The following is a 60,948-nucleotide window of genomic DNA, read 5'->3' as shown; positions in this document are numbered from 1 at the left end:
TCAATTAGGTGTCCTGTGTTTCCTCTTAGTTTCAATGGGCAGTCTGAAAATATTATAACAGAGGCTCAAGAAATTGAAGGAGACAATTGTCTATGATGATTTGTTATCTATTTTGTTACTTTTAAAAGTCTTTGCTGCCACACAGCCTTAGGGATGTTTTGTTATTATCACTGTTGACAGTTCTGAACACTAAAATTTACTGTATTTGATGTTAAAATCTCAATTCAAGGTTGTAATATCTATAAAGAAAATATTGCTATAGAGATTAAACTCTGAAGGGGCTGCTCACATACATGAGCAGACAGTAGAATAAATACTGAAAATCTTATCTTTTTCTATTTATCCAAGAAGCAGGAAACAATATGAAAAACATTTATTTCTATTTGACAGAAAATGCTTTTAACAATACATAATCATTATCAGTCAATACTCTGAGAGGTTACTGTTGATAGTAGGTGTCTGGAAGATGCTTTCCATGATGACCTTTAAATGCCATAGTCCTACGTGATCATGCAGAAAGAATATTCCTTCATTTCAATATCTATTAGAAAAAAATCAAATTGCTTTGGGTATAAACAGCATGTATGACAGTGGGACATATCTATACATTGGTGTACTCTGCAAAGTAAGAAATGAACAGGATAACATTCTGAATTCAAAATCATTATCTTTGGGCGTGGTACTTCCTATTGGAAATAACACTCAATTCATTACTTTTTAAATACTATGTCAATGATTATTTTTTTATCATCCATCTCATTTTTTTCTCACTTGTGCATCAGACATACCATAGAAAAATACACTTCCAAATGCAGTTGAAACATATTAGTGTTTGTTTAATTGTCAATAGCAGGAATTTGCATGAATATTACATGCTTTTCCAACCAAGCAACTAATAAGATTATGCGGTCATATTAATAATATATTTTCTCAAATTTTGAACTTCAAAACTCCTGTGTTGTATTAGATTATTCAACAGATGGAGCTGAGAAGAGGTACTCAGTAATTGCTTTTTTTTTTGTGTGTGTGTGTCTTCCTCTAAATCATTTCAAATGACATTGCCAATATATCATACTATGAGACACAACGAACTAAAATTTTACATAGGGTCATTAGGTTATTGTGTCACTTTTGTCATCCTTCTGCTAAGACTATCCTGTATACATTGGTTAAATGTCAGACACAAACAGGTTTTCTTCTACATACAAATGTAGAAAGTATTGCAGTGACTGATGAATTTGGAAGTTAATAGCAAGTGTGAACTTACACACATGCAATCTGCATATTTAGTCTTGTTGAAGTGTTTATATTTGTTGAAATATAGTATTTCAGCAGAAATATTGCTTAGGAAGCAGATAATCACTTTTTCAAATCAGATTATTTTCAGAAGAAAATGCTATATTCACAAATTGCAAAGAGTGTCTCCACTCTCTGCTTGTCAAATGGAAAAGAAAATATCTATAATATTTACATTGCAGAATGCAGCATACAATAGGAAAAACTAACTTTGTGAAAGTGTGTGGAACTGTCACTGTTTTATTTTTATTTCCTTTTTCTAGAATATCACTGTTTAATTTAACTTCCCTTTTATGTCCCTTTACACCCAGTAATCTCCAAGCACATTAAATCATTAATGAAAGAACCAAGCTGAACCAGGCTGAACCAGGCCTCCCACTGATTTTATAAAGTAGGAGCATATAATTAGACTAATTTACAGAAGAAAGAGCTGATGTACAGGAAGGGTGAGTGACAAATCCAAGATCTCAAAGGCCATCCACTATGGAACCCGTTATAAAAACCTATGCCTTTTAACAACAAAAATATGTTGTTTTTTTTAACCCAGTCTTCTACTTTTGGAGTAGTTGTATAGGAACAGGTGCTAATGTAAAATAGCATCATCTCTTAGAAAGGCAGTTGTGCTAAAGCATAAGTTAACTAAACAGTCTTCAAAGTAATTGGCTGATCACATTATGCTTTCATCCCATATTGCAAGTTCAGATCTTTGGGATCCAGGCTTTCAGTCCAGCTTCACAGTACCAGTAGTAGGAGATGCCTGAGTACATTTGCAAATCTAGGCCTCTTTCCTAAGAGGACAAAAAATATCCATTGCTGTAATACCTCCTGAGGAGACAATACTTATAAAAAAGATTTTATTTGATAGGCATTGAGGAAAACGAAACAAACTGACCAAAGCACCACTTACATTTTTAAGTCCACTGTTAAAACAACACTCAAGAAATAAAGTGGTCTCTGTGACTCAATAGAGGGGGGTTGTTGTCAGTCTTTTATTTAAAGGTCTGCTGACCTAACTACATAAAGGAAAATAATCTTTAGCCTATTTTTGTGCTATGATTAAGTCTGCACAAGCTCCAAAAGCAGACACGACTGACAGTAGTGAAGAGGGTCCTGGGATATTTAGCTGTGATACGCTTCTTCTGTGAAGGTCATCACTTCTTTCAATCAGAGTGAATGATTGACTCAACAAGAAGTTCATATTGCACGACATACTTTCAGAAATGATTCATGTTAATGGTATATCTCAGGGGATTGATGTTGAGCAGAAGCTACATCTAAAGCTTAAAAAATGATTTAGCAATGTGAAAGCCTACAAACCAGAGCTCACGTAGACACATTTGATGGTAAACATCACAGAATAAATACAACTAAAAGTCATAAAATTGGATAGACAATAAATCTGACAGTTTAAGACCTTTTGGGGCTCAAATCATAAAAAATAAAATTACTTACGCAGCCATTCCTTGATTCAGCTGTGCATCTTTTTCTCAGATGTGAACAGAAGACATTTTCACACTTTCTGACAGGTTGGAGCTGCTCAAGGAAGTAGCTATGTCAAAAAAAAAAAAAAAACCACAATGAAGTACAATATTGAGGAAACATTCCTTCCCTCCCCCAGTGCTGTCATCTGTCCCCACATTGTTTTACGTGAAACGTATGCTCAGCAGAACACCACTTAAAACCTTTTTTGGGATTTGAAAATGCAGTAATGCCAGCCATGGCAGGGAAGGCTTCTGCCTCTCACAGGCCAAAAAACAAAAAACAAACAAAAAAAAACCCACTGTTTCTACTCACTTAAAAACATTTATTGGTTAATGTTGAGCACCTCAAGACCTCATTAGAGTGTAGAGTGGCCACACTCCACACTGGAGAATTTAGAGCTTCTCTGTCAATGTTTCTCTCTGATCTGGCTATCAGTTTTGAGGAGATGCTGAGCCTGGCAGCCGGCTGCCCACTCTACATTAGGGTGAGGCCACCTCCCACCAGTGGATTTTCCCTTAGCCCCACTACCACAGACAGACATCACAGACATGTGGGAGATGCCCTGTCTCTCCACCTTCCCCTCAGGAGCAGGCCTTGTGTCCCACAGCCCCACAGCCCCGCCATCCCTCTCAGCCTCCTGCCTCAATCTCCCCCACCAGCGTGGGCCGGTGCAGGTGCCAAGATGTCTCCCTTGGGCCTGGAGAAGAGGGAAAACACCATGGTTGCGGGCTCCTGCACCCAGCCCAAACCCACCTGCCTCCTGGGGAAGCCCATGGGTGAGTATGGGGACAGTGAGTGAAGGCATGGGATCCCCTCCCGATGGCAGTGGTGCTCCCTGGCCCCAGCCCAGCCTGGCTGCTGCTGTGGGGAGGGTGAGGGGAGTGTGGTGCGGGTGCATGTGAGGGCACACGTGTGTGCATGTGCCTGTGTGCGAGCAAGTCTGCGTGTGTGCAAAAATGAGTCTAGAAAGTATAAAGTCAGAAATAAAAAACTAGATTGGCTTGACTTTTGACTGAATTTATAGTTGAGGGGAATTTCTGCTGAAAGGAAGTGGCATTGTGTCTATGGTTACTTGTCTGTGTTTAGCTAGGCATAAGCACAAAAGTGGCTTTTAAAGATTAGGTTATGTAGCTCAGTATATTTTTGTTGTTATTATTGCTATGTTTTGTCATGACTAAAAATATTTTTCTGTGTCAGGCTCAGAAATGCCAAGTGACTCCTCAACATCTGTTCTCCAAATGATAGGCCTAGCACCCTGACTTTCAGAGGAAGCTATAGAAACCTCATGGCTATCAAGTGTTATACAATAGCTATTTAACTTTTTTTTTTTTAAATCAATAGTTATGATAGGTCTATATATTGTTATCTATATGATCATTCAGTCCTTTTATCTTATTGAATTCTTAGTCTCAATGATTTCCTATGGCAGTGAATTTTGCAGCTCAAATGGACTAAAAATGTATCGAGCTTTCTACTTGGTTACACTGAATGCCTCCTTCACTTTACAAACAAGAAAAAGGTGAGGATTGTTAACTACCTGATTTAGAACATACATTAATGAACAGATTTCTGTTTGTAAGGTAACAGTTTCCACCATTGCACACTCCAGGAAAATTCTTGTATTTCCCCTTCAGCACCCTTTTGGAGACTGGGTGCCACATACTCTCCCATGCTGCTCCACTGTTTCTATGCTGCCATTACAGTGGTCTCCACATTCTTGCTTATTCCTTCCCTTTGCACAGTCCATGTCTGATCTACTTTTTTGACTGGAGTTGCTCATTGATCTGTATACATTGATGTCCTAAGTCTCCTTTAAATGATAAAATCAGTTTAGAGCTTTCCAAGTTGAACAGATTATTTATCTTTGCAGCCTGATTTTGAATTTCTTTGATATCATGCTGACTTTTCACCTATCTTATTTAAATTTCTTTAACGTTTTCTACAGTCATCTCAGGTCCTTGTACACCTATACAGCCTAGTGTCTTCAACAGATTTTGTTTCCATGCTATCCTTTCCCCTTTCCAAATCATTAAGGAACTCATTAAGCATCATGGCACATCATAAGGAACACCTGGGGCAGTTAATCTACCACCATGATGGGCTTTAGCCATTTAATCTTATTTGTGCGTGCTTTTTTTTTTTTTTTTTTTAAATCTCTAATCAGGTCTAGACTGCAGCAATCTTAAAACCTCATGGTTAAAATGTTCAAACTGTGTCCTGACCTATCTATTAAATGTACATTCATTTCATATTTATAATTAATGCCCCTAGGACTGCAGATTAATTGAAAGCCAAAATTCAAAAATCTTTCTAAAACTCTAAAGCCCACTTAAAAAAAACCCTGCCAAGCTGCTGTGTCATTACCTAGGCAAATCTTTCGCACTGGCTTGGTAGGGAGCGTGCAAAAAGTACTTTCTGATGCTTATCATTTTCTCTTACCAGACATATGGTATAACATTGCCTTCTCTAGCCACTGTTTTAATATCTGCAGATTTTTTAATCTCTTGATATTTCATTTATTCTAACTAACCATAGGGAATACTTTAAATCTGCAGTAGAACAGAAAGGTTTATAACATGAGAACATATTAATAATTTGTGGAGCAGAGGCAGCAACCCAGGATTCCCCTATCTCAGGAGATCAACAACACCTATATCTCTTGATTAATGATCACAGGAGCAAGAAATTTATCATAATTCCCCAGTGATCTCTGCCCTGATGTTTATCTGTCATTTTCTAATGACTTTGTTCATGTGAATATGCCCAGTTCTATGAGGAAAATCTCATATGTCTAAAACTCTTATCTATAGTCAGACTGTCTTGTAGTGTAATTTTTCTTATGCATTTTCCCTCTAATTTTTTTTGTTGTACATTATAGGACATAAATGAAACAGAAGATTTTGCCCACTTTGTAGAAAATGGCACATCTGATATTCTATTTTTTAAAAGGTAGACTGATACAATTTTTTCCAGTATGTGCAGTCAAAAGACAAAACAGCATTTTAGCATGAATATGTTATCTCACTAATTATTTGCACAACATGGGAAGGGATTTTGGCATGCTAATAACAGGATATGAATCAATAATAAAGGAAATAAAATGAGTGGGGAAAAATTGTCTTCCTAACAATCTTGGAATGACCGTGTTTTATCAACAGTTCTTTGGTAGAATTCATTAAATTTTCCAATTTATTGCCAACATGAAGTTTCAGTTTTTCCTAACTTGACAACCAAAAGCGCTGCTTGGCCTCTCCGAAAGCAAAAAGAGAATTTTGCTTCATCTAGTAGAACCTGTTTTTTAGCAAAGAATAACACAATAATGTCAAAGCTTAGGCTGGAGAAACCCCATTTTAGTTATATTAATCATGTCTGCTGAGCATCAGTAGCTCTAGTGGGGTTAACTAATGTGTAAATGTAATGGGCCTGTAACAACATTCTTGTTTCTTTGAGACTTGGTGATTATTTTTCTTTGTTGAATTAACCAAGTAATGATTAATATTGGATAAGTCTTACTTAAAAGTGAGGCATTGATATTATCTTTATAATCATAAAGCTGTCTAATGCCGTGAATAGCCACAAGAGTACTGAAAAGATTAAATAATTTTGAGAGGACAACCTTTCTGACCTGAAAAAAAAATCAGGGTTATTTAATTATTTCCTCTTCTAGCAGATATGTGAACAGCAGCCAAGATTTATGCAGTTTACATTTATGCTGAGTTGCAGTGGCCCAAAGGTGTCTGCTCTGCTGCCTGAATAGTTAAAGCATAGCTTGCATCAATCTTTTTCTTCTGCCGCCATGCCAGGGGACCCCTACTGTAATGCTGTCCAGTTTACAGACTCTGAACGGGTGGAGCAGGGTAAATGTGTTCCAAGTAACCCACTACATTGCAAATATTCCTTGAAGACCATTTCTGCCCCACTCTTTACCTGGGCAGCATGAAAAGAGCAGATGAACACAGCCTCTTAGATAGTCACATTGCTTTTGGGGAATGGTTTACAAGCACAGTCACACTCACATCCCGTTACTGATAGTGACAAGAGTCTTAATCCAGTAGAAGAGTGACCTCCTATTTTAAAATCTCCTTGACAGGCAGCTGGTGAAACACACCGTGGGGATCTTTGAAAGCGCAGATGGAGGGAAGCCTCCAATCCTTGTTGACTTTCAGTAGGACTGAGAAACCCTCCTGCTCCTTGTGCCTCAGAACGTCCCCCATAACCAATAAAATACCAAGCTGGAAACATTACTCGGCAGTGAGGCTGACTTATGCTGAAGATAAGACTGAGTTTATTGAAGCTATTGTTTTGGGTAGCTTTATAGCTTAACCTTCAGTAAGTGTTATGAACACCATATCCTTTAAGATTACAGGGAGAAGAAATTTATCTAAAAGATAAAAAGTCTGATAAGTAATGAAAAGAAAATGCTGTTTTGTATCAAGTTTAAGATTTAGTACACACAAGCGTGAAATGGACTGCCTTCATATGCTTATTGTAGTGTCCGTGTTACACCATGTTTATGGAGGAGAGCAAGCAAAGCAGAGAAATTTCCCCAGGAGCATTGCCCCAGGAGGTACCTACCCCAGGCACATGGTGGGGGACCAGATGCGCAGTTCCCCCTTCTCCTAAGCACAGTGAAACTGCATCCAGGTTTAGTATCCTCTCATACGTCCTTAATCGCAGTATTTCAATTTGTTGTACACTAATTAGATAGACCTGTTGGTTGAAGGAGAAGAATCAACACCCAGTAATTACTTCATTGTAAAATGTAATGAGTTTTCGAACCTGACGTTCTGTAAAAATTGCAGCATAATAAATAGAACGCAGTTTTCCTACTATAAACTAGCAGTGAATTCTGCTAGTGTATTTCTTCATGAAACATGTTTATGTGATAGTCTTCCAATTTTATGGCTGAAGTTTATCACCATAAGGTGCATTTCATGACAGCCAAATAACTACATTCAGTTAGACTTGTCACCATGTGCCTTCAGTATCAAGACACATGCTGATTGTATCAAATACCGTTGACTGTCTTAGTGCTGCAAATAGAAAAGATGATTACACTGTTCTCTTTAGATGTGATGTAATATTATTCACCCCACTAAGAACTGAAGGTCAAGGTTGTCTAAGAACATGGGAAAGATCATCTATTGAAAGCTTCATAATATGATAATACACTATGAGACACAGCAGTTGTTTTACATTAATATTTCTGTGATTTCTTATGCAAGAGGCAGTGCCTATTATACAAACCAAGCAAGTGACCCACTAGTATATTTTTCCATAGAAACCAGTCCCTAGAATCCCATCACTACCAACATTTGATTTCATTTATTTGTATCGCAAAGGTCAGTAAGTACAGTTTACACTTTTGAGGGAAATTACACCAAAGCATTAATACCTTATCAATAATGATAATGTTCAGTCATTTAAGCCAGAATACTGCTGTCATCTCCTTTGAGTGAGAAAGTACAAGTAAAAGATGTGATAGTCAGAGAATCTACTGAAGTCATTTTAAGTTAAAGCTTGATTCAAATCATAACCAAAACTTGTAAAGCCACTGACAGCGTGATTTATGTTGCATGCAGGTAGTAGAAATGCTTGAGCTTCATTCCAGAAGAAAATACAGAATGCTTGCATATCATGGTACGCTGCTTGTGTGATTTGAATGGAGGTGGAAGGCCCACAGTAGCTTTAACTATTTTTTTCCTAAGACTGTTTGTTACAGCTTGGAATTCTGCTGTGCTGCGTGGTGCGTGGCCATGTGGGCTGGAGACGGGTGTGACAATTTGGGCAGTGACCTGTGTCGAGGTCTGTGTGGATCCTAGTGGGGGATTCCAGATGTCACCAGGGCAGTCCAGTTATTCATGAAAGAAACTCAGAGGGAATCATTTCTGGCAGCTGCACCTTAAGCAGGCAGTGCCCTGCTGAGCGAGGGGCGAGTGGAAGGTGCGAAGCGCAGGATCACCGGGAGATGCTGGCCCCTTCCCGGAGCCCGGTGTGCAGATCGCTCTGGTTGTCTGATTGCCATGGAAACCACCAGCGGAGATTTCCCTCTTTGCCCTCTGCTTGAGGTACTTGGTTTCCTGCTGCCTTGTTGCCTGCAGCCTTGTGACAGCGAGAACCCCCACCCCACATACCTTGAAAGAACTGAGGTTGGTGGGAGAAAGCAATCCGTGATGGTTTGTAGGCTGCTCCCTCTTGCATACGGTAACGGGGAAATGCAGGAGATAAACCCAGTTTTCAATACTGACATAATAATAATAAAGAAATTGGATGCAATTTGCTTTTAAAAGTCAATTTAGTCTAATTTAGGACCACATACAGAAGTATTTTGACAGCAGGCTTTGAATAGCCTTGTGCCAGCAAAGGAGGACAGAAATGAGGTTGTTTAAATGCACAGTTTAGGCATTTTCACCCGTGAAATACACGGGTTGTAACCCTTAACCTTAATTCCTTTCACTTAGGACCATGAGCTCAGGGATAACGTGATGTAGCTAAACCATCTTAATCTGAAATGCCGATATGTATTCTTACCTTCAGCAGCATCTTAGTATCGAAAAACGTGTAGAAAAACATTAGTATTGAAAACATGTAGCGCCTGGAATAATGACAGATGTCGAAATGATCTTTTATCACAAAACATGCTAGTCAGGGACTAATTTTAATGAGGTTTTCATATTTATTTTTATTGTTTTAATTTTAATTTTTGCACTTTGGTTAATGAGACTTGTCCCCTTAAGAAAACATTTACGAATAAAAACAAATCAGCCTACTAAATAATTTTGATAGAATGTCACCCACGACACTGCTGAAGTTTTGGTGCGCGTTTAAAAATATTGTATAAGCCAGCATGATCACCCCAGGTTTTTCCTTCAATAAGCAAAGGGAGAAGTTCAAAAAAAAGAAGAGAGAAAGCGAATGAGACAACGTGAAATTGGAGTCACTGGGAGAAGTGAAGTGAGCAGCAGAGGGGCTCCCAAGCGAGTCGTGAGCTAAAGCCACAAGGATGCAGATGGGTGGCCGGCAGCTAGCAGCGAGCAGTGCTGCTCCGTACGCCTCTTACCCCATCCCCATGCCAGGGGATCTCCACCAGGCATCTGGTGTGCCCCCCCTTAAATTCCTAGCCAGAAGGTATGCAGACAGACGTCCCTCCGTCAGATCAGCCGCCAGCCACCGGGATCTGCACCGGGGCTTCAGTTTTCCTGGCACTGTGGTGTTGGAAATGTGAGCTCGTACAAGTGCAGCTCAAGTCAGAGTGCTGCAGGTGCTCAGCTGTCCCAGCCCCTATCCCTTTCCTTTTCCACGCACCTGTCCCTGTGAGGTGCTCTCCGAGTTCAGTAAAGGGGAAAGGAAAAGAGATCTGGGGAGCACCAAATGCATCGTGGCTCTCACATCTCCTGCCTGGATGTGCCCCTGCACCTGGAGTGGGGTTTGCCAGGAGTGTGGTGAGGGGCTTCTGCTGTACCTGTCCGTATGGGCACTGCGCTGTGGTCAGGGACTTACCACATCCTCAGCATCCCCTCAGAGACATGAGGAAATAAGTTGGGTTGCTTGTAGATAGAGTCACAAAGCAGTTCTTTAAAGAGTTAGGGGGAAGAGCTGAATTTTGTTATATCAACCATTGTGTTTGGAAATTATAAGCCATCTTTTTTTCCTAAAGGCAAAAGAGTTCCACTCAGGCTATGTTTGTTCCCACACAATGTGGCAGAGTTCAGATTCGTGGAGCAATATCTGTTGATCACAATGTGTTTGTTTTGTCTTTTTTAACTGAAAGGAAAAGATGACTGGAAGAAAATTAAAGTAAAAACTATTATTAACCTCTAATGCTAATAACCCTATGCATAATAATCAGCATTTTGTCCTGATTGTGTTGTCGTATCATTCAATTTTCAAATGGCCTAAGTCAGACCGTTCAGTCCTCATTACTGAACATGCATAACATTGTCTTCTAAATTCCCTGTAACTATTCAAATAGACGCTCAGAAAGACAAATTGCCTATCACTCCAAAGTCTTAAAACAAAACAAAAGGCACCATATTGCCACTTTAGGGACACATTTGTTGCCTGCTGTTGCTATTATATATGTCATTTCAGTCCTGCAGTTAGCTATAAACTACATCTTTTCTTTTTCCAGAGAGAAATAAGAGATGCCTGAAGGGAAGCAAGAATGGAAAGCATCCTTAAAATGACTGATTTACAATTGGTAAGGAGATACAATATGAAAATTATAGCTTTCTTAGTGTGTCACATCACAAGCTTGCACAATGTTCTTGCTTTAAAAGCCACCCCACAGGCTAGTGTGATGGCTCAGAGGACAGCCTGGCATAGGAGCAGGCAAGTGGCAGGCTGAGGCTCCAGCTCACCCTCTCAGGACAGGCAAGAAGCTCCTCTCAGGCTGAGCTCATGGGTCACCTCTGCTGCAGATGCTCCTCCATCTAATCCCTCCACAACAACCTTTTGCCATAACCTACCCTTCTGCAGTACATCTGAGAGTAAAAACAGTAGCAGACACCCCAAAGGCATGAGTTGAGAGAAGGAAAAAGGCCCCTGTGATTCAAACCAGACAGAAGCTGTTTCAGAAAGTAGGAAACCTCTTAGCATAAAATTCTACCCAAGTACTAGTGAATAGATGAAAGCCAAAGTGTACTTTATGTGGCTGTTAAAAACAGAACGTTATTTTTAGGCTCCTAGGATTTAGGAGCCTGATGTGAGTTAATCTGCCATAGCTTCTGTGGATCCTGCTCTTTAACCTAGAGATGTTAAATACAGCCTCTAGACTGCAGTGTTATATTGTGGTGTCCACATTCACTTGATCTTTGAGGCATGAGAGGAATATGGGCATTCTGTGGTGTAGAAAACACGTATCTTTGCCTTTTTACAGTCTAAGATGGTAATGGCGAGGAGCACTACTGATTTGTTCATGCTTCAAGTAAAAGCAATGTCCATCATGGCATTTTGTGTAGAGTTTTGTCCAGTTGTCAGGTAGGTGTGGCTCAAACACTTTCAGCGATGTAGAGGCAGTCGCCTTGATTCTGGATCTCAGGCTGATTCAGTCTATTTCACAATCTAATATTTCTCAGAAATCCTGCTGCTGCCTACCAGCATATGCAGCTGGGCATTGTGTTGGACCATCACATCTAATATCCACCAAAGTGCTTGTCCCCCATGAATTTAACATATCCCTCTTTGATACCTTTTGTAGTTTTGCTGTCTGTATTTTACTGTAACATGGCATTCCATATTTTACTTTGGCGCTTTGTGAAACAGATTGTCATTTGTTTTCTGTTTGTTACCTGATAATTTCATTCCATACCTGCTAGTACTCATATTGTCAGAAACTGTGATTCATCTGCAGTTTTGTTGTCTAGTCACTCAGGACTGCAAAACCTTTCTATAACATTCACATTCAGGTTTAGATTTAGCCATTTAAAATAATATAGTATCACTGCAACTTTATTCATTCCAGATTTACAGTGTTTTCCAAACAATTTATGAAAAGTACGGATCCTTAGGAAACTTCCACATGTAGACTTCTTCCTCTGTGGATCTGCAATTTATTCCTGGTCTTTGTTAGATAGGAATATTTAATTAGACATTAATCCATGAGAGGACTTTCCATCTTATCAATTAATAAACTGTAATACTCAATATATAGAAAGAGATTTCTTATATTTAAAATTTGGCATTCCTATAGAGGGCTCCTGAACTATGGAGCTAGTTACACCATTATCTCCAAGAAGAACACCTGGCTTATTATTAGTGAGCTACTCTGCAGAGCATTAGTAGTAAGTGACACAGTGATTATCACTGTGGTGTTCACATTTCCCCATCACATGCTGGGATTGTTGTTTAAAAGTGTTTCTTGTGGACTTGTTTTGAAAAATAATCCTTGATGCAGTAACCTAAGAACATAAAATAGGGTGACATTTCAGTTGATGTGTCTCCGGCTTTAATTTGTATTTAATAAGCCAGTTTTGCCTATGTTTATTAAAATTGGTTGACTTTTAAAAGAGCTCCCACTGAGTTTTATGAATATGCAAATTGTATGTCTATTTGGTATAGAATGAAACTCTCAATTACAGTGACAATATAGATGTAGTTATAGTTTTATTAATCAATTAACACATAAGTATTCTGATTAGCACTTGACGTGACTAGTTAAATACTTCTTTATGTTGGGGGTACTGGAACTGCTTTCTTTAAGGAGATTGAGTCTTATGCCCAAAGAAAGAGTACCTGAATGCACATCTACACGTAATAAATAAAAGTAAGGGAATTTGCTCTGATATTTGTACTTGTTGCTCTAATAAAAGATTACAGATCTGTGTCTAAGAGTCCTCCCTCTATCAATGATCACTTAATCTGCACCAGTCAGTGGACTGGAAATTGGGATTCAATGTTACTTCCTAAACTGTTCACAAGTAGTTATATTGCTTGAGCCAGATCTCATTTTCTCTAGGGGCAAAGTGAAAATAATAGACAGGTACTACCCATAGATACTGTAAAAAGATGCTGGAAGGTTTGTAAATGGAAGATACTAAAGCAAAACGCCATTAGTCTGAGAAGCAGCAGTGATTTAACAAGTCACATGGGGGACAGGAAGTCCAAATATCTCAACTACTTTTTTGGCCTTGTTGCTAATAGGCTGTGTTATCTTGGGCAGTGTCAGGTAGGAATCACATATGAGACCTTCCAAGCAGAGTGTTAAACTCCACTGCTTCGTGTTCTATGCACATCTGATGCTGTATCTGAGCCTATAGTGCTACTGGGGTGCTTATAAATGGCTCAACATTTTCAGAAGTACATTCACTGTGTAACGTTTTAAGCTAGTTTATTTTCAGTATATTGTCAAAATTAAACCTCCAATATTTTCCCATGTTTGTGTGCTCCTCAGAGCATGAATGTTTACCTCGTTGTTTTCCCCCTAGGAAGATTGCCTTGTCTACTAATTTGAATGTTTTAGCCTCTTAATCTACATGGATTTTAATGAAAACTCTTTTGACTGTTAGTTCGCAGATTTTCCTTGCATTAAAAAAGAGCCTGAGGTCTTTTTCATTGAAGTAATTGTCCTAATGCAGTGAGAAAATGCCAGCATCTAGAAGTAGTGACTTAAAAGGAATGAATTACTATTTTAATGAAAGTAATACAAGTTACTAATTCTGACTATAAGAAAACTTCTGAAACAGTAGGGCAAAAAAAAAAAACACCAAATCTAAGAAGTCACATCAAATCTTAGAGCACAGCCAGAAAGTAAGGATCAAGGGTATATACGGCGCGATTCCAGAGTCCTGGAGGCAGCAGTAGTTCAGAGGACAAAACCTCATGGCTGGAGTTGGGAGAGCAGCAGTTTGGAAGTGGGGAGGTTGAGTTATTGATTCTGGACAGCAGCAGCAGCCGGTGAACATGCATTTCTCGTAACTTCCTTTTATTTTTAAGAATTTGCAGCTGACAAAGAGGATTTGACTTGCGTGTGTTCTGGAGCCTCCTGTGAAACACAGGTCCTTCCAGACCTTGTGCTTGTTGGCACGTCATTGAAACCATTCTGTCCAAACAGGGCCCTGAAAGTCTTTCTGGCTCCCCACCAGTACTTGGTATTTTTGCTCTGAATGTAACAGTGCATGAAATACTTAGATTTAGAAAAGATTGGGCTAGCAGATATTACTAGTGGATGTCTGCTTTCCCAGAAAGTGAATAACAGACTTGGTCATTCAGGCATTGGACCTTTGCAAGAAAAACCTTACCGATCTGAAGGTATCTCCAAAATACTTATGGCTCTTCTTTCCCCCTGGTAGCACTTAACAAGAACCACGTTTTGCAAAGCCTCCTGACCTGCCCATGGCCCTCTCTTTTGCTGAAAGCTCTCACCAAGCGAACAGGGATGTCATTAATTCCTGTAGCTTCACTTCAAATTTCGCAGATGCCAGCATCCTGGAACCTTTCTGCCCCACTGCTAACTCCGAGTTTTCCAGACACAGACAATTCATCCTACTTCACAATAAAATCTTCACTCCCAAAGTTTAAGTATGTCCTAAATGTTAAAAAATGGGTGTCACAATGGAAATGTTTTTACGCATTTCAGTGATCACCACCAGCCTGCAGCAATAATTGAATGTGATCCACGGGTGTAAGGTGCCAACAGAAAGATCCATTCTACAGAATCACAGAATCACATAAATCACAGAATCACAGAATGGTTTGGATTTGAAGGGACCTTTAAAGACCATCTAGTCCAACCCTCCTGCCATGGGCCGGGACATCTCTCACTAGATCAGGCTGCCCAAATCCCTCACTTCTTCCTTTTGTGCGACTGAGTGAAATAAAGACAATCATGTCAAGGTTTCTGACATTTTAAATCTTTTCATGTTTCCTTCTGCTTTTGTCACTCTAACTGTTCTGAAGCCAAAATGGTTCAAAACACTGTAGAGGAGATGAAAACCAAGGGAAAAACTAACAATAGAGATTTCTTTGTCTCTTATAATGGACAGAGAGGGAAGAAAAGATGAAGAGGCAAAATTCTAATATTTAAGAATTCAAAGTTTCAGTTTTGAATAAAACAGCTATTTAAATTGAGAAGGCAAAATATTCTTGTGGAAGATTTTGGTGTTGAAAGCAAACACACCATTGTAATTTGTGGGGAAAAGGCTGCAGACATAAAATGGTAAGTGGAACCACAGAAATTCCAACTAACCATGAGTTAGAGGAAATAGTAGTTCTGTAATACACTTGTATTGCTCAACAAACATGGATTTTTCTTGTGATTGTATTTAAGATTGCGGCTAAATTCTTCTTTTTAAGTCACTGAGTGTCATTACGTATGGAATATGTCCTCCTCCAGTCTCTAAATCCTGAAACCCGGAGTGGGCAAAATCATGTATGCATCCTTTCTGTGCTACAGCAGCTTGCACATTTTTGTTTCAGGAGCACCAAATATGTATAGCAGGTGCCATCTTCTGGCAACGTCATTTTTGGAAATTAGCACTGATCTTACACAGCGTACATACAATAAAGTGTGATGAACTGATTAATATTTTTGAGTGATCGTTAACGAGGAAGAAAAATTTTATGTCCTTGAATTTTAATAGAAAGCATTAACAGTTCAGAAATGTTAGCTAAATATTTTGCTTTTTGTTTGACAGTTCCTAATAGTCTTGTAGTAAAGAACTACATGTTAAAGGTTTAAACACATAAATATTAAAATATATATGATATTTTAGAATGCTCAAAATGACAGAATTTGCAGGTAGGGGTTAAGTTTGTCTTGTAACCAGTACAGCTGGAAAAAGGGAGCCAGCTTTAGGACTCAAAAGAAGGGTTGTGAATTTATCTTCAAAGTCTTGTGTAATTACACACAGAAGAAGCAGGAGTCGCAAAATGTAATGGTTTTCAAGAAAGACATGTCTTGACTAGCACCAAATTGAATGCACAAACATGGAAAAATAGTAAAGAATGAAAGCAGATAGATTATAAACCACTTTTATTTGATTTGGATGTATTTAGATCATTTAATTAGCTTTCATGAACAATTACTGAATTCCCGTAGCATCCCTAAGTGGCGAACAAGTATGTCTAGGCCACACGACAATTTCACGGGCATGGGGTCTCCACCTTCTGGCATTCAGCAGTCTTTTTCAGCCAAGAGATTGCCCTGTGCTCAGCAGAGCACCTTCACGAGAGCTGTGACGCCGATTCTGTCACAAAGAGGAATGAAGCACAACGGTGAGGATTTTGCTCCAGCTAACTGCAGTCAGCGTTCATCCAGGATATCCCAGTCCTTTTGGTCTCAGTGATGATAAAATAAGGAAAAAGAGCAGGCACCTCTCTGCACAGCTGTTTGTGCCTTCCTGTACGTGTGATGTCCAATACAGCCAAATGCACACAAGACCCCCAACCAGTAGGGGTAGGAGGTCAGACACCAGCTGCAGAGTGATCTGAAGACGGCAGGGCACCTGGGGCTTCAGAAACTGAGGGAATTGGTAGTAAAAAAGATGACACTGTGCATCAGAGGAAGGATCAACATTATTATAGTGTGGGCAAAGTGTAAACTAACAGCTACATGCATTTCAGGACAATGAATTTAATATTGTCTGATGCTTTGCCAACATGTTTTATGTAGCCCATCGGTGTAGTTCCTTCTGTAAAATGATCCTGTGATAAGAGAGTGGGTGATCCAAAATAGGTGATCCTAAAAGAGGATCATAGGTCATTGGCAGCCCATGAAGTCCGTGACCTCGAAAAGGAGCTTCTTACTGTGGTCAGCTATGACAGTAGTGGTTGAGTATTGAAGCAGAAATGGTTAAAGGGTTTCCTTTAGCTGAACCTGAGAGCAGGGCATGTTTCTGGGAAGGAAAGCTGTCAGATCTGATTGGTAGGAGCTCCTACCACACATGTGCTCCATTTCAGGACAGCAAGAAATCCTAGTGGTCTGTCCCGGGACCAGGGTGAGTGCCTGCCATGGAGCAAGGTGGGAGTGAGCCCAGCTGGCCCAAAGCACGGCGTGCAGTGCTTCAGAGAGATGGGAAGGATTTTAGCAACTCTGCCGTGGTAATTGTGTCGTGGCTACAGCCTTGTTAGGTGGTGGCTGTAGGCATCATCCAAGTGGCCCTCCGTAAAACAAAACCCTTAGGTTGTGCTCAGGAGAATTTTGTTCTTAAAAAAGGCACAGCGCAGGAGAGTCCCAGAAGCACTGCAGTGGATCTCTGTCTTTATATAGAGTAAACATATCTGCGAGGGGATCAACATGATGCACATACTTATAGATCCATGTAATGCTACGTGCTTTCACATGTGCTACAAGCAGAAACCTGCATCTCAGCTGCTGCAGCTGGGATTGTTTATATTACAGTTTTGTCGTAAAGCCAACAAAGTGCTGTTCGCTGAAATTACACCTTTCGCAATGGCTTTAGAAATTCCCAGTGTTTAGCACTGTTTTTTTGTGGGGCTTTCTTTTGCTTGACTTTTTTGCAATTTGCTCAGACCTTTCAGGGCATTTTGCTGAGACAGCCGTAGAGGGAACCGCAGCCGTAGGCAGGGCTGGTTTTGCCATTGTTGCTCGTCTGGGAGCAGCGAGCCCGTCCCTCTCGGGCATCCCAGCTTGGCCGAGCGCTCACTGCCTCTCGCCGAGCTTGTGATCTTCCTCCGGCACAGCCTGCTTCCACAGCCCTAATTGCTGGGTTTGCAAGGCTCCTCGTTACAAGCGTTTTTGCGCTTACTGAGGCATGTGAATGAAACTTGTCTGCGTTTGCTCCAGCCCCATAAACAGCGCTCGTTACAATGCGGGCTGTTTGCCTGATTATTCACAAGTCTGAGCATCGGGGGCTTCGCTCAAGCGCTGCTCACACGGGGCTTGTTTTGCAAAGCCCTATCACCACTTCCATTGTGGGGTCTTTGTCTGGGAGTTTGAGTGCTATGAAATTCTTTCACATCATGTTGCTTTTAGAAAAGGAGGATTAAAAAAAAAAGAAAAAGAAAAAGAAAAAGAAAAAGAAAAAGAAAAGAAAAAAAGCCAACCCCACAGAAACAGCTTCTTTGCACAGTGCAATATTGTTTTCCAGGACATGCCCCGCAAACAGACGCCGCCATGTTTTGCTCTGTGGGAACAAGGACTGTTTCCCATTTGTAATTCTCATCTCTCCAAGCCAAAGCCTCATTATAATCTCTTTTTCCCTATTTAAATAATTATTGCCTATTTCCAAATTCCAAAGGTAGAATAAATTAATAAAACCTGGAAATTGCTATCACTGATATAGGGAAGATATAAACCGGCCATGTTTTTCTCCTGGAGGTTTTAGCTTCAAAAACTGGAGTGTAACTGTTCTGATTGTCTATAAACTTTGGTAGCTGCTGGTAATTTCCATTAATTAAGCATGCAAATATATGACAGAAACAATAAATTGGCCTCAGCACTAACAGTGTTCCTCCCATGTTCTCCTACAGGCAGAACTGGTACAATGGTATGGAAGAGATCTAATTCATCCTAATTTTAGTCTTCCTCTGGGAGCGGAGGAAATCCAGCTGGGTTGCTACTGGTATTAGTAATTTTGACAAATGGAAGATTATGTCCTTTCAGATAAAAATTACTTGATTTCTTTCTTTAGCAACATTTACAGCAAAAGAAAATACGATGACAATTAGAGCATTGCTGGACGATCGCATTACCTCCAGCATGCAGTGTTTCTTTCTGTAGGTGGAAACAGAGCTTATGGTTTATAGGAGGCATCAAACTAGTGCAAACTACTCCTTGGTAATGTGCACGAATGCTGGTTCCATTCTTTACTGCCCCGAAAGGACCATGTTGTTGGAGCTCAGGAAATTAGTCCTTAAGGTTATTGATCTGTTTTCTCTCTGGCCATGGAAGAGAATGTGTGAGTCAGAGAATGTTGTACTGACAGTACACATTTATTTCTGCAGATACTCTTGTTTTACAACTGAACAAAATGAGGAATGCATTCATATTTAAATCTCTATCTGTAGTCACCACAGTTTCCCAGAGAGCTCTACAAACCCTGCTATGGCCTTAGATCACACCTACCTAATGTAAAACATTTTACCTAATGTAAAACATTTAATCTAGTTTTTCCTGCTAGGTCTCATGATCTGCCCCAGCCCCAGAGTTCCTGGGTTACTTCCCCCCAGCCTCCCCATAGTGTCCCACAGAACACTTGTTCTGATCTTGTGTGTGACTCGTCTTTCAATGTTCAACATCTCTCTTCTCTCCATCCCTGTGCTCGTTTGCTAAATATGTCATGCCTGTGGACCAGAGCCATATATTGTTGCTCATCATTTCCTCACCTGCAGATCAAGTTTTACATAGTTGGAGACAGATTTGCTTATTTTGATTAGCTGCATCATTCCTGTGGTTTTGTATCGTCTCTTCTAAGCAGAACTTGTAGAACCCAGACACAAGTTCAAATTCTACCTTATACTGAGGTCAAACTGTTCCCCTGGGATTTGCCAGTACATTTGTTTACTAAAGCACTGAGAGAAGCCAATGGAAAGCAAACCCAGATGAATCATATTCAGTAGCTAAAGACAAATTGTCTCAGGTAGTAGCTTGGCTCCACTCAGCCTTTTAACTTCTCATGTAAGAAGGAAAAGTCTCATATTTTTCAAACAAACACAGCTGTATTGCACTAGCTTTATTTTCCTGAATTATTTGTTGTCATAAAATCTCCTAAACTCTTGATTATCTAACTTTGCTATTTTTGAGGCTCATCATTTTTCTTACATAGTTTTCTGCTTGGAAGAAAATGCAATAAAATCACTTGGGGTATAAGCCCAAAGTAAGAACTTCTCCCATAATAATTCAAGATTTTTCTTCAAAGTTTCTGTGTTTCAGGATGTGAAGACAAACTCAAGTAGTTTGTTTGTTTGTTTAAATATTGCTGCCTTTTTTTTTTTTTTATAGCTTGTGTATGATCTCTACAGACATTTCTGACAGAGATTGGAGTATTTAAAGACTTAATTCCTAGGAAATTTCTGTGTCACCATTACACAAAAAATATGTTCTTAGTAACCAGCTGTGTTATAATTTACTGTCAAAGCTGCAGACATTGTGAATGTGCTGTAATTGCACTGCAGCAAGAACTACTGGAAGAGTCAGGCGGGAAGCTGGAATTCAAGGAATTAAGCTTAAACAGAAGTCACACTTGCATTTTCTTGTTCTCATCTACGATTGTTTGAAGTGCTGATATCTGGAGAGAAAGGCCTTAACTTTTACTTAAACTGAGGAAAAATCAGTGTCTGTCAAGTGCAGACTGCAGTGGCAGTGCAGGCATGAGTTTTTTCAGAGAGGAAAGAGATTTCTCCAGCTGGGGATGGGCAGTTTTAAGACTTGCAGGCTGCTCTGCTACTCTTGGCTATTATTGCCTGTTGTTTGTAAGGGCCGCTAAACTCTATGAAAGTTTAAAGGAACATGGCCATGGACTTTCTTCTCTTGTGTTTAGATTAGGAAAACAGCTATGCATAAACCTTGATGGCAATATACGTGTTGAGATTTATTTCTGCTTAACCTTGGAATCTCCCCGCTTGGATCACAGCTGATTTTATCAGAGCCTATTTGGAACACCTCCCTCGGCAGCGTCCATAGGGAGCGCTGCTGGAACGTAGTTTATTGCTTGTGCAGAAGGTACCAAAAGGCAAGTTGTGGTTTGAAACCATCTGGCCCCAATTCTTCTTCCAGATTCTGTGCTGTGATGACCCCAAATTCTTTGAGTCATCTGGTGCTCTAAAAGTGAGCCTGACTCTGTGCCCAGTGAACCACAATGACTTCTTTAATAAAATATGTGGTTGAAAACTTCATGTGGAACCGCACTGTGCATAGTGGTCTTGAAGGCTTTACACCATACCAGGCCATTTTTCTAAAACTAACAGGCTGGGTTTTTTGTTTGTTTGCTTCTTTTAAATGGTATGCGTGTGTATTGACAGCCATGCCCACAGGAAACCTTAATAAAAAGGAGGTCACCTTGTCATGTCTTTGGATTTTAAAAAAAAGGAAATATCCTTTAAGGAGATCCTGTACTTTAATCCATTTTGGCCTGGTGGAATATCTGAGACGGCAGTGGAGTATCCAAAGTCTTTAGTGAGATGTAATGAAATCTTTATGCTGAGGTAACTTTCTTGCTTAATAGCTTGGTGGGAGAGAATCCATTATATATTAAATCCATCTTTGTCTCTGTGGAGACATTCATTTTAAAGTAACATTTTAATCATGGCTGCAGCCCACAGGGGAAAAAGAAGATACCCAGAGCTGAATAATGCATGTCCAACTACCAGAGGGGATGCTCTATTAACTCTGATTTACATACGACTGCTTGTTTAAATTTGTAATATCACCATTCAGATGGCATTTTGGAAAGGTGAAGACCTGGGTTAGCGCCTACTATAATTCAAGGAGTAAATGAAGAGAGATAATATTTATAAATATTTAAAATATTTAAAAAATATTATCCAAAAGCACATATTGTCAAAATAAGGCCAACCCTAGCCATGATCACTGTGCTTTTCTAACGAATCCTCTTCCAGGGTCCTTTGTCTACCTGTCTGGCTTAGAAATTGTTTGCCTGGGTGTTCTTCACTGTGCCTATTTTGGTGGATCCTTGGCAAATCTAGGGTGAATATCAATGAATATCAACAGAGAATCCTCTACCTGGCGTTGCTCAGTTAGTGGAATAGTAGCCAACGAGTAGACAAAATAGTGCAGCCTGCTGGGCTGGAAACCTCTTTGCACAGACAATTCTGTGGGCAGAGAAATTCTCAGAGTCTCTGGCTGTGTCTCCTGGCTGGATTCTGCAGTGTCCATGCAAGGGGAAGGTTTCATGCAGCTGGACTGTTGGGAACGGCACTCGGCCATGCATTTTCTCTGGTGTCCAGTGAAGAATAACCCCGTGCTCCATGTATCCTTTCAGAAGAGCTCCGATGGGATACTCCTGTGCATCTGTTTTCTTGATACCTGCAGGAACATAACATCTTTATGGACTCTGTGTCACCATCAAATATGGCTGCAGTCCAAGCTAATGAATAAAAGTCGTTATATTCAGCGGACAGAGAGAGAGCATGATGAAGTCTGGTGGTGAGAGGGGGCCTGCCTACTTCTGCCTACTTCCAGCCCCTTGCTGTAGCACTTGCTCCATGTTCATTTCCATCACTGTGCTGCTGCTTTCCTAAATGGGATGTGGAGCTGAGAGGAATTTAGGCTGTGGAAATGAGACCAGATGACCATGTGATGCAAAAGGAAATCTTCATTCGCAGTCTTAGAAAATCAGGAAATCGGGAAATCAACCACTGATTGCTGTTGGGACCAAGAAAATGGAAAAGATGATTTGTTGCCACCTACTGTTACTCGTGGTTGCTGTACTTGTATTTTTCTCAGCTCTGCTGCTGCTGTTCTTCTCTGTGCCCCTGTTCTGTTACTTTCCTTGAAAGAGATTGCAAGATACACAGAAGGTGCATTAAGGCATCACCAGCATTCCCCACCATGCACACTTTCCTCTGTACTCAAGTTGTATCTCTGCCTCATTTGCTCCAAAAAAAAAAAAAAAAAGTGACACGTAGACTCCCAAACCAGCAGCAGAGTTTAATAGTCAGATGCTACCCACTTCCTTTAAGAGAGCCCAGCTTTCAAAATTGGAATAGCCAAGAGTGGAATTCACACACCTCATTTTAGGCACCACTTTCTCTTAGCACTTTCTTGCCACATCAAGAAGTTCTGCTCAGTTCAGCTTGGCCAGTTATTTTGAGCTATCTGGTCTAAGGTGAGTGTTCCTAAATTTATTTTCCAGTAGTATCTCCTGGCCGCTTAGGGCTGTGTGCATACGGGGAGACACTTCACCATTCTGGCAGCATCACTGTTGGCGTGTGCTGTGGTTTGGGAATTTCTGGTTTAAGACATCCTTTTGCTGGGCTGGCCCTGCCTTCATGGAGAGCTGCTCAGCTCTGAGCTCCGAGCTGCCTGCTCCTGCCCTTGTATTTGCCAGATCCAGCATCACTCGCTGCTGGCAGAGGCAGCTGACAGCACCATACCCACAAAGGTATAATAGCCTCCTCTGAATACTTACAACGTAATCTCTCTGAGAATACTTTCAGGGTTTGTTTTATGAGCTGGAAGCAGTGAACACTATCATAAATGCTAGCATATAACACTGCGAGAGGAATGGTTGTAACACATAGTTACTGATGTTAATACTAGCACATTATCTTGTGATAGCTGTGCAATTAACTGAGTCACCGCTATGCCAAAATCTCATTTGTCTCCAAGCACCCCACAAATATGCTGTGTTCACTGGCTGTGCTTCAGTCTGATAGCTTTTTAGTCGGTGCATTCTCTTTGTGTTTGGAGAACAACAGAGCTGTGGAGCCTTTGAAAAGATGATTAAGGATATTAATTTAATGAATGGTTTTCTCAAAATTTATTTCTAGAAGATGCTTTTCTGAATGCTACTGATACAGCAAATTCTGAAACTTAATTTCGTTTCAGGAACAAAAATGTTGTTGTGATACAACTGTCTGCATTCTGTTTGTCCTGATGAATCCCAGTGGCATTTGTTTATTTGTTTTCAGATATTCACAGAAGTATCATGGACAGAACACTGAGCAATACTCGAACATCCCAAAAGTGAGAGAATATCCCACCTGCAGAATGATTGCCTCTTGGTTTTTGGCAGGAAAAAAAAAAAAAGAAAAAAAAAAGAAAAAAAAGAGGACCTTCACATATCAAACACAGTTAGGATAAAGCTCATCGGGGGAAACAGTTTTATGATACAAACCATGATTTGTCCCATTTGCGTTAAAATGAATCCAGCAGTTCTTTGCTGGAGAAGTTGTATCATGAACGTGTCAGAAAACTGAAGAAAACTGATGGAAAGGAGTCGCCTTTCCTTGCATAACAGCTCTTCCCTTTCTCTTCCTTACTGGAAGCTGAAGTCTGATTTTTGTTTACTTAAAAATAGCTCTCTGGCCTGGAGACACAGCTGGATCTAAATGTGGGATGCAATTATGCAACTTTCACTTAAATCATGACAGAAGTAGATGCTAGCCTAAATGTCAGTGAGCGCTAGGTGCAAGCACAACTGCTCCTCTCCTGGCTGCTGTAGTAGCTCAAGAAACAACCGAAGAAAAACAAAGAAAATCAGAGTTTAGCAGGGCTTGAGAAAATGATCCCTGTGGCCTCAGGACAGTGTTCTGTTTCAGTCAGATGCTGTTAAGGTTTAATAAAACAGAGGGATTGGGAGTGGTACATTCATGCTGGAGAGTTTAATTGTGACCTTTTGTATTTAGGCAATATTTTTTTCCCAGCTCAGGAATTAAACGTACTGGAGAGACACTCCTCAATGTGACATCAAGTATCCTTCTTCCCCTGAAGATATAAATGTGAATGATGAAAGCAGGAATGTGGAAATAAAAGTGTTATTTCCACACTTATAATGCCAGCTAGCACTTGTTACCAAACTTGTGAAAATAACACGATTTACTGTAATAGTTTACACTTGGCTAGTGAGGTATAAAATATCTTTATCTTATAGCCATATAAACTATAGTTAAATTAGGCAGAAGAGACACACAGAGCAGCTCCCACAAAGAGATTAGGAACTCAAAAGCATGAGGAATACAAGATAAAGGTAGAACATCCCGATCTGAATATGTGTTGGATGGGAGTGAAAGGGGTTGAACCACGGTGAGGCCGAGGCAGTTCACCTCCCAGATAATTCTTACTCTGAAACAGAAGCTGATCCAGGCTGAGGCTGTAATAACCCCGTGTCACCCTCCAGCATTTTCACTGATAATAAATAAGGACCCTAAATGTGCAAATGGTGAAATAACATGATTGGTCCAACTACTTGGATTTGTACTGAAACAAAAAAAGTTTTGATTTGAACAGTATCCTTAAAAAAATATACTCTCGGCTACTTAATTATTTACAGTAAAAACTAGAAATTTCAAGGCTTGTTTTGCTTTGTTTTCATGGAGGCCATCTGGATTACTCAGAGATCTGAGGTGAGAGTATTCACTATTCTCCTCTTTGAGGTAAATGGGGCTATCGAATTTTCCCTTCCACACACAGGAATTAGTGGTACAAAAATAAAGGAACAAACTAAAGAGCTGAAAACAGCCTGGGCTGAAAAAAATCTCAACTGAATTACACTTCTCCCATTTCCCTGATGTGATAAACCTTACACTCTTACAAGATCTGTCTTTTAAATGGAAAATCAAATGGGAAACCTCAGCACTTTGCTATTTTTTTTTATACATCATGAAATATTGAACAAAAAAGAGTCATAAGCCATTTTGTTGACTTTATAGGTCTCCTGAGACTTCTTCAAGCTCTCTTCTTGATTGCTGCCATACATCTGGAGTGAGAGCCAGCCAGAGACAAGATGGCAGGTGTAAGTTGCTCTTGGAGATGTAATACATTTTTCTCCACAGCAGGCAAGACAAACACTGCCTTTCCTGTTTCCACCAGAAGGAGGAGAAAACTTTATGAGCTATGCTCTCACCCCCAAAAGCCAATTGCATTTTTCCCAAAAGTTTCAACATGCCTACAATTTCCTCCTATAAATTGAAATATGTGACTTTTTCCTTTTTATAAGATTTTTGTTGGGTGGAAAAAATATTTTAGTAGCTAAGTGGGAAAAAAAAAATTGCATATTTTTTCTAAAATAACTTTATTATTTAATGTGGTGATTACATGTGTATGAAGACTAAATCACAGGAATTAAGGCTTTTGAATATAAATGTAGTTATAATAAGATATAATGTTCAGTAAAATTAAAAATGCTTATGTCTATAGCAACAGAAACCAAGCTACTGAGAAAACTTAATCACGGTAAGCTTGTGAGAGACAGAATTTGAAGTGAGGAGCCTTCCCAGCTCGAGTGCTGCTAAAACCAGCTGCATCAGAACCAGCTTTTTCTGTAGCGTGCCACCAGGTGGCAGTGTAGGAGAGAAAATGTTTGACATGCCCACGGGAAGTATTACAGTCATTCGTGGTCTTTAATTAGGCACTTGTGCATGGCTGAAGTAGCCTTTTCCTTCCATCCCTCTGGTACATGCATACACGCAGCTCTATTATATTAACATTTTATCTTTCTATATCATCAGTTATTAATTTTACTGGTCTTGAAAGTTATTTGAGAGAGAAAAGAATGTCTTCAAATCAGGATGTGACTCACGTTCTGCAGAAGTGCACTGTAAGACTTTATGTGCTGAAATTATTTCATTTTGCTTAGCAAATCCACAAGAACTCACTGCAATTCTGCAGTAGTTAAATCTCTCCAGTCAGTTCTGATCTCACATTCTTTTTATTTATTTGCTTCAGCCAATGCTCCCTTTGAAATGAACCTCCCTGAATTGTACCTGTCTGTACCAAAAAAAGGCTGGGGTCCAGCACCACTGAGTTGTCATCAGTTTTAGTTTTCCTCATGTTCACAAAACGATTGTGCAGGTAACTGTAAGTGAGCTTTCACATCAAACAGTGCCCTCCCTTGCTGTAAAACACTGTGAAAACACAGTGGCAAGCACCAGTGGAAAGTGAGGGCTCCCCAGGCCTGCGTGTGCCCCACGTGGCATTCACAGTGCCCTTTGCAAGCCCTGAGAGCAAACCCTGACTCTGACTCTAGGAGCAGGACCCGGTCTGTCCCGGCTCTGCTGACCTGCTCGCTATGGTTCAGAGCAGCTGCAGGGTGGTTGACTCAGTGCTGTCTTATCTGAGATCTGATTGATTCTTCTTTTATTGACAAGTTGTTGAAATCCCCCAAGAGAAAAAGCAGGAGTCTGGGGGGAAACTAACATGCAGATGTTATTAGAAATTGTAATTAAAAAGAAATTCCTTCGTTATGAGGCTTTGCCTAGAAACCAAAAGACTGTATCAAAGCACATGTATCTCCTGTATACTATTAGGCTATTAAGTGTATTATTGAAATATGCAAATAATGGCTGTTAAGGCAGAATTAAAAGGAGAAGCCAAACGAGTAAAAAAGTTTGCAGATGGCATGCTGATTGTTTAAAGATACTATACTAAAGACTGAAAGCAAACATTTACTACTTATCAAAGGAGACTTTAAAAGGACCACACGCACACAGAAAGCTGGCATGATTAAACAGAAATATGAAAGAGGCTGTTAGAAATAAAAGACAGTCTTCAAAAAGTGGAAATTATGTTGAAATGAGGCAAACAGAAAAGAACATAAACTCTTCCACATTTAATATAAACCCTTTATAAAGTGGGCCAAAAATATTTTGAGGAATAACTTGTGATAAGCATAAGAATGAATAATAAAACTTTCTCTAAACACATCAGAAGCGTGAATTGTGCCAGACACTTTATAGGTATTCTATAATGTTTGGGATATAAAAGGAGCATTTAAAGAAGATAAGCCCAGAGCAGAAATGCTAAATGAATTTTTCACATTAATGTTCACCACGGGCAAGCTTAGGCAGGTCTCCACTGCAGAATCTTTTTTATGGGGCCAAGTCAAAAAATTATCTCAAATTGAAGTGTCAGAGAAGAAATTTCAGATTAGATAGAACCAAATGGTAACAAATCACCTAGATTAGATCAGATTCTCAAAACACTTCTAAAGGAAGCCTGATAGATGTGACAAATTATTAACTGTGATGTAACTCCACACTTAGTTTGGCCTCTGTTCCAAAGGAATGAAATGTGACAAATGTGACATTGCTTTTGTTTTTAAATTCACGGGGATCTCGGGAATTACAGACCAACAAGCCTGTGCTCTGCATGGAGTAAACTGATACCAACTGTGATGAAAAATGGGCAGACGTAGCTAACCGTGATATGAAAAGAGACCGTTAATAAAGCTTCTGCAAAGGGAGGGTAAAAAGCTCAAATGATTAGAGTTATTTGAAAGAATCAATATGCAAGTGAATGAGAATGATTTGAATAATTCCGTGTAGACGGATTTCCAAAAACCTTCAGTGAAATCCTTCACCAAAGTGTGCTAAAGAAAGCAAGCATGAAATACTGTATGTTTTCTCACACATTAATATGTAGTTGAAAGACAAACTTCGGAAAGCAGGATAGAGAATGAAAGGGTAGTGTTCCATTTTCACAGTAGAAATAGTTCAGTATGAGGTGTTCTTCAAGGTTTTATGCTCAGTCCTATGCTACTATACTTCTAGAATGTAAAAAGAAGTGAATTAATGAAAAGAAGTAAGTGGTGAGGTCATAAGCTCAGCAAATGATGCAAATCAAGAGCCAATTACAACGGGATGCAGAATGTTCTCCTAATACAGAGCAATTTGGCAATAAATGGTAGATGAAATTCAATGTTAAATGCAAAGTAATGCCCATGGGGGAAAAATCCTCATTATAATCATACAAATACAGCTCTAAATAAGTTATAACAACTGCTGAAGGAGGTGTCTGAGTTACTAGAGAGATACTGTATGCAAATGCCAGATTAATGCTCAGCAACAGCAAGCAAGCAGAGCATTAGGAGAAGGAAATGGAAGTTACACAGAAACCATGATGCAATTATAGCACTGATGCAATGTCTAGATCCAGATTTACAGATTTGACCCACATTTTGAAAACTGGTCATGCTCTTAAAAAAATTGTAGAAGAAGGAAAAATAGTAATAATGGCAACATGTGTGACCAAAAATAAGGAGTGGCTTCCACAAAAAAAATAGCATGAATAAGCTAGGGATACTTTAAATTGGCTAAGAGGTAACTGTTGGGGTTATGATATGACAGAGGTTATAAAACCATTAGTGGCATGGGAAGAATGAATAGAGAGTGATTCTTCCCTGCCTCTCACAGTTTAAGAACTGGGTTGCCTGAAATGCCATTTGCAGGTGGTAGGATCAAAATCAAGGGAAGGGAATAGTTTTTTCACACAGTGGTAACTGAACTGTGGAATTCATTGTCACAGGATAGTCTGGACTTGCAAAGTTCAAATTGATTGAAATAATCCTAGAAGAAAATTTAATCAAGAGCTGTTAACTGCAAAGACAATCACTCCTGGGTTTGGAAGGCTGTGTTGATACCAGAGAGGATTTTACTGGGGAATATCACAGCTTTCTTACCACGTTCATATATTTTTTCCCTAAGCATTCTGTCTTGGACATTGCCAAAGACAAGATATTGTGCTAAGGGAATCTTGAATATGACCCAGAAGTGGTGGTGGTCTTACAGTCACTCTTATGATCTATTTTATGAGACACTAAGTACAAAGAAAGATACTTTCTCTTCCATGGAGTGAAAACTAATCCATGTGTTTATGACATAAGAATATATTTATTCTGATAGGGGTTGCCATGGCACAGCAGTCGCCGTCTCAGCAGTGATTCCCACTCTACAGAGATTTGAAAAGCCCACAGAGGCAAAAGGACATTAGATACGTGGCTAAACTGTACCTCAGTCAACTATAAACAAATGCAAAAGTCTACTTTCGTGACAGAGAGACACTGGTTTCAGGGAGCTCTGTTGTGAGAGAGGGATGAAATCTGTAGACCTGGCGTTGTGTTGTGTGCACCTACCTGTTGCACTGTCAGTTTTACCTCTCCTTTTTACAATACTCAAATCTAAGTCAAAAGTTGCCAGTATCCCAGGAAGATACAAAGGAATTTTTCACTAAAATGTTAACCATTGCTACAGGATTTCTCCCGTCCTAAACTACAAGCCAGATCTACAACTCAGCAATTTCTAATGGTACCTGTCTCTTTGCATGGATCTCCCACTAGAGGCAGGGAGCATTCAAGTCTTTTCAGCACCACAGTCCTGTTGTATTTGCTATAGAGCTAACTTGAGTTCAAGTGCTGTCGCTGTGCACTTTTTATGCAGATGGTTTTGTTCAAGACGGTGTGAGAGCCATTAATGCAATGTACATTACAATTTAACTTTTCAGTGAAAACAACTTCAACAGTTTAAGCATCAGTCTTTTCCCAAGTATATCACTGCACAGCATTTACTCTTTAAGGTACTAAACATCTTTTTGTGAAAGACAAAGTACTAAACACTGTGAGATGCAGTCTGCAAGATTTTTTAATCAAGATGTTTGTGTGCACAATCAGTGCAGGAGGTTGTGAAGTTCTGCACAGTCCAGAAACCATTTTAGACACATTAGTTCAGAGCTGTGTTGCAGCTAAGTCCTGGAGGTTACATATATTTTTATAGATTTTTATCAATTGTAGGTAAAGGATTAGAAAGTAATTGCTGAGAGTCCTAGGTAGTTAAGAGCTTAGTTATGATAACAGAAATAAGTGTAGGATGGTATATGAAATGGCTTACCTCTGACACAGAGGGGTCATCTGGTTTTGTTAATGGTATCATTAAGCAATAAACCTTGTTACATGTGAATCTGTTAAATTGGAATCTTTGTAGAATGGGAGGCAGAAGTGCGTTATCGTTAAATTTCCTTTGAAGGAAAGGAGGTCTTGGTATACAGACACCAAGCATTTTAACATAGGTTTAAGGTCTTTTAATAATACATTTGATAACTGTTACAGGATTTCCAACGTAAAAATATTTAACTATATTTTTTAACTCAAAAAGATGATAAACACCAAATGTATTGTAGAATATGTTACCTCTATAATGTACGCATTAGATAGTTATAAGGGAGAAAGGGACATTTTTGACTAACAAGAGTTTAGGAGTTCTCTTTGCTTTTTCTTGGTCCTGCTAAATGAAAGACATTGTCAATATGAAAGAGAAATAAACCATTAGTTTAGCATCTTAACTTCAGCTTAACTTCTGCTGTGCTGTGCAAGCGAAATATATCCCATCCTTGTTGACAACTTCCCTGGGATCTTCAGAGGGGTGAACAAAAAAAGAAAAAGAAAGTCTGGCTTTATGAAGGGACTTTGTCTAGCAATCAGCGTTCATATTAAAAGCTGAACTGTGTTATTTCAAGCTGTAGCATATACACCTCACCAAATAAGGGACCAGCCAACTTATGTAAAAGAATAACCTGCCTCTGAGCAGAACGTATTAGCTTGGGCACAGTTCCACATTAGCATGTCCAAACAGCCTTGGGATTGGATGTGTCTTCCATTTTGCAGCTTAGAAAATGAGCTAAGCTATTCCACAACTGTCTCCACCTGACTACGTAGACATGCCTTCATAGTGTATCTTGGACCAAGGCCCTTCCCCAGCCTGCTGACACAAACTGGCTGTCAGCTACACTTGCTTCCCAAATGCCATGAAGCAGCCACAGCAAGTTGAATTCAATATTTACATCAAAGTCATTAGGTGAGCATTGGTAGAGCTCAAGAACAGGTAACTTAGTTTCTGAATTTTTTAGGTTCCTTAAAAAGTGTTGAATGAAAGTAAACAGCTTTCTCTGCATGCTTACTTTCTTAAAATAGGGATTGTCTGCAAAAAGATTGCTGTTAAAACTGTAGAGAGAAAAATGTAAAAATTCCTGTCGTTAGCCCTGTGGAACAATCAATCTCCAGTGACATGCAAACTCCACTTGGATATAAGCTTAGGAATTCTTCTCTGAAAAATGTATCTTCATCTGAGGGCTGCCTGTAGTTCAGAAAAGAAGGAACATCCTGCATAAGAGAGAGCCTGCAGGCCTGCAGGAACCCGACTATGGTGAGTGGCTGTGTTGCACTGAGTAGTTGTTGTGGTTCTGGAAGGCTTTATTGGGAATGTGCACCTTCCAAAATCTTGAGTGCATATACTTCAGTCTGTTCTGCTCCTCCCTTGTCTTTCTTCTTAAAGCCCGAAGTTTTTTGGATTTGACATCTGGAACCTATGTGACAATTTCAGCATTATGGAGATATTTGTGTAACTATATGATTGCATGCTACAGAGGAACTTGATGTAAGCCCAAAGCTAAGAAGGCTACATAAATAAACAAGGGAAAGAAAAGTAAAGATAGGGTTCAGCAGCCAAAAAGCAATACCCCTCAAGGAAATAGGGAAAGAGAAGGGGGCAAGCAGGGGGAAGAAACAAAAAACAGTTTAAAGAAGACATTGATTACAGAGTTACTTCATTGTTCATGTTTGGCGCTGTAAGAGGAAGGGGAAGATAGCTTTCCTTAATGCCGCATGAACATTAATATTGATGGCCTCATAAAAGTAAATCGGGGTTTCTCAAGGGAGAGCAGCACACACTTCTTTGCCACTTAAAGCTGAAGTTCACGTGGAGGAGGGTCACAAAAGTCTCCAGCCCATATACCAGGGGTGTTCAGCAGACCACATATTGCTGGCAATGTGCCTGCTCAGACGAGTGTGTCAGTGCTGCTTGCTGGGTTATGTAACTGAGCGTAGTGCAGCAGACGCAATGAAGCAGGAAGCCTGAAATGTTCCAAAAGACCAACTGGGATTTCCCCTGCTGCTATTGTCACAGCATAACCGCTATTTTTAATTTAACCAGTATAAATGAGCTTACTTGTCCTTTTCTAAACTTAGGCTGCTACTAAAAAAGAAGTCAGGCGAAGCTAGCGGGATTTTAAACATGCAAGGTTTTAAACACGCTAATTGTATGCCCAGTGGGGAGTCAGCCGGGAGAGCACGGCCCCGTGTATGTTATGCATTATTGTGATGCTTGGTGTTGGGGGGAAATAGTTGGCTGTGGTGTGAAGGTAGTGGAAAGCCAGCTGAAGCTGGGAACACTGCTTGCATAAGCCAAAAATTAGTTTAGCCAACAGTCTTAAGGGAACACATCGTAAAATGATTGAGAGGGCAGTGCGATGTAAGTAGTTGTTACAGCAGAGGGATGGGAACCAGGATGCCTTGATTGCCAGTGTTGTCTGAGTTACATGCTGAGAACCTAGTCTTGCCAAGTACTAAACATCTTCTTTCTTAAATTCTTGTCTATTCAGGATCTTGCTGAGTAGTTTTTACACCTTCACCTACTTCAGCCAGACATTTGGACTAGAAGTATTGTTCAAAATGTTGCTGTCTTGCAGACTAGAGGTTTCATTGGTCATCGTTTCTAAGTTAAAAGCATTATGTACACACACACACAGTCTTAAAAGTAATTTTTTGAGCACCTGGATCCAAGAAGATATATATATTTTTTTTGAGTGGTAATTATATGCTGCAGTAATAGAAATCTGGTGACATCTCTGCAGGGTGTTTTTGTACGTGATAAAAATACAAAACAATGTTAGCTGTAATGTGGCTGGGTTGCTCAGAAAAAAAAAAAAAAGAAAAAAAAACCATTCAGAAACAATGATGGTGAAGTGTAAGAAGTCATACATTAGTCACATATGAAGCTAGAACTTACAGTTCCTGGACCCTGGCCCAGTGTACTTTTCCTTGGGCCAAAGGGTAAATTCAAGGGTAAAACAGAGGGAAAAAGTTTAACCATGTCCATGGTTACTTGAATTCTAGTGTTGAATATGTTACCTAACATATGCGTCACTCAAGAAATGCAGAGGAATTTGGGAGAATATAATGAGCACTAGAACAATCTGGAAAGTTAGGAAGTGACTAAGAAGCACTGCTGTGCACTTGCAAATAAAGGTTTTCCAAAGATTTATAATTTGTTCCATGATTATTGTGGCACATCCCACCCAGAATTCCGGCTCCAGTCCTGATGTCTCCACTAAATTCCTTGTTTAATCATTCTTTCTTCCCTCTTTCCTCCCTGACCCTCACTTCTTCTGTCCCTCTGTCATAAATTCTTGACCCAGTTCTGATTTCTTTCCACAAGCTTGCAGTTCCCTTTTTTACCAGGTTTTCTCAGCAGTCTCTTCATATATCAGCTTCAGACTCGTTTGGACCCTGCATTTCTATCAGGCAGCTTCAAATTCTGCCTGTAACAGAAAGGGGGAGAAAAAAAGGAGGAATATAAATCAAGGAAAAACAAGCTCTTAGTCCTAATCTGTATCATCCCAAAGCTGCAGCTAGAGGTAGGAAAAGCTCTGGCTCTCCTGGCAGAGAGTGTTATTGCACCCTTTGGAGTTTCAGCCACAAAGTGCTAGCAAGTCCCTTCTGAGCAGTGATGAAGAGATCTTTTGAAGACTTGGACCCTGGTCAAGCTCGCTAAGCTTTTTGCTGAAGACAGGAAAGGACATACCCATGACAAAAAAACTGTTCCTGTACAAATCTCAGATCACTTCTCTGAGGTGTGAAGTAGTGCAGCTGTGCAGAGAAAAGGTGGCGAACAGACACAAAACAACGTAATTTTGCCATGCCTTCGGAGAATACTGGGAGAGAGGGAGTGAATGAGAGAGGAAGGGAAGGAGAGGGCGGAAAGGTGGTCTCTAGCAGGTGTGTGTTACTGTATAAAATTCAAATATGTAAAATTTCAACCATAAAATAGCAAACAGTTAAAGTACTCCTAAATTACAGCAACAGAATTGTATTGTCACAGGTGGTGTCAGGCAACCTGACACTGATGATGATCCTATCAGCACCACCTCTTTTTGCAATTTACACATAACAAATACACTTTTTCTGTCAGAGTAAGGTTTTATATTCTTGAAACACATCATAGGGTGATATTTTTCTTGATTGCTTATGGCCAAAAAATCGTGCTGTTGATCATTGTGTTTTAAAATCAGCACTGTGTAAACAACAGAGGAAGTATTATAACTGTGGAAAATTCTAACCCATTCATGTAACAAGGTTTTGTTGGACTGCTAAATGCATGAGTTTCAGCTATGGTTTTAGAAACATGCATAATTCTTCCTCTGTGGACCTGATCCTGTAAAGTATCAATTACCTTCTATGAAGTATCTGCAAATCTGTCAAATCTGTGAATCAGTTACTCAGCCCTGGAGCACAGAGCCTCAATACATCAATTTTATTTGGATTCCGTGTTTGGTATCTTAAAATTCCAGTCTTTTGTCACTATAATTTATGTTCTCATATATTCAGATTGCAGACACTGTTTCTGTTGATCACTTAAAACCTTGGCATGACTCTGAGTAAAACATTCAGCATTATACACTGCATACCAGATGTGGATTAACTAAATGGTGCTCGTGTTCCTAGAAAGCAAGATCCAAAAATGTACTTAAGCATAATCATTCAATATAACAAACCATATTTTAAAGTGTGATCTAGTATTCAACCATTTGCCAGAAACACAGTTTTACATGGTAAATTATTCTGCAGGAGATAATCTATATTTTGCAGATTTTTCCAGGTGCTTATTCTAAATGACATAAATTATTTCAACTTTTTCTTTCATCTGGAGGATCAAAAAGTGTTAGGCAACCTGCTGTATTGAGCACTAGGATACTTCTGTGGTGAAATGTAGCAAATGATCAGTGACAAACAGGAAAACTGTGTGCCATTTCAAGGCAGGATTTTACTTTTTTAGAAAACAACAACAACAAAAGAACAGCCCAGGATCAGGTTGCAACTTTGGAGATTATTAACTCATTGAATTTAAACCTTCAGCTCAGTTTATGCAGTTCTGATATTTTAACTGAAAAATATAATTTGCTTACAAAAAGGAGGGGGCAGCACTCTGGAAACCAGGTGAAGGCCTGCGAAGGCGCAGACTGTGCAATATCCCTGCAGAGCTCTGCCACTGCCTCTCAGTCCTGGCACTATTTTTGGCAGATGCTGCAAGACAAACTCAGTTCCTGGTAGTTTTGCAATGTGAACAATCACCCCACAGAAGCCTGCGTTATTATTCTTTGCAATTAATAATTATTATAGTTCTAATGGTGCTGTACAAAATACACATTGAGATACATTCATTGCCACGTGGACTCTCAAAACCAAATGGTTCTAGCAGCAAAAAAGGCAGAGATTTCCCCCTGTCTGGGGCGGTCTGTCCTGGCCCGTGCACTTTGAAAAAGGCTTTCAAGGAGGAAAGAAAGATGCTGTGGACAAGACTCTGGAACTGCTCCAAGCAGAGGGCAGTACAGCAGGGCTGCCACATTTCTCATAGCAGCTGGCAGTTTTGCAGAAGACGTCCTTGTGTATGTCTCTGCTTCTGAACTGAGCCTGGGTAGGTGAACTCAGGGTGACAATTCCCTTTCTAACCTCTTTGCTTCCTGACCAAGATACCCAAGCTTTCCATCCCTCCAGTTGTCAAAGCCAGCAAATACCACAAAGCCTTTTGCTTTCATCCTTCTACCTTTCATCCAAACCCTTTTAACCCCGCATCTCTTTTTTTTGCACTTCTGAATCTCCCATTCCTTCCAGCTTCCCAGTCTTCATCCAGCTGCAACTCCCCCAGCTCGGATCTTCCTGCTCTGTGCAGCCTTCACCCTGTGCCCTCATACTTTTCCTCCCAAGAGCTGCCACCCCAGCCTGCAGCCTCTTCTCCTGTACCTTCCCAGCCCTATTACTCTGTTATCCACGGCATTCCCTTGCTCTCTTCTTGGCTGCTGGGGCCAGCTGTGTATGCCCCCTTCTCATTCACCCACTAAGCAAGGCTTACCTCTTCTTCTGGTAAGGTTTCACAAGCACAACTTGAGATGTGCTTCCCAGCACATTCTCCGAGGTCAGAACTACAGGATGTATTCTGAAAAAAAAAAAAAAAGTGTACAATAATCCCATTGCAACATGAAAGGAGGCAGAAGGAATAATGAAAAAGGGCAGTGAGAAAAAACAATAACACAAAGAACATGTATGGAGTGAGCAGAAAGGGGGAGTTTGAGGACCTGGGAGAAGCCATTAATGTTGGTATAGGGTACCGAGAGTTCAGGTGATTTTGATGAGGTCAGAGACGAAGGTGATGAACAGATAGAAGGAAAGAGATGTGCTGAGGCACCTTGGAAAGTCTGTTTCACTCTTGTTACTGTGAGAGACTGAGAGAAAAGTAGGACTCAGGTTTTATTTACTTTCACCTTAACTAGGCTGAGCAGCATTACCCTGTGCTAAAAGGGGGGTGTTTGGCCAGCATGAAGACTGTAATCTGTGGCCTCCAGGGGAGCTCATGTTAGTCACCACTGGCAGGAGTCTGCTGGATATGATGCCACTGTCTTTCATATCCAAAAGCGTTTGCTTTTCAAAGATGTCTTTGTGAGCCACTGATAAGTAAAGGAGAGATCTGACAGGCGTTTGTGCTTGGCAAAAGCACATGTGTGTTGTGACACAGCTGCCCAAGGCTTGCTGCTTGGTCCACAAGGCCTTGGTAAGGACAGATGATTTTAGCCTTCTAATCCACACCAGCTGCTGACTCTTGATTCTCTGTTATGTATAATGCAATCACAGGGCAACGCTCAATATGGCTATTGTCTGTATCCTGGTTATTTATGTAGCCATAATACTAGGTCTTTTTGAGTAGCTTTTAGATACTCTTTACACTGTAAATTACCTTTTTTCTTCTGGCTCCCATTGTCATGTCACTAGAGGGTGACAAAGATCCAAATGAGAACAACAATGGAGCCATTTTGAACTGGAAACTTGAAATTAACTGGAATTTCTTATCCCCTATACAAGTCTTTCAGTAGAACAGGCATGAAGATTCAGTGCATCAATTGACAACTTAATAGAAGTGACACTTAATGGAAGCTTGTTTGATTTAGAGCCAAACCTGAACCAGGTTGTTCAGAATGAAGAAGGCTGCAACCAGATTTTCAGGGACTTTCCAGGACAGAGTTGAAAAGAATGGAGTGGTATTGCAAATTCAGAGTAGTGAAGGAAAATCTGCATTTTTAGAAGGTATGATATTGAGGGAAGAGAAAAGCACATAATCAAACTGAGACACTAAAGTACCATTTCTAATATGAAGAAGTTTTCAGTTATAGAATTTGCTAGTTGAAGAAAAAATAAAACTTTTGTGGATGCAATAGTGTTCACAAATGTATGTTGGCTAGGAAGTGCAAAAATTCCAGTTCTTGCCTTTACAACAGGCAATAGTTGGTTTACTGAGGAAACCAACCTCCTTTTCTAAAATGGTCTTTTGCTCTGCCAGTGTATTTTATAGGAATATATTTTATTTTGCACATGAAAACAAGGATTTGGATATCTACTGGTCTTTTGTAAACACATAAATGGTGAGAAATTCAGGATTAAATCATCCCTGTTTTTGCTTCCCAGTGCTGTGGCAATCTGTAGAAATATAAATTTCCATGTCAAGTCTTGCATCACTTAAAATGTACATATGGGTGTTAAGTATTTCGATTAGTTTAAAACACTAAGAAATGTTGCTGTTGAATTAATTTCCTTAACTTTGTAGGTTCAAAGCAACTATTTAAAGTGGAATTCATATGACATTGCCAGCTCCCAAGGCCTTATCATGAAATTTGATAGAAACCATAATGTACCAGCACTCAGAAGTGTGTAAATCTCAGTTTTCATTTTCCCAAATATTTCCAGGCTGCAAGACAGTGGAGAAGGAGTGGCGAAAAAAAAAAGAGCCTACATTTCCAGCATCTGAAGTGTGATGAAAAGAATATCACTTTGCTATTCTAAAATGTTATTTTTAATTTTATTATTATAAATTTTTTAGGCAATCTTGTGATGTTCGGGCTCTCATTCATGACTCTCAGTACTTGCTGTTGGCGATGCAGCATGCGAATGGCACCAGTCTCTGACTACACTGAGTGATTTACCCCACCCTTCAAAATGAGCAAAAGATGTGTGAACCAGTCCAATGGAAACTTTGTGAAGAAATATGAGATTTGGTTAAAGATTCTGGCTCCTCTAAGCACTTGGCCTAAAGCAATGGTGTTTAGTGGTTAGAGTAAGACACAGAATTTGCTGTCGCCAGAAGTGAGCCGGCACTTCGCCTAACGGGGCCAAACCTCTCCTCACCCTCTGTGCAGGCACCAGCCAGCTTGTCTCCTCCTGGAACAAAGTGCAGCTTCAGGCAGACAGGCTGGGATGTCATTTGTGGGGCACCTGTGCGTGAGAGAAAGCAAAGGTCAGAGACAATGTGCACTCCCCATGAGGGAGGAGGAAAGCCCCACACGGCCGCAATGTGGACGATCCCCACGCTGGGTAACCCCAGTGGAAGAGAGGCCAATCTCCTCCTCTGGGGTCTCGTCTCTTGGGTGAAGCAATGAGACAGCACCTTGCTGGAGGATACGGGAGTGGAAAAGAGGGCCCTTGCACTCTTTATCAGTCCACCTTTCACTTGAGTTTTCTGTGTAACATAGTATTCCAGCCATAAAATACTGTTTTAACAGGTTTTGAGATACTTATGGCCCAGCAGAAACACTGGTAAAAGCAGGAGAGGAAAAGTTGCTGTGGTAGACACGTGCAGGCCAAGCAACAAGGCCTGAAGCCATCCCGTCCACCTGCAGGCTCTCAACCAGCATGCGTGCACCACGGCTGTAGCTGCCTTTGGTCTCTGGCTAGCAGTGCCTGGGGAGTGACAGGAGCCTTCATGCCTGAACTGGCCCTTGTGACAAAGTCTGTCACTTGCCGTAAAGCCGTGCCTCGTGTTTTCCACAGAAAGCTGCACCAGAAATCATTCTTGAGAGAATACAGACATAACAGTTGTTTTGTGTAATCTTCCAAGTGTACTAGCGACTGATTCTCAGTAGTAACAAACAAGCGGGAGTCACCCAGCAGTTGGCCTGAGAAGGGAGGGAGGTGCCTTCACACGGCCAAAGGATTTAGCCCTAGGAAAAGAAGGAAATAGCAATTAGGGAATCACATAGATGTTTCGCATACCTGTGGTGCTTTTGGTGAACTAAAGAGGAATAACACTAACGTGCTCAAGATGCTGTCCCGAGAGAATGATTTGTGTTTGTATCTCAAAGACTTGCATCCGACGGAATATGGATGGAAGTCAATGAAAAGTGAAGTAATACAATATTCAGGGCAGAGGAGAACATGTGATTTTGCTATGAAATCCGGACCTTTGACTTCCATACGTGAGACACTTGAAAGGAACTGTAGGTGAGAGACACCAAAAATCACGGTTAAAATAATGCTGTTGAGAACAGAAAGGCTTTTGTTTTGCTTGCAACTTTTTGCTCCAATATTTCTTTTCTTTATGAAGCCTCTTGATTACTAAGCCTCTCAGGCTAGAGGAAGGTATATGTCCGATGGTGAGGCATCTGAGGTACCTGTTATGCATCTAGCAGCCTGCTGGGCCAGGAAATGCTGCCTGTGAGGCTGCACGCTCGCTGCCACGGGACTCCTGGGGTGGAGCACGGAGCCATGTCCCCCCATGCCGGGAACAGACAGCAGAGAAACCCCCCAGGAGCCAGCTGTAGCCCAGATCACCACCCTCATGTAGCAGCTACTGGGCCAACTCTGCCGCTGTTATCGATGCTGTAAAGCCGGAGACCACCAGATTTTTCAATGTGTGCTGTGGAAGTCTGGTTTTGCTCACACAAATGGTCCCTGGGAAAGATCTTTGTTGTGTTTGACACAAACCTCCAGTGGAAGGCATGATTGCAACATCTTTCCAGTTTATTTTATTCAACAGGCTTATTTTCTTTTGCCATTTAAAGGAAAATGCCTACTTCCTCTCAGACAGTTCCTGTCTGTGGCTATTCTATTTTTCAGTATGAAGATGGACGTCTTTTTTTACCCCAGTCTCCGAACATTTGCTTTTTGCTTTTTCTCCTAATTTTTCAGTACTTACTCACCAAAAAAACAAATGGCAGTACATTGCTCATCTCTGACCATTGTTTGGGAGAGAAACAATTAATTATCTGTATCTTGGCATGTAGAAATCTAGAATATTCTCCACCCTTCTCTAAGTGACATTTTGCCTTGGCGTAGGCTGCAAATTGTTCATAGCATTATTAATGTCAGTATTTAAAAAGTTTGTCTAATCCTGGGGTTTGTGTAGAAACTATGCAGACACAGCATATTACCTTAGAAACATATTAAATATTGTTCTAAAGATATTTAATACAGATATAAAGAATATGTAATAAAGAAAACCAATAAAGACCTTGTAAACTGAGTACATCTGCTTTATAGAATCTGGCAGTAGGAAGATGATACACTTACTGGCTTTGATTTCTACAGTTATAAGACTTCATCTATTCTTGAAATGATCTGAGTAAGCATTGTGATAAAGTGCATTTAATCTCATGATGATAATTTTTTAAATACATTGCTGTCATCCAGTCCTGTACCACAAACCAAAAACTTTGATCTTGAGCTTGTAAGTCAAAAATAAAGTCAGTAAGAAGTTGTTTCATAAATGTCATGTGATTAGACACTTAGAGACATGATTCTTTGCTGATATTAATCATTTGTTGTCATTGCCATCTTTGTGAACTGTATCTTCTGTAATCCACAGCCTTCATATTGCTTCAGAAGCATAATTCCTACAGGACTGGTAATGGGGACTTTGCATGCTTTCAGAGAGAGCCACAGAGGTAGCAGAGCAGCCTAAGAGGTTGGCTACATCTTTCCTACGCCCTGGCTTAGGAGCACAGGGCACATGGATCAGGCTGGAGTGCTACTGTGCTCTGCATAGACATGACTAATGAGAGGTTTGCTGGGGACGGCTGCAGTTGAACCATGTTGGATGTCTAAAGCAATTTGACTTTGGTAAGGGAGCCTTCAGTGGAGCCTTCAGATTAAAAAGGGAGGCACAAATGTGCTACGTATCCATTTTCTCCCTTCCCACTGCACGGGCATTATGGTTAGGTTGGTAAGAGTGGAGAATCCTGTCCTGTAGGCAAAGATGTCTGATGATGCTTTTCGGAATTCTTCAGTTCATAGTCGATCTAAGGCTGCTCTCCTTTGCATATTACAGATCCTTCTCTTAAGCAAAGCCAAGGGAATAAACAAATTCAAGTATGATGGAAGAAGCAATTCAGGAGATCTTGTGGATCAACAGAAACATTTGGGGAAGTTTCAAAAAATGGATGACAAGTTAATGTACAAAAGTGCACGAGCCAAATCCTCATCTGGTTAATATCACTTCATGTCTATGAAACTGAAACCTCTACATTCATTAACACCAGACGAAGATCTGGTCCTTGTCTGAGTTTTTCCAGGCAGGCAGCTATTACTTTTGCCCTCAAATTCTAGCCCTATTTCTTAAATAAAACAAGGCAGCCAAATTTCAGAAATAAGGGAGAGGGATATGGACAGATTTCAAATTCAAACCAGTAGTGGAAAGTTGCTTCAATCTAATCTGGAGGGATACCTATTGCTTCTCCATAATGGTCAGGTTAAGATGGTAAATTCTCTTGTAAGTATAACTGATGGGAAAATAAGACTGTTGTCAAGGTTATACATAGACTTTGTTCAACGTCTCCTGTTTTCATAAGAATGTAAAGTCTTTGTTATTAAAAATATAGATAGTAGTTGATATTAATAAGAAAATACAATTTGTTGTTTGCCCTTGTCTGAAAGCAATGGAAAAAATCCTGCAGGGTTCAGGAAAAAAAAATAAGAAAGAAGGAAAGAAGGAAAGAAGGAAGGAAGGAAGGAAGGAAGGAAAGAAAGAGAAAGAAAGAAAGAAAGAAAGAAAGAAAGAAAGAAAGAAAGAAAGAAAGAAAGAAAGAAAGAAAGAAAGAAAGAAAGGAAGAAAGAAAGGAAGGAAGAAAGAAAGAGAAAGAAAGAGAAAGAAAGAAAAAAGAAAGAAAGAAAGAAAGAAAGAAAGAAAGAAAGAAAGAAAGAAAGAAAGAAAGAAAGAAAGAAAGAGAAAGAGAAAAAGAAAAAAGAAAAAGAAAGAAGTCACTGAATTTTGATAAATCTGGCTAGGGTCTGAAAAATTGCTTATTCATGAAAAAGAAATCAATATGTGGAAAAGTTAATTTTTTTTTTTTTCCCTAGCGATACTCTGCTGAGACTTTGAGCAAAACTAAGAAGTTACTGTGGTGACTGTACAAGCTGCAGGGTGCAGTCTGTAGGAAAGAGCCCTTCCTAGCATTCAAAAGGTATTTCTAATATCCCTACGCCAATGTCTTGCTTTCTGTAAGGCATACAACATAGTTTTTAAATGGATCCTTTGTGAATGCTTTTAATGCAAATCTAAATCCCAGTATTTCCTTTAGTTCATGTAAATTTGACACAGTTACACAGACTTTTTCCTCTGTCTGGTGGTCTGTGTGAGAAATATTAGCTATACTGCATCTTATCACTAAATGACACCCACTGTACTTCCTGTGTTATATCCTGGCACATATTAATCAGAATGTACATTTGCTTAGATTTATCTACATGTTTATTAGTAGCCAGCAAACATCTTTAAAATAATGTGTTCCATCTGAAAGTCCCAGTACTCTTAGGGATCTGGACTGAATAGACAAAACCCAATAAGGCAGATACAAAATAGAAGTCCTGAGCCCTGGATCATCCAAATACATTGAAATACATGAGAAACTACAAACACTGCATGGATCTTTGTTGTAACATGTAGAGCCAAGTAAGGTCAGTGGAAGTTTTGACTTTAGTGTTACCAAGTAAAAGAGATGACAGACAGAAAGGAATCTGTGTATTTTATAGCTTTGGAATTATGCAAGGAATTCACTTCTCACTATGAATTTTACTGCTGAATGCCATAAAAGACATCTAGTAGCATTCTCATCTCAAACCCATGTTATATCCACCTTTGTCAGATACGGGATTTTCACAATTATTTTTCAATAATTTAATAAAAGGAATTTGCCTGGGATTTCAAATCTGCTACCAGAAGGCCTCAGAACAGAACAGCTGCTTGGAGGGGTTTCCTGAAAGGGTTTGTTCAAAGTGAATCACAGCCAAACAAAACATTGCTAAGGCTGAATTAGTACTAACTACAAAAAAATAGGATGTTTAAGAAACCACACGTACATATCAGTCACTTAGTTGCTGATCATGGACAAGATAAAAGAAATGCAAAAGCAGCCAACTTGTGTGAAACACTCCTACCCTTCCTGCCTGCCTGGTTTCCCAGGCTAATATCACACAGCCTGCCAGCATCGCAGAGCAATCTGAGTCACAGTGATTAGTAATGGTAACCCTTCCAGGCAGAACCACTGTTTTGGTCACCTCTCATCCAAGCGTCCATTTCCTCCTTTAAAATAACAGCACTAGTGGAAACTCTGGGTGGCTTTATGGACTCTCTGACCCTTATTTCTTCTTCTTTCTTTGGTTTGTATGGAAAAAGAAATTAAGCTTCTATAAAAGTATATTTTTATTTTTATGTTTTAATTGTTTGCTCAGATTTATGTGCCGTAGAGGTTTTCTGAGGACGATTTCAGTGCTGTCCTCCTGAAATAACTGCAGTTCTTAGGGTAAAACAGAGGGAGAAATCTTCCATGGGAGAAATCAATGTGGTATCAGTCCTTATTCAAATAAAGCTCCAATAAATTGTAGTGAAGCTGTATAAAGAACTTTGGGATTATCTTATAACTAATAATATCAAAAAGTCTTTTGGATATACTTACTTGGTAATTTGTTGCTAGTAAATGGAAAGATGGCAGCATTATCTGGTATGGTATCTATAGTTCCTCAAGGACAATTTTGGCCAGACTGCAGCCTGGCAAAGTCAGGTATCTTAGCGTGAAGCATAGGGACTTTCCAAAGCCTAAAAGTATTAACAACTCAAAATTAAAAAGTGAAAATATTAAAAAAATCTTGAGCTGAGTCTTCCAATTTGCAAGATTCATTGAAGTACCGTGAGACTTTTTAAATAAACTGTCACATACTTTTTGTGTTCTTCTTCTGCATTTATTGCCATCACTCACCACTATTGCTCAAGAAAGTTAGTTTTTCCTAAAACCAGCCCTGTTTCTAAACCGGTAAGTACCAGTTAAGATACTATGGTAGCATAGTGACAAGCGGGATGTAGCCATTGCCAAACAAACAGTGCGTTTTGCTTTGTTTCACGCAGTGAACTATTGTTATTGGCAGAGGTTTTTCCATAAAAATGGAGGCTAAAGGTTCATGTCAAGTCCTTTTGGAATATTACATATATAAAAAAAAAAATTGGAATTACTAACAGGTTCCTTACAAATAATGTATGATTAATATAGTTCTTCACTGTTGTCACAGATCTCTACAATTCATGCAAAAATGCCTCCAGCTAAAGTACATAATTAATGGCACCATAAAATCTTATTCTGTAATATCAAAAAGTGATTTATTACAGCAGATAAACGCATTCATCCAGAAAACAATAAATTCTTGTATTGGAGGCACACTGTTAAAGTAGATAAAGTAATGTGGTAAAATTATCCTTGATAATCTTTAGGTGTTTATCTGAGAATTTTAATGAAAGCTAAATGAAATCTCCTCTCGGTACATTTTTTGAAATGTATTTACCTCTGTACACTAAATACAAAGAAAATTAATAAGGCTGAAAATTCAACAAATTCTTGTCCATTAGAAAAATATAAAATAGGTGTAGTCTTTAAAAGACACACATTGCTAATCAAACACATAGGGCAGTTACATTTCTGAATTTGTTGCTCTGTAACAAAGAGAAATACTGTAACATGCCTATTATATTCTGTATTTTTCATAAAATACTTAATAATTAATCATTACCAACAATTTCAGTGCAAAACCAGACGTATTTCTCAGTGTGATTATGGTATATTTCAATCCCTGTGAAGGAAAGTCACTATTGTAAGATAAACAGTTCTACATAGCAGTGCTACAAAGCAACAAAAATTCAGTTTATTTGCTTTTTTTTTTTTTTTCAGCCAGTGTATCTGAAAAAAAAATGTTGATTTCTGAGTCTACCTCATGAATGGTTTCTGCCCAAAGAGGAAGTTTAAGTCTCTGAATACCATGTGCAATAATCTGTGCTGGAGTTCAGAATAGTTCAGACACAGTTACAAAGATGTCATGTACTTACTATCCAAAAATATGGCATAGCAGCCAACTACTTTTAATATTTCCTTCTCCAAATTTCACTGAAGTAAATAGAAATGTTTCCACTGATTACATGAGTTCTGGAACAGACTGTACATGTCTTCAACTCAGTGAAGGTTCTGCCTAAGGAAAGATTACAGAAAAAAAAATGATTCTATTTTAAGAAATTAAGAAAATGCCTATTTTAAGAAATTTCCATTTAACATTTTTTGTTGGACATCCCAGTACTTAAAAGGAACAACAACAAAAAAAGCTAAGATAAAGTCATTTGCTTACCAGACTGCATACGTTTCTGCTATATCTTCTTAGTATCTTAATCTTCTAAATGACACTTTTCTTTGTAAATATTTAACCTCTTAAGTATTCAAATATCAAGTAAGAAAACTGAGGAAATTATTTGACTAATGTTTCAATATTAGCAATATTTTGAAAATAAATAATTTAATTAAAATTATCCAGTAAGGCTTAATTAAGTATAAGTAAATTCTGGCATTTGCATTGCAAGATTTAATTGACTTCTTTGACTTACTAATAAATACTTCCTTTTTCCCACATACAGTAGACTAGAAAACTGCTGGAGGTAAACTTCTGAAGTACAGTGAATTGTCTACACTTCATGACATCAATTACAAGCTAATTATTCTGGTCTGTTTAATTTCTTTTGGTTCCAACCAGTATTGTAATGTGTATGTTTTGCAATGCTATCAATAAACACACTAACACTAAGGCAACAAATATAACACACTACCTTTATGGCAGGTCATTCCTACTGGAATAGATGTAAACAAAATAACCTTTTCTCATGTCTCTGTGATTAATAAGATATTATATAAAATGAAACTTGTCATTAGAAAATGATGCACTTTTCATGTGTCATGTAAATAGCAAGATTACCATACAGAATTTCCACATATGGAGTACAATCTGTCATGATGATCTTTTTCACTAATGAGTACATATGGTTTTTCCTCATGTTTTCTCTGAACACTTGTACCTAACCCACAGCATTCCAGAGCAATCAGATATTACGGCAACAAGCCCGCACGCAAAAAAATTAGAACTTTGCTTACACAGGGAAATCAGAACTTTGCACTCATATATGTATGTGAAACTTTTTTTTTCCCCCTTTTTTTTTTTGAGTGAGGAGAGCAAAAACTTCAAATTCTTGACGAGTAAAAATTGATTGTCTGTAAGGGGGATTACAAAATGTAGTTGCCTGTGATAACAGAGGACTAGAGTGGATGACTCAGTCCTATATTCCTGTTTAGAACAAGTCTGACTTAGTGTGTAGAAAATAGCTTAGGAACCCTCTAAGAGTCATCTGGAAAGGAATTAAATAAAGCTAACTCCAGTTTCATTAATTATCTATATGTAGGGAGGAACTAATATATTTGGAGTATGTTAAGACTTGTATTTCATTTCTTCTCATGAATTACAATAAAGTATGGCTTCATAATTACTTATGCATGAGTTAGCAAGCCATGAACCTCCTAACAGGGAAGTTATTTTCTTCTCTTTTACCTGGAATAGTAACGTTAAATGCACGGTGGGAATGGAGCCCAGGTTTTGGTGTTACTGCAATGGCTATTGCTACAGTTGTGGTGTCAGTTGGACACCTGGTGATGCTGCAAGCACATAGGGTACCAGTGTCCGCCCCTAAAGTTTCTCTTTTCCTATCAAAGACCTAGGAATAAAGGGAAGAGGGAAAGAGGAGGTTATCAGTGTTGCTGAAATGCTAACTCAAACTGAGAGATGTGGGATACGGGTGAGAATTTCTGCTTGCCTGGAGATCTGCACAGCACCTAGAAAATATGTCACTCAGCTCTGAAGCTGAGTCCAGACAAGCAAAAGGAAAAAAAAAGGCATGTCTTCCATACCCATGCCCTTCCATCATGCACGAAGATGATCTTGAGGAGATGTGATGTCATGACAAATAGGAAATGATAATGCATAATGTTGCAGCATCTGTATCAGCTTATTTCCTGTTGCTTTTGTGTAATTATGAGATTTTGATAATGTAAACTTTGCATCCAATTTTCTCTTGTTTTCACTCTTTCTCATCTGTTTACACAGCAATTCATAACAGTCAAATTAATTCTCTCTCTGGACTGTCTTCCTCTTTCTCCCTATGCCCTGCTCCTCTCTCCCACCTCCCTGTGCAGCTTGCATGTGCCCAGTCCCAACCAGTGGGTCACATCAATCTTTTCCTGTCACAGTTGAGGCTTCTCTCCTGAGCATTATGTAGATGCCTACCTACCCCAACAAGAGATTTTGTCCACTAATGCAAGAGCAAATGGGGAAATAGAGAAGGCTGCTGGTGTCAGGACATGGTAGGGACTGTCTGCGCTGAGAGTGACAACAGGGCAGGCAGGGCAGGGACCTCACTGACAATGGTCCAGTCCCACTGCCACAAGGAATTAGCCTCTGCGTTATCAGACGACATCTGATATCTGATGTGCTTTGTGTAACGTTGCTTTGTTGGTTTTGCCACACCATTAGCATGGAGAAGGAGTCCTGGTTCCCCATCCATGTCACAAGTATGTGGGCTGGAGTTAAACTGCAAGAAAATTGGCTGTTTTTCAAGGATAATTATGGCAAATTTTTCTAAGCTGGGCCAGCACTATTCTGAAACTGCAGCAGGGCTTTATGGCAAAATACCTTACCGTTAATTTAGAAAGGCAAAGTTGACTGTAGCAATAGTCCATGCATTTTAACAGAATACATGAATACTGTGAATAGTAGATACAGTTATGTCTAATGTGAAGTCATGTTTAGAATCAAACTGAATGTGTCAGTAGATCAAGAAAGCATCAGACTACTGATTTATTTATTTTTTTTCCTCACCAACTTCTGTCTGAAAATTTTTTATCAGTGATCCAGGCTTTAGTGCTTGTGTGACAGATGCTTTTATCAGCACTGGGGAAAAAGTGCAAGTGGAAAAAATTACAAGGCTTGTGTCTGTAGCGTTTTGTGGATTGACATAAGGTTTATTATTGTTCAGTCATATTAACGGATTGACATTGAGAGAAAGATTTATTGGAACCATTCTAATATCAAGATGCTTCTGCAAACACAAAAATAGATTTAAGACCTGAAGGGTATCCAGGATCATTTCGATGTCACATACAAGTTTGGCAGTCCTCTTTACTTTGATTTATCCGCTCTCTTGCTGAGTCCATAGCCTCCAGGACTGGCTCCTTGCTGACTATCATAGCATTATGGATTTCACTTGCTGTAAATAGAAGAACTATTTATGTAGCACTTTCAAAAAACATGACTATACTATTAAATCATTATCTTTATAATAAAATGATAATAATAGTTATGAATGGCTATTTCCTTTAAAATACATAAATTCTTTTATGTCTTTATTTAAATTACCTCTTCTAAGGATTTTGTAACTGCACCAAGTAAACTGCAAAAATACTAACCAAAGTAATGGAAATATAAATACATTTCACCTGACAAAACAACATATAACTCAGGCAATTATTTTCTCTTCCTTTAAATACAATACAGATTTCACATACCTTTCCTGTGTTTATCTATATTTTTTTTCCATAAAACTTATGATTACAAGGGCTCAAAGACCTTATGCAAGAATTTTTTTTGATAAAAAAAATTCACAAACATCCAGTGATTATTTTCTTAGCTGTGCTGGAGACCTGTGCAATCAATGGACACTTCTGAAAACTGTTGTCTACTGGAGACAGTGTTTATCTACTGTAGTTCTGGTATTTTCTGCCTTTAACCATTTTCATTTCAACTTAAAACATTTTTGAAATATATTCTCCTACTCATTATGCGTTGTCTCATATATAACTGTACCTAAAAAGAAAATTATTTTTTCAGCTTTCTGCCCTGAGCATGTGGCATCACCTCAACACCAGTTTTTCCGTCTCATTATATAGCCCAGTTTCTCTTCCCTTGCACACAGCAAGAAGGGGATGTAAAAGTTTTAAAGGCCAAAATATATGTTTGGAATGGCAAGAAAGAACAGGGAAGCAGATAGTTTGTGAACTTACACTTAATATTTTTCAGTTCTGATCTATTCAACAATAATACAACATTCACAAACAATGACTTGTTTCTTGTTTAACTGAATTTATTGTCTTTAAATCCTTCCTTAAAACACAGCTCCATACTTTTATATACCTTGACCTTCATAAGGCAGCTGGGTTGGGTTCTTTCTCCCAGTTTAGCCATCTAAAAGGTATTGAAGTGGTAAATGTAGATGAGTTATCTAGGTGCCTTCTGCAGTCAATGGATACAAACACATCCAGATAGTCATTCGTCATAACCTAAAATATGTTGGATGAATGGACCATTTCATAAAACTGTCTCCATGAACTATGGCAACAGTCTAAATGATGGAGACCAAATGCCTGGCTCTTATACAGCTAAAGTTAGATAAGTCCCACTACTGGTGTTTCTGTTGGATTTACTGTCTTGATTAAGATAGTTTTATTGTTTCTTTGTCTATTCTCTTTTGTCTGTGGTAACTATATAGTACAGTCTATTGTCTCTTGTCTGCAGTAACTATATAATCCTGTTTGCTCTAGGCATATGTGGTGTGGTTGTTTTTTGTTTGTTTGTTTGTTTGTTTGTTTTTCCAATCCTATGTATAAATTTTAAGCTCTTTAGGGTAGGAAAATGAAGTAGTCCATAGGCTTTACCACAGAGATCAGTAAGGAATAATTCCAGTGCAATGAAAAATCTTTTAACACATATCCTTTAAGCAATCCATAACTGCTATTTTATACAGTGAAATTTATGATATCTGTTCATGAAAACAAAACAAAGAATATAAAGACTGTTGCTGGAAACTCTTACTCTCACAGGTAGTATTGCAGAGGACAACAGAAATATTCATGTAAATAGAGGTTTGAAATCTGTGAGAAGAAATGCAAAAATTGGAATTACTTCCATCAGTAAGATTTGCTGAATTGAGCCTTTAATTTGCCATCTGCAAATGTGGCCCAATAAAGATGTATGAAGATTTGCCACCCAGTAGTTACAACTCCAGACTGTGTTATGTGATAGTCCATAACTGAATGAATATATGGTATTTCTGAAGTACTGTGAAGGGGTATAAAACCATGGCTTTCTTTGCTGCTCTTCTAGTGAAATTACATATATTTGGACAGTGTACAACTACAAGCTACATTTATTCCTTTTCCCAATTTTTAATTAAAATTTACGGAGGCAGGAGCCAGAAACAATATTTCTGAGTGTATTATGTAGGAATTCTTGGCACCTGATAGGATTAAACTTTCAACGGTGAAAAATAACTGTCCTCTTCAGAATGACTAAGGCTACAACAGCTTCTGAAGTTGCTGATTTAAACAATCTGTAACGGCGCTGTCCTCCTACACTAAACCTACTGGATTCTAACAGTCCTCATCCAGCCTGTAAAATATATCCACTTTGTGCTGAGTCTTGAGAAGATCATTCTAATACCCTCACATCTAGCTTAGTCTTCTCTGCAAGTTCATTCATCATATCAGAATTTCATAATTTTGGTTGGTTGCAATGAATCCTTTGGCCAGTTGGAATATAAATAATGTTTTCTTTTCATAAACTTTAGGGAGAGTTATGCTGGAATGAGTTTGAATTAGACTCAGAAAGGGCACTTCCTTGCATCACATCACATGTGAAGTAAGACCGAGAGAACTTACCTTGCTGAGCATGAGAGTTCAGACTTTATAGAGCATTGATCCAGCTCTCAAAATTTCTCATCAGCTACTGTTCATCATTGGTATTAAATGCGTAGCTGCATATTCTGTTAAACACATTTTTAAAGGTAGTTCCATAGAGAACTTCTACCAACTCAGGACAGGATACTACCCATAATTAAATAAAAATATAACTCCCTTGACTACTTATGTAATAAATATTTTAAATATCGTATTACTCAGCTTTGAAAGAAGGGTTTGTAAATATTGAAATGATAAGTCACTATCTATGTGATTGACACATCTAGTAATAAATGTGTCTACCTATTTCAAATCTCTGGATCTAACTGGTATGTTTCAAGAGTTCAGCAATCTTGTGCTTGCCTCTTTAGGAACATTTTGAATCAAACATCTCACAAAACTTACCCCAATACTAGCTTTTATGAAAGCCAGACTCACAGTATACTGTTGAGGAAATCACTTGCTAGAGTGGCATTTTAGTTTTTATTAGCTGGGTCAGTCACTGACATCCATGGAGGACTGTTCAAAATGAAGTCAATAAGGGTACTTTTTGCCCCCCCAAAGTCTCCTCTTTGGCTGTGTCCTTACTGTTTGAAAGCTCTCAGGCTCCTAAGTCTGTGTATAGGTCATGGATATCCCATGACCAATTTTCAGAAAAAAAAGGTGGCTGCTGTACAGCCACATGGTCCTTGGCCCCAGTACCAAGGTTTCTGTGAAGACAAATGGGGGTTCATCAAATGGGAATGTGCTGCTGTGCTCCTGAGTCCCACTTCTGATTTAGGTGACTGGAGAACCCAAATTCTGGGGTTTAGGCATGCTGCCACTTAAGAGATGCATCTCTCCCCTTTCTACAGTTTCTTCAAATTCTTATGCTGCTGCCAAGTCAAGTTGTTTGAAATATGTTCTGTGGTGCTTAAGTATTCCCTGATGGATTTTCTTATGTAATATATATATATATATATATCTTATGTAATATATATTTTTCTTATATAATATATACTATTATATAATAATAATTATAATTGCTTTATATTTACTTTTGCACTTGTAAATGATCCATCTATTTTTAATTTAGTTAATGCAGCTCCTTCTACACTGAGACATTTCCCTGTATACACTGGTACAAATATCAGCAGAAATCTTAAAATGTTCATAGCATTTTCTAGTTGTTTTGGGGGGGGGGGTTGTTGTTGTTTCTTTGTTTGTTTTCTCTAGACTATGAATCACTCCCTGATACAAAGGACCTGATCCTGTTTCTATTTATCTCAACAGAATAACTTTTAATTCCCCTGGGACAGAGATGAGCTCATCGTGATACTGAGAAAAGCTTGTTTTACTTTTTTCCCTTGCCAAAGCATGTGTTTTGCTGTCCTTCTGTAAGACTGAAGTATTTGCCAATACTTAAACCTTATTTAGGCAAAACTCTCTTGAGAGCTGGTAGTATAGTCCTGTACAGTATAGGACCTACTGGCTCTTTGTAAGGAGAGGAGGGAAAAAAAAAGAACAAAACACTGACATATTTTGCTTTCCTGTTAAAGAAAATCAATAAGCTATGTTCCTCAGCTCCTCTTGTGAATACTTTAATGCATATGGATATTGCCTTAGGGCAGTACGATGAGTGTGAAGAGTCCCACGTTGCTGCCCGTGAGAGGCTGGCTAAAGCTGGGGCAATGCAGAGGTTAGGGAGGCTGTGAAGGCAGGTCCCTCTGTGAACAATCCAAGACCGATTACTGTGTGGGGCTATATGAAGATGGCTGAAACCCCCTTGGTCTCTCTGGCAGACCGAGCATGTCTTGCTCGGCCAATGTCTTCATCTGCACTTTTTCCTTACAACTTTTTATTTTCCTTCTGTCATAATTAACTATTAAGGTGGAATCATTAAATCATAGAATATATGAATTGGAAGGGACCCACAAAGATCATCGAGTCCAGCTCCTGAGTCCCTAAAGGATCATATGTCTGAGGGCTTTGTCCAAACGCTTGAACTCTGGCAGGCCCGGTGCCATGACCACTGCCCTGGGCAGCCTGTTGCAGTGCCCGACCACCCTCTGGGTGCAGACCCTTTCCCTAACACCCAGCCTGACCCTCCCCTGTCCCAGCTCCATGCCGTCCCCTCGGGTCCTGTCGCTGTCCCCAGAGAGCAGAGCTCAGCGCCTGCCCCTCCGCTCCCCTTGTGAGGGAGCTGCAGGCCGCCATGAGGCCTCCCCTCTGCCTGCTCTGCTCTGGGCTGAACACACCAAGGGACCTCAGCCACTCCACATATGTCTTCCCCTCTGTACTCTTCACCATCTTTGTAGCTCTCCTTTGGACACTCTCTAATAGTTTTATGTCCTTCTTATCCTGTAGTGCCCAAAACTGCACACAGTACTCAAGGTGAGGCCACACCAGCGCAGAGCAGAGCGGGACAATCACTTCCCCTGACCGGCTAACAGTGCCGGAATAATTGATACATTCTAAATTCAGTGCATGAAAATTCCCTGCCAAGTCCCACAGACAAAATAACAAATTATGGTGAAATCTTACATTTACCAGTTATTGGATCTGTCAAATAAATCATGCTTCTGCGGAATCAGATGTTAAGTTTTATACATGCACAGTTGTAAGTGAAGAGAAATAATATATTAGAATAAGTTTACCATTTAATGAATTTGAGCACATGATTTCTTCAACCCATCCTGTACACAGAATTTAGGAATCACACAAATGTAGCATGACACAGATAATAACTATTATAGCTCAGTCATTACATGACAGTTGCAATTTATAATTATTACCGACCCAGGTCGTAAGGAAGGAGGTGCTTTTCTGGATGATCTCCAAGTCATTCTTTTTATCCTTAGATACAGACTCATTGCAGAGTGTCACAAAGTTTTCTTGCTTCAGAAGCAGGAAGGATAAAACAATGTAAAAAGTAATTAAAGTATTTGATGCGGTGAAGCTGAAGACAGATTTCATTTGCAAAGTTTACAAAGGAAAAAATCATGTATTGAAATATTTTTCCTGTAGTTCCTTTTATTGTTGAAATCATTCATGGATTTTCCTTTTATGTGCTCTGATGGGTAAAATGTATTTAAATATATTATTGGGCAAATATAAACAATGTAATCAATTTTTTTTAAAATGACCATAATTACCATTGGATTTCTCTTCAATTGCAAATTCAGTACTAGCTCTGAAGTAAACAGAGCCAAATCCTATTTGTTCTGTTTTCTAAAGAGATAAAGCACACCGCAAGAATCCCTTTACAGCAGAGCTTCAGATGGAAATGAGGAACACAGCCTAACTCTAATCCAATTCAGAGGCCTGCTCCTGAAAATAATTGTGAAGTACTGTAACTGCTCAGCCCTTTAGTGATATCTAGTGCCTAATTCAACAGCCAAATTGTAATTTAAGCATGTGACAAATCTCATTTCTTATAGTATATGCTGTATAAAATAGGCAGGCCAAACTTGGTCTGGATATTGATGAAAGCAGCAAATGTCTATACTCTGATATTATTACTTCTTTAAGTGTCACCTCATTTTAGCAATATCTCACTGGAGCCAATGAAAGTCTTAGGCACATCTCTGCTAGAAACTTTACATCCATGCAGCTCTACAGTGTAGATAGTCCTGTTTTCTGTGTATACGCTGTAACTACCCACATTTCTTGATGCAAATGGCACAATGTCAGTTAATCTGCTGTAGTGAGGACATCAAGTGACTGGGGAATCTTTCACCTCTTCCTACGTTGTCTGTTACAAACATGGAGAAAATTTAGCAGCCCTGGCTACCAGCATCCCACAGGTGGCAAGCTGCAGGGTGGAGCTGAGCTGGGAGGTGCGCCCAGTTTTGGCTGCCCACTGCTGAAATCACTGCAGGTATGGCCATCAAGTACAGATGTTAGTCTGTTCCTGTAGAAAAAATCCCAACCCAACCCAAACTTGCCAAATCTTTTCTAGTAATAGAAACACACTCCACAAACAAAAAAAGCAAAACAATAAAAAACATCCCTAATACATTTAACATGCAACTAAAGTATTCTTTCTGCGACACGTGGTATTGGAAGCACACCAGCTTCAAAGGAAGATATATAACACAGCTATGGGATTTCATCTCTTTAATTATATTCCCATTACACAACAGAAAGTGACTTAGATATCAGCTTTATGGCTTTTCTATTGAGCTTTACTCTGACAGGTAAATTTCTTTCTGCTACAAAATGTTCTCTGACACTAGCTATTGTAATAACTATCTTTACATCATCTGCTTCTGAGAGGGTTATGTCATAAAGTCCATTAGCAAGGATGACCCTTATTCTTCATTGTTAAATTCGTTAAACCCAAGAGACATAATCAGTAAACAAAATGTTCCTTTCAAAGGAATTTAAAGTTTTTAAGTTTAATCTTGCATTTTGTTTGTCTTCCATCTGATATAATTCTGGTATCTTCTTGTTGGAAAAATAGTGTCAGGAGACCTTGATGATTTGGCTTGTATTTCCATTAATACATTCTTGCCAGATAAATTATTGCCAGATCTTCTCAGCCACTTTCTTTATTAACTCAGTTAAATTTCTCCTTTGGGTCATTGACCAGTAGTTTGTCCAACTCATTGAGCTGCTGGCAGAGTGAAGAATCCAGTGTCCGGAAGAGTACTTTAGTGGCAAAGATGATGAAATCATAACATTTACAGGCTCACACATTTTTTTAATTGAGAAACAGGTTTATAAAAAAACAGTCACAGCAGATGTATTTCCCTCAGAATACAAGGGACAAAACAACTCAGTTTACTAAAATAATTTGTTTGAGTCTGACTAGCTGCTTTTCAAAGCCAGCTTTCCTTTGCGTACAAAGCTTCTATTCACTAGAGCAACCACAGACTGCTGTGTTCGTGAGGAGTGGTGCAGTGTCCCTCCCACTCAGGGAGCAGGCTTAGAGTTATCTTCTTATTTGTATTCACTACACGGCTAAACTCTTCCTCCCCATCGAACTCTTTCTCCCACCACGTTCCCACAAATCTGTCTAATGAGATTAATAAACAAAGCTTTAAATGATAACCAGATCAATAAGACTTTGTACTCCTGGAGCTTTTGTGGTTGGCAGTGAAGTAGGTCTTCAGCATCTTGAACTAGTTTCCATAAAAATCAGGAGAAGCTCCTGCTGATTTAGATGGAGCTTGTCCCAGGCACTGCATACGGCCTTAAATCACAAGTCTATTTTCAAAAAAAAAATGATGCTAGAAAAATGACACAACCAAATTATATTTTTATATTGCTCTGATTTGTCCTAGCCAAAATGTATCCAATTTACAAGTAGAAAGGAAAGCTATCTCCCTTCTCAGTCCTAGTGTATTAACTTGCCAAAACTTGGCTCTGTCAACTTGCTCAGAAGCTGCATGTGAGCTAAGATTCTTTCTCTTGTTCCTCCAGTGTGTTGTCATCAGCAGGCCAGTTATGCCATCAGCAACACGTGGCGGTCTGATTGTCTTCAGTAGCTGTGCACACATACAACGTATGTGTGTCCGATGTTGTGCAAGATAAATAAAAGAATCCGTTTCACTTTCTCTGGTTGGCTTAGCTATGCAGAGCTAACAGGAGTAAAAAATAACTCCCTCAAGCTCCCAAGCAAACAAGTCAATATGAAGATACACAGGCCGCAACAATAATGTTCAGACTTCAGCAGGATCTGATGGGAAGCTGCCCTGCCTCAGAATGCAATGGGAGGCTACGCCCGAGGCACAGGCACTCTCTCCCTTCCCCCTTGCTGCTCCTCAAATTGTGGTGTTGAATGCCAGGTCCACTCAGCAAGGTTATATCTGAGTTTTCCTGGAGTTTTGGCCCATGTTATACATCCATCTTGGCACCCGTTCAGCCTGCAGTCTTCTCTGATTGCCGAAAAGCATGCTAGTAATTCAGATGCTGGTAGGCCTGGGATATGACTAGCTGGCCACTGGGAACAGTATGAGAACTTTATTGTTTTCCATAGCCCATCATAAACCAAGAATGATTAGCCACATGTAACTGAGCTGGCTTTGGATTTTAAATCTTAAGACATCAAGCATTCCAATCTACTTCAGCTAGTTCTTTTTCTTTCCATTGCTCTGCTGAAATATCAAAAAAAAAAAAAAAAAAAAAAGGTTCATTCTAGCACAATAAAAAAATCAGAGGTTATCAAGAGGCAGTTCAAGGACTGTTCATGGCTTGTCATGTAAACCTATGCAGTCCTTAAGTACACTTATACACGTAAGTCCTTAATTCAGCACACCACTGAAAATGGGTCATTTCTGTATGTCTGCTGGGACATGGAATATCACAGGTTAGACAGACGCAGAGTTATGCAAACGTGGTTCAAAAAGCAATCCTTTTGCAGACAGTTTCAACAATCTGATCCAAAATTTGCAATTCATTCAAAAGCTGACCAGAGAGAGATAGGGGAGAAACACAGCTAAAAAATAAAACCTTAGAAGACAGATGGGATTTTCTCCAGGGGCGTACTGAGGAACTGACAGTGAGAGTTGACTCTGAGTAGATTCATCTGTATTATGCTCTCATATCCATTAAAAGAACTGCTGAAAAATTAACCACCATGCAGGAGTTCAAGAAATCTCTCAACCATGTATTTATTTTTCAGTCGTGACAAAGCTTTATGTGTGTAAGAGAAAAAAGCAACCTACCATTTGTTTTAAAATTACAGACTCCCAGAAGCCCTCTCTCTTATATATAAAATATATATTTCTTATATGCTAAAATATATCTCTTATATGCTAAAAATAGCAGTATTGAAATACTATCCATCCAGTTCTCCAGCTGGACTTCTTCCAGCATGTTTTATGTGCAAGACATGTCTTACAAACCTGCTGAGGAAAAAGAGGAGGCTCTTCCTCTCCACCTCACCTTCTCATGGTCTTCCACAGCCTTCAGTACCTGCCTCAGTACCCTTGGGCTGTTCAGCTCCTTCCTCACTTGCCATGCCCTCATCTAGTTACTGCTAGCTCTGTTAGGTAGGAACCATTGCTTTTGGTGGGAGAAGGAGCAGCTCTTCTACACTGCAATGAAATTAGAGCAGAAAACTGTATGGGCAAGGTTGGGCACTGCCCACCTGCCCTGGTTTCAGCCAGAGACAGCGTTGCCTTGTTTTCCTCTGTTCCTAATTCAGCCATATGTTTGTGTTTTGTACATGTAAGTGAAGTGAGCAGGAGGTTTGCCGCTAACTCCAGTGGGATTGAAATTTAACCCACTCTCTACATTTATGCTTGTAATATTAAGCGGAAGAAATGGAATTTCAGCAGAGCTTTTACAAACAGAGATAACTCACAGTTAACAACATTTGGGTGAAATTCAACCCTGTTGAAGTCAATGTGAAGTCAATCAATTTTTTTCACTACGCCTCTGTTTAGCCCACACTTGAGAAGAAAACACACACAGACACCTAAGTGTTATTTAGTTAAATAAACATTAGTTACAGGAATTGAATGGTGGAAACTACCTAATTGTTTGTGTCTTCGGTCACAACTGTGAAAGCTGCCTCCACAGCGGTATAGCTGGAGTAATATTATAGCACGGAAGCAATATTATCCCTTCAGTCTTGTTCTTTCCTCTGTAGCAGCCTTCTTGGTGATACCCACAGATAATTTGGAAATGCAGCAGCAGAGTATTGTGATACTATTTTGAGTATCGAGGAAAAGCATCTGCTGTCAGTACGAATATTTGTTTATTGCTGTGAAAAAATAACAGTAATCATGCAGATCTAATCTGAGAATTGCATGTTAAAATTGTTATGCAATTTCTTTTGTTTGCACCCTGACAGATGTTCTGTTAGTACTCGTATTTATTTTCAAGGTGTTTATAAGGCTGTTTGATTTGTAATGATTTGTTTAATTACTGTGCAGTGAGATATCAGATACTTTACCTCTGACTTTACCTCTGCTCCTTACCACCCTGAGCTTGTTTGCAGTAGGTCTGAACTTCAGAAAATTCAAATTGTTTCAGTGGTCTTTGCTGTGCGATGATGCAGTCATTAAGTGGCTTTCTAAATCCCCTGCCTCGTCTATTAGATTTTATCAGTACAGTGAAGTTGCATCTAAATTTATTGAATTTGTTATGTTTACTGTTTTTTGTCTGTTGCTTTTAAATGGTTTTGCTGAAGTGGGTAAGCAACCTCACCTCAATTTATTCTAAGGGAAAACAAGAAGCAAAGAGAATTAGAAGCCTGTTTAAGAACACAGCGAAAGATGGTGGCAGTCCTGGAAATTCTGCTTAAGTCCCTTGGTACTGAGTGTCATGCCACTGCCCTTGACTGAGCTACCATTTGGCATCACCCAAAAAGAACCTCATGATTAAGCTGGGTTAGTGGGGATGCACTTTTGCAGACCCAGCTTTCCAGGGAAATTTTCCAATACACACATGGGAGGATGTCGAACAGTAGATAGGCAGTTTTATTTTAATATACTCTTGGAGGTCTAATATTCTGCCATACAGTATTTTTGGTACAATATCAATTAATTTCAATTTCCAGAAGATTACTAAGATCTTTTCAATATAGTGGTCCAACTGTAAACGAGGCAAAACTGCTTTCAGAAGAAGATGTGACATATTTGCTCTCCATAAAACATACAAATATATGTGTATATATACTTAGCATTTTTTTAGATTTTTTTTAGAATATTTATATAAAAATATATATACATAAATACGTATACCTGTGTATAAAGGCTTAGTTCTAAAGCTCAGCTCTGAGCAAGGAAACCAACTGGTCTGAGAAGCCACACAGCCTGTGCAAACAAGTCTAAGACACCAGATTTTTGTTGTAAGGCTTTTGGTGGGAGCTCACAGTTACTCAAAAGTCTCCGCACTGCAGCACTTCCTACAAGAAGTGGTTTCACCAGTTTTGCAACCTTAATGAAAAGTCATTCCTTCACAGAGAAAAAAGATCCTATTTTTTAAAAATGTGACATGCTTCATCTGCGTTTTAGCTACTTTTAAGAATCAACAAAATGAGAAGTTTTTTTTCTTAGGAACACCAGTCTCTGTCCCCTAGCTGCTTGTGAGATACCTTATGCTGCTGTGCTTCAACACAGCAAACCCTGATGCCCTATCGAGCCAGCATATCCTGTTGTGAAAATATGACACACCCATGACCTGGGAGACAGAATAACTCTCCTGGATGTTTGCAGAGCCTGCTGAATTGTAAAAAATGTCGTAGTTCTGGAAAACACACCATATTATGAGCTCAGAGAGAATTTATATTTCTTTTCAGCTTACGTGCTGCATATTGGCAGGATGGTAAAAGAGGACTATTTATAACAGACAGTAGTTGCAAAAAGTTACATCTCGTTTATAAGCAATGAAAAAAAGAAAGGCAAGGTAATATGATAGTTAGAAGGTAATGTGGT

At 39.3% G+C, this 60,948-nt stretch overlaps 2 long non-coding RNA genes across 2 annotated transcripts; one reads left to right on the top strand and one right to left on the bottom strand.

Annotated features, from left to right (window-relative positions):
- Positions 1–251: 251 nt before the first annotated feature.
- On the bottom strand, positions 252–3,844 carry LOC121066139. Its single transcript, XR_005817540.1, has 3 exons — positions 3,532–3,844; positions 2,749–2,845; positions 252–541 (listed from the first exon to the last, which is right to left on the bottom strand). It is a non-coding gene; the product is annotated as an uncharacterized LOC121066139 (long non-coding RNA).
- On the top strand, positions 2,916–13,082 carry LOC121066140. The gene is made up of 3 exons (XR_005817541.1): positions 2,916–3,554; positions 10,910–10,978; positions 11,657–13,082. It is a non-coding gene; the product is annotated as an uncharacterized LOC121066140 (long non-coding RNA).
- The last annotated feature ends 47,866 nt before the right edge of the window (positions 13,083–60,948 follow it).

The sequence above is a fragment of the Cygnus olor genome, chromosome 2 (genome assembly GCF_009769625.2).
Source record: "Cygnus olor isolate bCygOlo1 chromosome 2, bCygOlo1.pri.v2, whole genome shotgun sequence".
In the NCBI taxonomy this organism is placed as follows: Eukaryota; Metazoa; Chordata; class Aves; order Anseriformes; family Anatidae; genus Cygnus; species Cygnus olor.
This window is presented reverse-complemented; position numbering and strand designations above follow the sequence as displayed.